The sequence below is a fragment of the Nicotiana tabacum genome, chromosome 16 (genome assembly GCF_000715075.1).
Source record: "Nicotiana tabacum cultivar K326 chromosome 16, ASM71507v2, whole genome shotgun sequence".
Classification (NCBI taxonomy): domain Eukaryota; kingdom Viridiplantae; phylum Streptophyta; class Magnoliopsida; order Solanales; family Solanaceae; genus Nicotiana; species Nicotiana tabacum.
The window spans coordinates 25,450,562-25,518,919 of record NC_134095.1 but is presented as its reverse complement, the minus strand read 5'-3'; the positions used below and the strand labels follow the sequence as shown (position 1 = coordinate 25,518,919).

General features: G+C 37.5%; 1 protein-coding gene across 2 annotated transcripts; it reads right to left on the bottom strand.

Annotated features, from left to right (window-relative positions):
* Nucleotides 1-41,485: 41,485 nt before the first annotated feature.
* LOC107764421 (G-type lectin S-receptor-like serine/threonine-protein kinase At4g27290) lies at nt 41,486-44,791 on the bottom strand. 2 transcript variants are annotated; one of them, XM_075232660.1, is made up of 6 exons: nt 43,478-44,791; nt 43,107-43,345; nt 42,761-42,971; nt 42,395-42,632; nt 42,151-42,301; nt 41,486-42,052 (listed from the first exon to the last, which is right to left on the bottom strand). In XM_075232660.1, exons 1-6 carry the CDS (start codon nt 44,760-44,762, stop codon nt 41,750-41,752), a joined length of 2,427 nt encoding a protein of 808 aa, XP_075088761.1. In that variant the 5' UTR covers nt 44,763-44,791; the 3' UTR covers nt 41,486-41,749. The 2 variants fall into 2 exon arrangements, with proteins under 2 accessions (XP_075088761.1, XP_075088760.1); XM_075232659.1 differs by having other exon boundaries at nt 43,107-43,342; nt 43,478-44,787.
* Nucleotides 44,792-68,358: the final 23,567 nt, after the last annotated feature.

Sequence of the window (68,358 nt, the reverse complement as noted above, 5' to 3'; positions counted from 1 at the left end):
AGAATAGTAATGAGGAAGAAAGGCCGATGAGCCAGTTGTTAAAAGAAGCAATGGAAAAGATCGAAAGGATGGGACTAGAGATGAATGCAATGCAGCTAGCCCTAGCCAAAGCACAAAAGAGCCCTGAGCCACTGGGACACATGCCAGAATACCCTCACTCCGGCCCTTCCACAAGCCTCCAAAATCCCCGTTATCATCAAGAAAGAAGCCCTCATGATTCCCAAGCTCCACCACCCCATCAACCTCTCCCAACACCCAGTATTCCCACTTTTGTGGGACCCACATCAGCCCCCTTGCAAAGAACGACCAGTGAGCCATTATTTCAGGCTCACGATACGCAATACTATCCCCCTGAGCCTGCATTCCATGCCCCCGAACCACATGCTTACAATCCACACTTGGAGGTACCGGCAGAGATCGAAAAACCGTTTAAAGCCCCTGAACAGGATGAGGTGTTGAGAAAGTTCAAAAGCCTGGAGCAGTCCTTCAGGAACCTGCACGGTTTGGGCAACCAGGTCAGCGTGGCCTACAAGGATCTATGCCCTTTCCCGGACGTCCAACTCCCGGCTGGGTTCAAGATGCCTAAGTTTGATTTATATGAAGGGCACGGTGATCCCATGGCACATTTGCGGGGATTCTGTAGCAAAATGAGAGGGGCAGGCGGCAAGGATGAGCTGCTGATAGCTTATTTCGGCCAAAGTCTGAGCGGATCTGCACTAGAATGGTATACCAGGCAGGATTCCAGTAGGTGGTATACTTGGGATGATCTGGCGCAGGCTTTTGCAGGTCATTTCCAGTACAATCTCGAGATAGTCCCTGACCGTCTCACATTATTAAGAACTGGGAAGAAACCCGGGGAAAGTTTCCGAAAGTTCGGGTTCCGCTGGAGAGAGCAAGCGGCCAGAGTCGATCCTCCCATGAGAGAGGGAGAGATGGTGGACTATTTCTTACAAACATTAGATCCAACCTACTTTGGTCACTTGGTGACAACGGTTGGAAAATCCTTCAACGAGGTGGTCAAGATAGGGGTCATGATAGAAGAGGGTCTGAGGTCTGACAAAATCTTGAACTACTCGGCACTCAAGGCCACAACCCAGGCTATTCAGAGCGGCACGGGAGGTGCGCTGAGAAGAAAGAAAGAAGAGGTTGCCACGATCGAGGCAGGCAGTTGGTCCAGGGCTAGCAAGCCACATTACAACCAACCCAGACCTCAAAGGTCAAACTACCCATACAACCCACCCCAAAATTTCTATCCACCTCGAGAACCACATTGTTCCGTACACCAGGCCCAGGCATACACTCCGCCTCCGGTTCGCCCGCAATGGCGCGCGCCGGCTCCCCAGAACATATATGCACCACCACAAAACACCTATCCTCCACCGAGGGCGTATAGAAACCCTTCAGGGGCAGGCTTTCGGGGAAATCCATATGCTAGGAATGACAGGTTGCGGAAACAGAGAACTTTCACGGAGTTGGGAGAAACCTACACCGCTTTGTTCCACAAGCTGAGGCAATTGGGTTTGGTTAGTCCTGTCCAAACTCGAGAACCAAATCCCCCACCCCAAAATTTGGATCGATCAATAAGTTGTGAATACTGCTCAGGGATGCTCGGGCATGATACCGAAAAGTGTTGGAAATTGAGGCATGCCATACAGGATCTTATTGACACCAATAAGATCGAGGTCCAGACACCGGAGGCTCCTAACATCAACCAAAACCCACTGCCAGCGCACCACGAGACTCACATGATTGAGTTGGTGTATGAGGGAGGAGAGTTGAGAAAACCCTCACAAACAGTGATGATGATCCAGGCCGCCCCGAAAGAAGTCCCAACCAGTGGGGGAATGAGGGTACAGTCGCAGGGAGAAGGCGTCAAACCAGTAGTGATATTGGGAAAGAGCCCGTCCGCCGTAACAAGCAAACCCGAGCCAAACAAGTTGGTAATATCAGGGATTCCGCCCGCACCTGTAGTTGTGTTGAAGGGGGCATATAGAGAACTGGTCACCATAAAGCCTGTAGTCCAGCTGCCGATGATTGATAGCAAGACTGTGCCTTGGAAATATGAAAAGGCGGTGGTGATGTACAAAGGAAAACAGGTGGAAGAAGTTAGTTGTGAAGCGCAAGGGCTGACTCGATCAGGTCGATGTTTTGCTCCGGTAGAACTAAGGAGAACCAACCCAGCTGCAACCAAGAAACATGTGTCCGAGGAAGAGGCTGAGGAGTTCCTGAGGAAGATGAAAGTGCAGGACTACTCCGTGGTCGAACAGCTGAGAAAAACACCGGCCCAGATCTCACTGCTATCATTACTAATCCCTTCTGAGGAGCATCGGTGGGCCCTGATGAAAATATTGAACGAAGCTCATGTGCCCAACGAGATTTCTGTAAACCACTTGGAAACCATTGCCAACAAGATTTTCGAGGTGAACATGGTAACATTCTCAGATGATGACCTGCCGATGGAAGGTACAGAGCATAATAAAGCTCTATACCTAGCTGTCAAATGTGAAGACTCGGTGGTAACTCGAGTATTGATAGATAACGGCTCAAGTGCCAATATTTGTCCACTATCTACCCTGAACCAGTTAAAGATCGACCACGGAAGGATCCACAAGAACAGCATCTGTGTCCGAGGGTTCGACGGAAACGGAACAGCCACTGTGGGGGATGTTGTACTTGAATTAACCATCGGGCCAGTCCTGTTTACCATGGAGTTCCAGGTGTTAGATGCCACAGTATCTTATAACCTTCTGTTGGGGCGACCGTGGATTCATGCAGCCAAAGCAGTGCCCTCCACCCTACATCAGATGGTAAAGTTCGAGTGGGAAAGACAAGAGGTCGTGCTACACGGCGAGGACCCGGCGTGCACCATGGGTGGCGCCATTGTACCTTTCATAGAGACCGCTGACGACAAAGGTCCTTGGGTCTACCAGATTTTCGATACAGGGTCGGCCAACAAAATTTCTGAAGGAGAAATCATCCCGCACCGTAGGGTAGCTGCCGCAATAGTCATGATGATCTCAGAAATGCTGGGGAATGGATTTGTGCCGGGAAAGGGCCTGGGAGTCGAGCTGTAGGGGATTGTCCAACCTGTCACCCTGCCTAAAAATCTTGAAACTTTCGGATTGGGGTTCAAACCAACCGTAGCAGATAGGAAGCAAGCACGAAAAATGAAGAAGAGGGTCTGGTTTCTGCCTAAACCAGTGCCACGTCTCTCAAGGTCTTTTGTCAAAGCAAGTGCCAAGGGGTCACCGGTCCCAAAGATTCTAGGACCATTGATCGGTATAAATGAGGACCTGAATCAGAGTTTTGAGAGGCTATTCGCGGATGTCAATATGGTAGAAGCTGGAGAAGGTTCCAGCAAGACAGAGATACAGTTTGTGGGGCCTGAGGCCAAGACCAACAATTGGACAGTTACTCATATTCCTGTCCGAGGGGAGTCTTGGTAGTAGGCTTTGATTTATGTTTTGTGTGTTTTGTTTTGTTCGGATTATTCCAGGGTGTAATCCAAATTTTACTTTCGTTTTTGTAAAAGTGTGAACCCTTTTATCCCGCAAGTTTAATAAAGTTCTCTTCTTTTGTCCCATTTTAATTTTGTTTTGTTCTTTTTTTTTCCTTTCTGAACAGTTCTCTTTTTACTGGTTCTAATGACATGGCATGCACAGCGGATCTTCGACCTAGTCTAATAAATCAATCTGAATCCGACTCAATGATGCAAGAGGTCGTTTGCGACGATGAATTTGAATATGATGAAGATAAGGCCTTCGAAGAGATAAACCGAGAACTATGCCAATTTGAAGAAAAACCCAAGCCTAACCTAAACGACACTGAGGCTGTAAATCTAGGAGACGCTGATAACATCCAAGAAACCAAAATCAGCATCCACATTGAGCCGAATGTCAGGGAAGAATTGATCAAAACCCTCATGGAATTCAAAGATATTTTTGCATGGTCATATGACGATATGCCAGGATTAAGCACCAATTTAGTGGTTCACAAATTGCCCACTGACCCGGCATACCCTCCGGTCAAGCAAAAGCTAAGGAAGTTTAAAACAGAAATGAGTGTAAAGATCAAAGAAGAGGTGATTAAGCAGTTGCAGGCGAAGGTCATTCGGGTCACTCGATATCCCGAGTGGCTGGCCAATGTGGTACCAGTTCCAAAGAAGGATGGGAAAATCAGGGTGTGCGTCGACTACCGTAACCTCAACAAAGCAAGTCCCAAGGACAATTTTCCATTGCCCAACATCCATATCTTGATCGATAATTGTGCTGGGCGCGAGATCGGATCCTTTGTAGATTGCTATACGGGTTATCATCAGATCCTAATGGATGAGGAGGATGCGGAAAAGACAACATTTATTACGCCATGGGGAACTTACTGCTATCGGGTAATGCCGTTCGGATTGAAGAACGCCGGAGCAACGTACATGCGAGCAATGACTGTTGTGTTTCATGACATGATACACAAAGAAATCGAGGTGTACGTCGATGATGTGATCCTAAAGTCTTGGCGTCAGGAGGACCATGTAGAAGACCTAAGGAGATTTTTTTCAAAGACTCCGAAGGTATGATATCAAGCTCAACTCGGCCAAATGCGCATTCGGGGTTCCATCAGGAAAGTTGCTAGGGTTCATCGTCAGTCGACGGGGGATTGAGTTAGACCCATCCAAAATTGAATCCATCCGAGATTTGCCACCGCCAAGGAACAAAACAGAGGTAATGAGTTTGCTGGGTAGACTCAATTACATCAGCAGGTTCATCGCTCAACTCACAGCAACTTGTGAGCCCATATTTCGGTTGCTGAGAAAGGATGCTGCGGTAGGTTGGACGGCAGAGTGTCAGGAGGCCTTCGACCAAATCAAAGGGTATCTGTCTAATCCACCCGTATTGGTCCCGCCTAAGCCTGGGAAGCCCTTAATTCTTTACCTGACGGTCCTGGAAAATTCATTCGGTTGTGTGCTGGGGCAACATGATGACACAGGAAGGAAGGAGCAGACCATCTACTATCTTAGCAAGAAATTCACAGTACATGAGGTCAAGTACACTCAACTCGAGAAAACATGTTGCGCCCTAACTTGGGTAGCTCAGAAGTTGAAGCATTACTTGTCCTCATATACTACTTATCTCATATCCCGTTTGGACCCATTGAAGTATATCTTTCAGAAACCTATGCCCACGGGAAGGTTGGCAAAATGGCAAATTCTGCTCACAGAGTTTGATATCGTCTATGTGACAAGGACAGCCATGAAAGCCCAGGCGCTGGCCAATCATTTGGCAGAGAATCCTGTTGATGAAAAATACGAGCCTTTAAGAACGTATTTCCCCGACGAAGAGGTAATGCATACAAATGAGCTGGAGTTACCCGAGGAACCGGGTTGGAAGCTTTTCCTCGATGGAGCCGCAAATGCGAAAGGGGTTGGAATAGGAGCAGTACTCATTTCCGAAACGGGACGCCATTATCCTGTTACGGCTCAACTACGCTTCTATTGCACCAATAATATGGCCGAGTATGAAGCTTGCATTCTGGGTCTGCGCTTAGCTGCGGACATGGATGTCCAAGACGTCTTGGTCTTGGGAGACTCGGACCTCTTGGTACATCAGATTCAGGGTGAATGGGAAACGCGAGATTTAAAGCTCATACCATATCGACAATGCTTGCATGATCTGAGCAAGCGATTTCGATCAGTGAAGTTCAAACATATCCTGAGAGTTCACAATGAGGTTGCGGATGCCTTGGCCACCTTAGCATCAATGCTGCACCACCCTGACAAAATGTATGTTGATCCTCTGTACATCCAGGTCCGTGATCAGCACGCTTACTGCAACGCCATAGAAGAAGAAGCAGATGGCGAACCCTGGTTTCACGATATCAAGGAATACCTCAGAATGGGGATATATCCAGAACATGCCTCTGGAGACCAAAAAAGAGCCCTTCAGCGTTTGTCGAATGGTTTCTTCCTCAGCGGAGGAGTATTGTACAAAAGAACCCCGGATTTGGGATTGTTGAGATGCATAGATGCCGGTCAAGCCACGACGGTTATGGCAGAGGTACATGCTGGAGTTTGTGGGCCACACATGAGCGGATATGTATTGGCAAGGAAGATCCTTCGAACAGGGTGTTATTGGCTCACCATGGAACACGACTGTATCACTTTCGTGAGGAAATGCCATCAGTGCCAGATACATGGAGATCTGATTCATTCTCCGCCAACAGAGTTACATACGATGTCAGCACCCTGGCCGTTTGTGGCATGGGGCATGGATGTCATTGGACCTATTGAGCCGGCAGCATCCAACGGTCATATGTTCATTCTAGTGACCATTGATTACTTCACCAAATGGGTTGAGGCTAAAACCTTCAAGTCGGTAACCAAAAAGGCAGTGGTGGATTTTGTGCACTCCCATATCATCTGCAGATTTGGGATCCCAAAAGTGATCATCACGGATAACGGTGCGAATCTTAACAGCAGCCTGATGAGAGAGGTATGCCAACAATTCAAGATTACACACCGCAATTCCACCCCATATCGTCCCAAGGCGAATGGAGCGGTCGAGGCAGCCAATAAGAACATCAAGAAGATACTGCGAAAGATGTTGGAAGGGTCCAGACAATGGCACGAGAGATTACCCTTTGCTTTGTTGGGTTACCGCACTACTGTCCGGACTTCCATAGGTACAACTCCTTATTTGTTGGTGTACGGAACTGAGGCCGTAATACCAGCAGAGGTCGAAATTCTGTCCCTCCGGATTGTCGCTGAAGCCGGGATTGATGATGAGGAATGGGTCAAAGCTCGATTGGAACAGTTGAGCTTGATAGATGAGAAAAGATTGGCAGCAGTGTGCCATGGTCAGCTATACCAGAAGAGAATGGCGAGAACATATAATAAGAATGTGCGCCCCAGGAAGTTTGAAGTAAGGCAGCAAGTATTGAAGAAGATTCTCCCACATCAGGTCGAGGCAAAAGGCAAATTCGCCCCAAATTGGCAAGGGCCTTATATCGTGACCAGAGTATTGACCAACGGTGCTTTGTGTTTGACAGATATCGAGGGGAGATGTGTCGACATGGCTATCAATTCTGATGCAGTCAAGAGATATTATGCGTAATTTCTTTAATTATGGCAATTTTTGGTTCGTTTGTTTGTATCTGGTATTTATTGGATAATGAGATGACGGAGGCAATTCTTTCTTCTATCCAAACACTTTAACCCTTGTTTCCCCCTTTGAGCCTTAAGTTATTCTTTCATACCCCTCTTTTGGAATCACTAATGGAAAAGACATGAAAAAAAGAAAAAAGAAAAGAAAAAAGAAAAAATGAAAAGAAGGAGAAAGAAAATAAAAAGAAGATAAAAAAAGAAGATAAAAACCACGATCAGTGGGAACTACGTTTGACCTGATTCCTCGAAGAGGATACGTAGGCGCCTCACGACTCGGTCATAGTGTGCATAATAGGCACAGTGTGCGTAACGCACGTAGCTCAACATAAGTATAAAAAATTATAAAATTCCCCAAGCAAGAAGACTGGGGCAGAGGTTATGTTTTAAGTTCCAACAAAGGTTTGATTCCAAAAGTTGTAGCAGATCACCCATCAAATTATTTCATTTTTGATAGCCTTTCTTTAGCCCCACACCAAAACCAACATCGACGTCCAAAAGACCTCCCGATCAATATCCAAGAGATGCCAAGTCAGGCAAATAAGGCTGAGAATAATACACCGATCCCCAGCAAAGAAGAGGATCATAAGACTGGGAATGAATTGATGGTCAAAGGAATCTCCAGAAGAGGGGGTCGTATCGACAACACCCCGAGTCCTCGAAAGAAATAAAATGAGAGAGTCTTATCGGTGAAAACCTTCACAGGCACCGAAAGGCGACGTAAGATGAGAGATATAAAATGAGAGAGTCTTATTGGTGAAAACCTTCACAGGCATCATAAGGCGCCGGGAGTTGAGAGAAAAGATAGAGTCCCATTAGTGAAAACCCCTCGAAGGGCACTATGAGGCGACAAGACAGATCAACAAAAAGCGACCACATTCGCAACAAAATGGACACTCATTTATCAACCCCAGCAAGTCAGACCATCGGGCAAATCGATTGATACAAATAGACTGGGTCGGGAATCTATGGTGCACGTCATGATCACGGGGACCAGTCATGTCCTCCAGATAAGTTCTTCTGAATTTCTTCTCCCACCAAATATTGGTTCAGAAAGATTTTCTCCTTTTTCTATCTTTTATTTCTCTTCCTAAAATTTGTCTTGAAAAGGATTTTTCAAAGCTTACTACCAGAGACCGAAAGGGGATTCATCCAATGCAGGATAACCCCAGCAGTCCTAAAGGCTGGCCTCAGGCAATGCAATGTTGTGCCCCGCGGTTTTTGGAGGAGATAAACTCCAAAAGGGAGTGGTTTCGGGAGTAAGAGCAGACTCCCACAGCATGTACTGTAAAGAGAGAGAAGAAAAGGGGGATAAATTGAAAACCAACCCCCAGCAGGCCGGAAACCCTCAGCAAGCAATTCTGTCCACCAACCAATTATGGGGGCATAGAGCAAGAAAAGGGGAAGAGAGAAAAATCATCTGCCGAAAAGGCACCTCCTCCCACCACGATTAAAACTAACTAAATCCTTTTGTCTGCTGCAGGAAAACAAAGGATTGATGATGGCAGCAAGACGCAACGCCAGGGAAATCACAAAAAACGGGGGCAGAAAATTTTCTGCCGATTGTCAAAAAATTTCTCGGAAGAACGGGGAAACAATTTCAATACTTTTAAGTTCTAGGTCACCCACCAGTAAAATGCGGGAATACATTTAAGTTCTAGGTCACCCACCAGTAAAATGCGGGAATACATTTAAGTTCTAGGTCGCCCACCAGTAAAATGCGGGAATACATTTAAGTTCTAGGTCGCCCACCAGTAAAATGCGGGAATACATTTAAGTTCTAGGTCGCCCACCAGTAAAATGCGGGAATACATTTAAGTTCTAGGTCGCCCACCAGTAAAATGCGGGAATACATTTAAGTTCTAGGTCGCCCACCAGTAAAATGCGGGAATACTTTTAAGTTCTAGGTCGCCCACCAGTAAAATGCGGGAATACTTTTAAGTTCTAGGTCGCCCACCAGTAAAATGCGGGAATACATTTAAGTTCTAGGTCGCCCCACCAGTAAAATGCGGGAATACTTTTAAGTTCTAGGTCGCCCACCAGTAAAATGCGGGAATACATTTAAGTTCTAGGTCGCCCACCAGTAAAATGCGGGAATACTTTTAAGTTCTAGGTCGCCCACCAGTAAAATGCGGGAATACTTTTAAGTTCTAGGTCGCCCACCAGTAAAATGCGGGAATACATTTAAGTTCTAGGTCGCCCACCAGTAAAATGCGGGAATACTTTTAAGTTCTAGGTCGCCCACCAGTAAAATGCGGGAATACTTTTAAGTTCTAGGTCGCCCACCAGTAAAATGCGGGAATACATTTAAGTTCTAGGTCGCCCACCAGTAAAATGCGGGAATACTTTTAAGTTCTAGGTCGCCCACCAGTAAAATGCGGGAATACTTTTAAGTTCTAGGTCGCCCACCAGTAAAATGCGGGAATACTTTTAAGTTCTAGGTCGCCCACCAGTAAAATGCGGGAATACATTTAAGTTCTAGGTCGCCCACCAGTAAAATGCGGGAATACTTTTAAGTTCTAGGTCGCCCACCAGTAAAATGCGGGAATACATTTAAGTTCTAGGTCGCCCACCAGTAAAATGCGGGAATACATTTAAGTTCTAGGTCGCCCACCAGTAAAATGCGGGAATACATTTAAGTTCTAGGTCGCCCACCAGTAAAATGCGGGAATACATTTAAGTTCTAGGTCGCCCACCAGTAAAATGCGGGAATACTTTTAAGTTCTAGGTCGCCCACCAGTAAAATGCGGGAATACATTTAAGTTCTAGGTCGCCCACCAGTAAAATGCGGGAATACTTTTAAGTTCTAGGTCGCCCACCAGTAAAATGCGGGAATACTTTTAAGTTCTAGGTCGCCCACCAGTAAAATGCGGGAATACTTTTAAGTTCTAGGTCGCCCACCAGTAAAATGCGGGAATACATTTAAGTTCTAGGTCGCCCACCAGTAAAATGCGGGAATACATTTAAGTTCTAGGTCGCCCACCAGTAAAATGCGGGAATACATTTAAGTTCTAGGTCGCCCACCAGTAAAATGCGGGAATACATTTAAGTTCTAGGTTGCCCACCAGTAAAATGCGGGAATACATTTAAGTTCTAGGTCGCCCACCAGTAAAATGCGGGAATACATTTAAGTTCTAGGTCGCCCACTAGTAAAATGCGGGAATACTTTTAAGTTCTAGGTCGCCCACCAGTAAAATGCGGGAATACATTTAAGTTCTAGGTCGCCCACCAGTAAAATGCGGGAATATATTTAAGTTCTAGGTCGCCCACCAGTAAAATGCGGGAATATATTTAAGTTCTAGGTCGCCCACCAGTGAAACGTGGGAATGCATTTCATAATTTTGCGTTTAAGCAACTTTTGGTCTTATATTACAGATTTTGGAATCAGTAACCCCACCTGAAGGCGGAAGGTTACAACAGAGATCCCCAAGCAGGAAACAATAAAATTCCCAGCACCAAGAAGCAGAAGGCTGCAAAGGCAAGCGCGCGATTCAAAAGGAAGAAGGAACGCGTCTCAAGGAAGCAGTTTGGGGAATGTTGTAGCAGGCCCATTATAACAATTTCAATGAAGAAAGCCATAACCACTGAAGAAACCATTGAAAGGCTTAAAGAGGAGGGCCATGTTCCCAGCAGATCAAGCGGAGTGATGAAAACTGGCATTCAGAAAAGGCGAAGGACCAGTATCATCCCCTGAGTTCACAAAATAAAGGCATCGGAGGAAAGCGCTAGCCGACAAGAAAGCAAGGCAACAAGAACAATTTGAAGATAGATGAGATCTCATGATCCATACTCTAACTTAGCTTCTTGTTTTTCCTTTCAGAAAAATGTAACAAGGAGATCGTTGAGCGGTAGCATCCTACAGCAGCATGCAACAGCGCACAACAGCAGCTAACACTACAGTCACGCGGTAGTCCCAGCTACCAAAATTTCCCGAACTACATTGACCTGATTCCTGTTCAGCCCAGGATATGTAGGAAACCTCTGAAGTAAAGGTTCGGTCAAACCTTTTCAAAAAATGCTTCACACGGAGTATTCGGACGGGCAAAAATCGCTCGCTTTATCTTTGCGCGAAAACCCTTCGTGTCTTCGTGCAAAGAGGGGCAGCTGTAAGCACGTGATTTTTGCTTCACGGACAATCACTCCAAAAGAAAACAAAAATAGTGACCAGTGGCCTCGCTGTACAAATTTTCAATTTTTCATGACATGTACTACTAGTCATTTGTGGTTCGTCCCATTTTTTGCATTTTTGATCTTATCAATCAAAATACAAAGTATGTCTATCATAGTAATCAAACCGCAATTCGGTCGTTGAAAGAAAATTCAAAAAATATATATATGCATCGTTCGTTCTAGGTTGTGATTTAACTTACTTGAATATTTTTATATGTGTGTGATAATTATGTTAAAGTGTTACATTGTTGTTTATTTTAATTTCATTTTTTATTTTTATTTCATTTTTGTTTTAAAATTAGGAAAAACAAGAGAAAAGAAGTGATGAAAATCGGTTTGGGCCCAAGAAATGAAACAAAAATAGGCCCAAAACCGGCACACAAGTCCAGTCCAAGTCCGGCCTGCCCAAACACTAATTCAAACGACGCCGTATCAGCGTCCTTATTGGAGCCGTTGATTTGATTCGAATGAACGGTCCCGATCAGGCCACTCATTCAACCCCAAACGACGTCGTCTTAGGCAATTGATCTGAGCCGTCCAACCCCTTGATCCAACGGACCCAGGCCTTCCCCCTAAACCCGTCAAATTTTGACCCGATCCAGCCTTACCCGGTCTCACCCACTATCAAACCCAAAACGACACCGTCTTCCCTAAGTGAATAGATCCTGGCCATAGATCTCATTTGATCCAACGGCCAGGATCTAAACCCCTAGATCGTATATAAGCTTTCTATCGTACCCCACGCCCCCTATTCGAACCCCCCTCCACTCATCGTCTTCACCAAGCCCTGAACCCCCCGAAACCCTAGCAGCCGCCCTGGTTTCCCTTTCACCAGAACCCGGCGGCATGAACGCCGGTGACCACCTCCTGAACACCCTAGGACCACCTCACTGTCCTGAACATGGATCTGCCATCCATTTGCCTCGAATCACCTTCCTTCATCTCGAATCTATATTTGAAGATTCGAGTCGAACCCTGACCTATACCAAACCTCACCATCTTCGTACCAGACACTCCCCTGACCTCCCTCGTGACCAAACCAGGCTTGGTTTGGTCCGAATCTACCCACAACTCCTAAAAAACCAGATCTGAAGATCCAAAACCTAGAACACTAATAGCCTTGGAATCCGGTCGGTCTTAACAGGGGTTTGAGGTCTAATAGACCTTAATCAAGGTGTTCTCGTGTGAGAACACCCTGATTAAAGTTTGTTCGGCCTCAAATGGTCGAAGCTAAGTCGGATTTGGGTCAGTTTGGTTTAAACTTTTTCAGTAAGTTTTCCCTTTTCTTTGTTTTAGTTTTGATTGAGTTGTTAGCATGCTTTGTTGTGACTGTTTGTTATTGTCTGGTATTTTTCTTAATTTCTTCCATCTCTGTCAAAGACCTTTTATTTGGTCGGTTGATTTTCTATGTGTGTTCTGAATGTACTCTGTGATATACATGCTCATCAATTAGATTAATCGTCAAATAAGTTAACTCATATAGGTTCCCAGTAATTGAACAAAAGATGTTTGAAGTCATTCGGGACCCTGTACGTGTTGTTTATATGAGCGACTGATTATTACCTGTTATATTTAATATAGTCGACTCGATAAACGTCGTCGATTAGTTTTCTATAACCAATGGATTAAATGAGCTAATAATTTCACATGACTAATTGAACCATGTCACTGACTGAATGCCCGACATTGTTTGAAATGGGTTTGTTTGCATTGCAAAAACGACTGAAAAGGTTCAGTCCAGGGCAGTCCTGAATTTGAACTTTCAGAAGTTCAAAATGCCCTAATGCTGCAATGGGTTTAGGGCAGTAATAATCAAAGTTTAACAAGGGTAGTATGGGGTTCGAAAAGAACAGGAAAAGCTTAGTTTAAGTGAGCTGACAAGTAGGGTACTGAATTAGGATTAAATTAATGTCAATGGGGAACAAGACATAAGAGCATGGGAATTAAAAAGAATACTTAAATGAACCCATAACTCTTGAACAAAAGGAATAAGCCAGGCGTGGGGAACAAAATGGCTGGCATCAAGAAGATGCTTAGGCATGGAGTTTAATAGGTATGGGCAGTCTGCAATTGGCAGAATCCAGGCAGCTTAGCTGCACTGGGTTGTTTGGCTTATAAATAGGCTATTTTCAGAACTTAAAAGGGCTGGATTTTTAGTCTTCAGAAAAGGAGAAAACAAAGAAAAATTTTCAGAACACTTTAACTAAACACTGTCCAAAACTGCACTAGGTACTAAGTTGGTTGAGCTGTTCTGGCTAAGTCAGTTATTCTAACTAGGGTTATCACTGTTCCATTAAGAGAAGGCTGTGTGTCTTCTGCTGTGATTGTTACTACACTAAGTCTTCTGTGTGCTGTGGATTGAGTTTCAGTCTTCCTGATTGTCGGAACTGTACTGTGTATTTGCTGAGCTTTGTGGTTATTGGATTTTCTGTTGCTGTTACATTCGATATCTTGGGTTTTCCTGCTGTCTCTCTGCTCTGTTTTCTGGGATTGTCTGTCCATTGTTCGATCACTTGTTGAGCTTCATCATTGTGGCTGTTTTGGTTGTTGCTGTGTTGTGTTGTTTACTTGCTGCTGTTGTGCTTGTTGTGTACCACTCAACTGATCCTTTTCCTTCTTCTGTTCTCTATACCAGGTACACAACTAATACACTGTCAATGTAATTGGAAATTGAGCATGAATACAAAGGAAAAGACCTGAAGAATATCTTTTATACATAGGTTGTTACATTAAATATCATGTAATGTATAATAATTTTCGTTCCTGTTTGGGTACTGGAAGTAGCTTGCGTGTCTAGTAGATATCAATGTAGATTAGTTGGATGTTAGTTTATATATGTATACCGTTAGGTAAAAAATATGCCCAATACAATAGGTTGTATCCCAGACTTGGTTTAATTGTGTAACATATCGTTTAATATATGCCAAGCATGAAATTATCCAAGTTCATCTCCTTTGGATGAATTGCTTTGTTATAATTATTGATCAGCCACACCTTTAGAACAAAAAACACAAGTTTACGGTCTCAACCTCACAGGGGTCGAGCCCAGGTCGAAACAGACCAAGCAGGCCCGCATCGAACAAACAGTGGCCCAGGTCTGGCCCATCCCGCATGAGCTGGATTTGGGCCCGTAATGTTCAATCAGCTGTCCGTGTGCGTAGTCATATTTTCTTATTCTATAAAAGCATTTTGAATCCTGCTATAAATAAGCCTGCAAGCATGTAATTAATCAGCTGTTTGGGCCCGTAATGTTCAATCAGCTGTCCGTGTGCGTAGTCATATTTTCTTATTCTATAAAAGCATTTTGAATCCTGCTATAAATAAGCCTGCAAGCATGTAATTAACTAGGACTATCTCTGTTTCCAATTAGTAGAAACAAACGCGACAAGAAACGTAGTTGCTATAGGAAATCCTTTTAAAACAAGGACGAGATGAGCCTCGACAAGACAAAGAACAAGCTGCGGGGCCCTCGTTAAATGTATATATCGAAGCATTCAGTTTCCAAGGTGGGGCGTTTAGCAAATCTCACGAACCTCCCGGAATAATAACGCAATAGCCTCTTTAAGCGCGTATTTAATAATCTTACCTTCTTAAGTTCGGGTGCACATTTATGTGACCCAAATCCAAATCTTGACGGATTCGAGATGTGTTTCTGATCACGGGTACATTGGTTGTGACGTGGTTCGAGATGCGTGTCCATGACGTCGCAAATTCCTTTTAAAAATAAGAATAAGACGAGCCTCGACAAACAAAAATGTACAAAGCTGCGGGGCCCTCTAAATGTATGTATATATATTAAAGTATTTAGAATTCGGGATGTGCCGTTTAACGAATTTTTACGACCTTCCCCAAAATAACAAGACGCTAGTTGCTTTAGGCGCGCCTTTAACAATTTATTTTCCTTAATTCGGGTGCACATTTATGTGACCCAAATCCAAATCTCAACCGAGTCGAGATATATCGATAACCACGGGTGCATTGATGTAACGTGGTTCGAGATATGTTTTCACGACGTTGCAATTCTTGTAAAATAATAATAACGACAAAAGCGGTTAAAAGTTAAAATTTGCACATATGTTCAATTTGTATAAAAATCAGATAATCAAGCCGAATATAACAGTTGAGCAACCGTGCTAGAACCACGGAACTCGGGAATGCCTAACACCTTCTCCCGGGTTAACAGAATTCCTTATCCAGATTTCTGGTACGCAGACTGTAATATAAAGTCATTCTTTTCCTCGATTCGGGATTAAAATTGGTGACTTGGGACACCCTAAATCTCCCAGGTGGCGACTCTGAAATAAATAAACAAATCCCGTTTCGATTGTCCTTTAATTGGAAAAACTCCCTTGCACCCTATCGGGTGCGGAAAAAGGAGGTGTGACAGTATGCACTCGACCAGATATTGCTCATGCAGTCGGTGTTGTTATCAGATTTATTGAAAATCCAAGAAAAGAGCATTGGGAAGTTGTAAAGTGGATACTCAAGTATCTAAGAGGAAGCTCACATGAATGCTTGTGTTTTGGAGGATCAAATCTAATTTTGAAGGGCTATACAGATTCTGATATGGCAGGTGACCTTGATAACAGAAAATCCACTACAGGATATTTGTTTACTTTTTCAGGGGGAGCTACATCATGGCAGTCAAAGTTGCAGAAGTGTGTCGCACTATCTACAACTGAAGCAGAATATATTGCGGCTACTGAAGCAGGCAAAGAGATGATATGGCTCAAGAGATTTCTTCAAGAACTTGGATTGCGACAGATGGAGTATGTTGTCTATTGCGACAGTCAGAGTGCAATAGACCTAAGCAAAAACTTCATGTACCATGCGAGAACAAAACACATCGACGTCAGATATCATTGGATTCGTGAGCAAGTGGAGAACGAATCACTTCAGGTCAAAAATATTCACACAAGTAAAAATCCTGCTGATATGTTGACCAAGGTGGTACCAAGAGACAAGTTCGAGCTTGCAAAGAACTTGTCGGCATGCGCTCAAAATAGAAGACAGTGCTACCTCCTTTAGATGATGAGACTGGAGGGGTAGATTTATATGATGTCCATCTCATTCAAATGATTTGGTAGCCAATTTTGTTGACTTGGTTTGGTTTGGTAGCCAACCTTGTTGAATTGGTATGATTTGGTAGCCAATTTTATTGACTTGGTTTGGTTTGGTAGCCAACCTTGTTGAAATTGTGAAAAGGGTGTGCAAATTGTCAAATATTGTAGGCTTTAGAGAGTGAGGTTTTGGCTATAAAAGGAGAGTTTTAACTCTCATTTCTACACACCAACAAAGAGAGGAAAGAGAGAGAGCACGGTATTCTATAAACTATAAGAAAATAGTTTGTGAAGAAAAATAGAGTGTGAGAGATATTGTAGTGAGGTAGAAAAAGCAAAAGAGTATTTATTTCTTTTGAGGGTGTAGTGGTCTTAGGAGTATTTTTACTCGTTACTACACAGTGTAAAATTCCTCGCTATAGTGATATCAGTTGCTCTTCTTGGCCATGGTTTTTCCCTTATTCAGAAGGGTTTCCACGTAAAATCTTGGTGTCATTATTGTTGCATTTCTATTCTTGTTGATTTAACCATAACTTAATGTTCTGCGTTTATCACTAATACCGTAAATATTATTTTTACGGGGTTTATTCCCAACCGTTAGATGATCCCAATATTATATTGGACATGAAGAAGTTTCAAGCGATCTTGAGCCACCTTACAATAACCTAGAATCCTATTTCTGCTGGTGCCTTAGTAAGTGGAAAACTATAGTATGTTTGGTTGGCCAGAGTGTTGCATGTCAATTTTTGCTTTTGTCTATTTGAAAATAGCGTCAACTAATAAAGAACTTCTGTCTAATTTATACACCAGCTTACACAGTGCGGGTGGATCGGATCATGGTTCATGTAGGAATGCCCTTTTGGAATTTATGCAACAATATGAAATTTAGTGGTCAAGCTAATGTTTGCCAATTGCCGCTCGATCGGTTGTCAATGATTGTTAATCTTAAACCATATTCATATGAATAACACCAAGCATATGGTAACGTCATTTCATCAGATATATTTAAATGGTATAGTAATCTAGCAAAAGTTGTTATAGCAGCCGGAGGAAACTTTAATTACAGAAGAAAGAATAATTGAATTATTTTTTAACTTTTTAATTCTGCAGTACTTTATTTAGAGCAAGATCAAGATGTAGACAGCTATAGAAAAAAGAAAAATCCGAACCCAATTGGAGGGAACTATTTCAACTCTAATGACATATTGCCATCTAATAAAGAGTGTGCGGAGAAAGTGAGTTTTGCGTATTGAACTTGTCAATGTGCTACTGCTTTGTAGTTACAGGTGGCTTCATATTGTAAGGACTTCTGTTGATAGTCAGAGCTGAAGTTATCTTTTATGTAGCAGCATCGTAAACTATAGAACTGATTTACAACTTGTAAACCATTAGAATTTTATTATAGAGTACCTATATATATACATCGCGAAGATCTCACAAGAAAATATTGTGAGGTGGATGTGTAATTATAGTTTTGGTTTTTAACTTTTCTAATCTTACATATTCGAGCCTCTTATGTGCTTTTGCAGCGTATGGTGTGGTTTATCACTGATTTTTCTGATTGATTGGCTATAGCAAGGTATAATACTATCCATATGATGTTTCTTTTTTATAATCAATTATTTGTATTTGACACCTCCAAACTTAGTGATCGAGGATGCAGCTAAGAAGAACATTGCTTTACGTATTTAAATAATGTTAAAGTTAAAACTCTCTGGACCGGTGGTGTTCATTGAAAGTACTCCCGAGTCAAATTTTCTCTTCTTGTATTGGAGAGTCACTTTAAATAGTGTGAAGTCATAAAATATGTAGGTAGATGCACTGTGGTAATTCCTTTAGAGTTGATTTATTGGTGTAGACCTTTTAATTTGTTTTCTTCCAGCTAAATATCGTTTATAATGGAATATGAGCTTATCGAAAAACTTTAATGTCTAATGGATATGACATTATTTCATAAAAAGAAAAATCATATGTATTTATGTCTATATTTATTTTCATAGAGGCCAGTCACCTTGGGTAGTGCTAATAATAAAAATAGCGACGTACGAAATACATATTCTTCCTCTCTTTGAACAAAAGGCACTACAAAAAAAAGTATTATTACAGTGATTATTTTAGCGCGGTTTTGGAAAACGCCAGAATCACGTTCGCCAAAAATATATTACGGCAGTTCTTACAAAGCCGCCGTAATCTTATATTTGATAAACTGGTGGTTTTTGTTTGCGTATTATGGTTGTTGGAAACCGCCGCAATGTGTTCCTTTAATTATGTTCAAACTGTCGGTCAAGACAGCCACAATTGTGGTCTAATTATTTTATTTATTATTTATTTGTGTACTTATGTTTAAACCTTCTTATCACATCAATGCATCCAAACTTGCTTAATACTTTTAGAGTAACTTTGACACAAATACAAAACATCAATAAAGTAAAATATTTATTATTTAAAAATGGTACAAGTACCTCAATATTTACATCATCAAATGAATTAAAATTCCAAAGAATTATTCAATAACAGTATAAACAATCATAGTCAATCTTTGCAATATTTTTGAATGAGCACTCAGTAATTTTCATTGAGCATGCCTTCTCATCATCTATAAAAATACCAAAAATGCTATGTATTTTATCTTGTCAAAGCTTCTGTTTGGGGAGATCTTATAACTAATTTCTAAAACTCATCTTCATCGCCCATAATTTCTTTTTCCAAAGATCATTCCCTCGGCAACTCTAATTTCTTTTTCCCTGCATAAAAAGATTGCATTACATGAAGAGAGATAAATATGTAAATATGGGTAAGAAGCAAATACTCTTTCAGTCTAACTCAACTCCTAATAATGGGCACTATATAACTCAGAGAACACAAAAGTTGTTGATCAACTCAAATTAAATGTGAATGCCAATTCAACAGAAAACCCAAATTAAAACTAAGAAGAATCCAATAATTGACCTAATTGTCCAATCTAGCGGATTAAAGTAATTGAAAAAACTTTCCATATCTGAGTCCTGATCATTTTATGCATTATTTACATTGTCTTACCAAACAAAAAGTCGAAAAGCAAGAAATTACATGTGACATGTTCATCTGAGAAGCATCAAATGAATGAGCTGACGAACGAGCTGATATGGCAAGGTTGCCAGGAACCTGATTAATGCATAACATAAACTGACATAGTATTAGTTTTTTGGGAAGTTTTAAAATTAGCAAGATAATAGTGCATGAGCTCTTCAGCAATCCTAGTGTCTGAGTATAGATTTCAAACTACTTATACAACACATCATATTTCTCATTATCTCCACCATCTTCTCCTCATGTTCTATTAGTCTGCTTGCAGCTTTTTTTTTGGGGGGGGGGGAGGGGGAATGCAATGATCGAAAGAATAATTCCAGACACGTAATGCAGCTCTAATTATTCAGAATGCAGAATGTTGATAGCAACTTCAGCAGCGTTGCTATGCTTATTACTCGCACCAAAAAGTAGACATGAACTTCAACTAATTTATTATGCTCCTCAAAGCTTCAACATGAAAATCGGAAACAAATAAAGATCAAAACCAAAGGCAGAAGATAGAAAGATGAAGAAGAGTAATTTCAGTAGACTTTTCACGGCCGAAAGTAGCACTGATAAGGTTCTCAAACATTCATAAAGGGATCAAACATATAAAATAAATAACTAGAAAAGTGCTTCTTTCAGCGTGCTATCACAATTTAACATTGATACACATAATCAAAGTAGTCACACAGTAATGGCCTGAATTTTACAACATAATGAAAGCGCCTAACAAGGGATTTGTTTTTCTTTTTGAATTTGAGAGGATTTGAAATAATAGTCAAACCATAAATGAAAAATGTTAGTTAAGGCAACTCTGAGCACTTCCATCCAAACTAACTGAACCTCTCATGATTTGAGAATTTACTAGACATATGTACTCAAAGAATTGAAGCTCAGGTTAGGTCCTTCGACAAAATTAGCCATGTAGAGCTTACGACAAAATTAGCCATGTAGAGCTTACTTTTTTTCATCTTTTAAATTGTGAGGAAATATTAATTATTAGATTAACTGTCTTTTCTTGAACATAAAAACAAAGACAAATAAAGCAAAGTTATAATCTTCTATGTTACAATATTGATTCAAATTAGGGGTTGATTAGGAGTCAAATTTTTTTATGTTACAATATTGATTCAAATATTCAGAAGAAAACCAAAGAATATAATTATTTAGTTTGAAAAAATAGAGCCCTTCAGTTTTGACCTATCTCGATCCTCCAGGATCTCAAGATAATCTTGCACTTTGCCGAAAAATTTACACCTTTTTGGACTTTCTGTTTATTAAAGCTGCCCTGGAAAATAATTTATTTTCCATTGTAAAAGGCATATATGAAATTACTGTATTATAAATTTGTTAGTCAAACTAGTAAATCCATTTAGCGATATGACTTTTATCGGATCATCCTTAACTCAAGCTTAATTTCTTCGCATGTTGTATTTCCACTAATTTCCAGCATAAAATACTCTTATGGCACGAGGATGATAGAGAATAAAGTGAAAAGTAAAATACAACCAGTTTCTCATGTTTCAGCCCTTTTGAAGAAACACGTTGAATTCCTAATCGCCATTGAAACAGACAAAAGTAGAGGCGGAGGAAGAGAGCACATGCAGAGATTTGGGAAATTTTTCTGTATAGAATGAATTGTGTTAAAACATTAATTAGCTAGCTCCTCTGTAGCTCCTATATATATACAGAGTATAACTACCATTTCCTAACTAACTTCCAGTTGTATCCAGCTATATGCCTAACTTCCACTAACAAGATAATTAACTAATAACTAACTAAGTCAACTAACAACTAATTAAGCAATAGTGTACAGTAAGACATTTGTCTGATTCCTTCACACTCCCCCTCCCTCAAGCTAGGTGCCATGAAGATGTTCTTCATGCCTAGCTTGGACAGTAGATAATGATGTTGAGTGACACCCAATCTTTTAGTAAGAATATCTGCTTGTTGTTCTGAAGAAGGAAGATGCAAAACATGAACAAGCCCAAGTTGCACCTTCTCGCGAATGAAGTGACAATCTATATCAATATGCTTCGTTCGCTCATGAAATACTAGATTAGCAACTATTTATATTGCATACTTACTATCACATAGCATGGACACAGGTTTTTGAATATGCACCCCCAATTCTTCAAATAAGCCAGTCACCTAAACTATTTCCGCAATTGTTGACGCCAAACTTCGATATTCAACCTCTGTTGAGCTTCTGGATATGGTTGTTTGCTTCTTTGACTTCCATGAGATCAAGGAGATCCCAAACTTAATTAGATACCCAGTAACTGATCGCCTGGTGTTGGGGCAAGAAGCCTAGTTAGAATCACAAAAAGCTGTGAGTTAAGAGGAAGCATCTGCTGACATTAATATCCCCATTCCTGGGGATTGATTTACATACTTGATCACCTTGATGGTAGCCTCCATATGTGATATCTTAGGACAATGCATAAATTGGCTCAGGCATTGCACTACAAATGCAATATCTGGCCTAGTCATGGTGAGGTAGAGAAGTCTTCCAATCAATCGTTGATATGCACTAGGATCATCAAGAACTTTATCATCACCAATACCAAATTGAGTGTCAAACTCCAATGTTATAAGCTTCTTGTTCACCTCCAAAGGTACACCTGGGGGCTTTGAATCTGAGAGTCTCATAACTGAAATGAGTTCTGATGCATATTTTCTTTGATGCATTAGAATCCCCTCTTCTAGCAAATTCAATCCCTAAGTAGAACTTCAGCTCCCCTAGATCCTTGATTTTAAAGACTTGCTGCAAATACTGCTTAGTCTTCTGTATTAAGGCAGCATCATCTCCTGTAATTAATAGGTCATCAACATAAACTAAGTTCACTACTAATTTGCCTTAAACCTTTTTGGTGAACAAGTAATAGTCCAAGTGACTCTGACAGAATCTAGAAGATGTAAATGCAGAGGTTAGCTTGATGTTCCACTGCCTAGAAGCTTGCTTAAGCCCATACAGTGATTTGAGAAGTTGACAGACTTGATGCTGTCCCTCACAAGAAAATTCTTGTGGCAATTCCATATACACCTATTCAGTTAGATCACCTTGCAAAAACATATTGTAGACATCTATTGATGAATGTCCCAATTATTCATTGCTGCCAATAACATAACATTTCTCAATGTTACCATCTTAACAACAGGGGAGAATGTTTATTGATAATCAAGTCCTTCTCTTTGGCTATACACTTTGGCAACCAACCTTGCCTTAAAGCTCTCTACTTCACCTGTAGCTTTATATTTAATCTTGTACAGCCATCGACAACCAATGGCCTTCTTCTCTGGTGGCAAAGACATCACTGTCCATGTTTTGTTATCTTGCAATGCCTTGATCTCTGTCTGCATTGCTTCTATCTATCTTGCATCTTTGACTGCTTCTGCATAGGATTTAGGCTCAGTGTCTGCAAAGAACTTGGTAATGAAGCTTTGATATTTGGAAGACAAGAAGTCATAACTGATGACATCTGAGATAGGATACATACAAGTATGTGCTCCTGATTGTTTATCAGTCCTCACATAATCCTTAAGCCAAATAGATGGTTTAGTTGTTCTACCTGATCTTCTTTCAGTCAATTCTGTTATTTGAGTCTCTTCTACTGCTTCTATGACTTCAACAAGATCTGCCACATCCTCATAAAGGTCATGAGTTTCATGATTTTCTTGATCAAGGTCTGTTGATACACATAGAAGCTGCTATGAAATAAGATCTGCAGTATATTGATCAGATAGAATGTTTCTACTTGCAATGTCTAAATCATCCACTACATAAAATCTCTGTAATTTTGTAATGTCAGCAACTTGAGGGCTTTGGTTTTTACTATCACGACCCAAACCGATGGGCCGCGACGGGCACCCGGTGCCCTTATTTAACCGAGTACCAATGTAACATATCTTTCTCATTACATCAACATTACATCAACATGGGTAAATGGGCCAGAAGGGCCGTATGAGGTAACAAGAATAAAACATGATAGAACACTCGACAAAAAATGACCCAACCTGATATACTGACTTATACATATGAATATTCACTCGTACACTGAACATAGGTCGACAAGGCCATACAATCTTTCATATACATGACATATGTCTACAAGCCTCTAAGAGTACATAAACGTCATAAGGACGGGACATGGCCCGACATACTAATCAATATATGTCTAAATCATACTAACCAAATAAGCAACTCTAAAGAAAATGGAGCGCACCTATATCTCCCATTGAGCTGATAGCTTAATTGGAGGACTCACAACCTGTCTATCAGTATCTGCGGGCATGAAACACAGCATCCCCAGGCAAAATGGACGTCTGTACAAATAATGTACCAAGTATGTAAGGCATGAAGATCAATACATAAGAGACATAGATGAAACATGGAATAAAGAATTCTGCCTGTAAGCCTAAATAACTTTGTAAATTATGAAACATTTATAATGTCATGCACATGCGTATAAATGTCGAGTCATGCATAAGTATAGGTGTACATATCATCATCAATCCTCTGAGGGCATCCCATCATATCATCTCGGCCATTGTGGGCAAAATCATCAACGTATAGCAGCTGATCAGGTTGTGGTGCGTATATAACGCCATAACCTTTTCTCATATCCCATATACATATAGATATACATATATACGTGTATATAACGCCATCTGGTCACAGGTCAATGTACATGTATATATGAATGCAATGCATGAGAATTACATAAATAAAATCTTCCGAAACGTCATAAGATCATTATGCCTCTGATTATATCATGAAATAAACTTTATCAACTTACGTATTTTCTGAGACCCGTGAACATATGATAGAATAATAGGACACATGGGGAGTCAAGAACATAATCATTTCTAGTATTTCTATGAATGAAGTCATTTTATGGAAGTTGTGCATTTGCTCGTTTCGCTTGTATCGTATAGATCATGCCAAAAAGAAAGAAGGGATAGCCGTAACATACCTGAACCGATTCTCTTGACAATCCCTCTAACACATGTAATGTTGTATTCTGGGCCGAGCTCGAGCCTAAATGGGCCAAACGGGTCGGGCTTAACGGGCCTGGGCTTAGCGGGCCTGGGCTCTGGCGGTCCCGGGCCTCACGGTCCCGGGCTTCGTAGGCTCAACGGGTGGAACCATCCCATGACGGGCTAAGCCCATATGGTCCTGGGCTAAACAGGCCGGGCTCGTGGGCTTAGCGGGCCTAACGGGCTTTTTTATTTCCGTGCTTTTTTTTAATTTTTTTTTTGTTTAAGGCAATTTCTTGTAAACCATATCATGGCTATATAAAAAATATATATGTAATATATATGTAGAAATCTAATTATTAAAGTGCTTGACGAAAAAGTAAAATCACAAAACAATAGTAAAACTAAATTGTCATGCATAATAAATTAATAAGAAAGTACAACATGAAGCATAAATACGTCTAATAATTTTAAAATAACACAAATTATTGAAAAATCTTAAAGACAAATTTGCGGATAACTGCCATAAACACAATACGTTATATGCCTCCTTAAAATGCATGTGGTACACCCTGAACGAAAATTTAAGACTCTTCCACAGTTCTTGCATTTTAATATTTAGTCTTCTTCATTTTCTTCAAGCACTTCATAGGTGTATCATCTAAATTCGGTTGGGTTTCATCTTCATCCTCATTTTTCTCATCATTTTCAAAGATAGTTTGATTAGGATAAAGAGCATTCATAGTTTCATCATCTAAATTTTGACCTGGTGCAACATTATGGCAAAATTGACTATCAGAAAATTAAAAACAGGGGTTATCACTATCAAGAATAATAGGAGCAGCAGGACGTCTACCAGGTCTGGGTCGGGGAGCCGGGAGAAGGGTAGTAGGTTGGCTACTACTTTCACTAGTTTTAGCTTTACCCTTACCACCAAAAATATTTTTCAAAGAAAATGCCATATTAATTATAATTATACTAAATAAAACTAACAAAACTATAATATTAAAACTTAAGAGTTTGAACGCGTTTACCGAATTGCCGAACAACTTCTTAAAAATTGAAAATCGTTGAAGATTTGAATACTTCAATTCACCAACTTCACAATTTTTCACGAAATTTTAACAATAAAATAAGCAATTAAGGACCGAGATAGAGAGAGATTGATGAATTGGCGAGTAAAAATGAAAGAATGAGGGGGTATTTATAGTTGAGAATTGGGAAAAAGTGTAATTATATAAAGTTTGGGGTTAAAATAAAGTTTGGCGGCCAAATGGCTATTTTTGAAAGTTCCAAACAGTCAAAATTGCAGGCCAACGGCTATTTTTTTAATTTTTGACCGTTGCTATTTTTTTAAAAAAAATTTAAAAAATAGCAGTTAGGCCTGGTAAGACCGGCCCAGGCCCGCCAGCCGGTCCCTGGCTTAGCGGTCCCGGGCTCGTGGGATATTTTATCATACCCGGCCCGCCCCGGGCTTTTTGCACCATTAAGGACCGACCCACAGGCCCGGCCCGCCAGGACCGTTTAGCCCGTTAGGACCGCGGGTCCGGTCCGGTCCCGGTCCCAGCCCGGCCCACCATATAGCACTAAACACATGTCTTCTGCGAAAAACATTGGGCCTAGTGTGTCACATTGGGTGCACCGGTTCTGTTTGTGAAGAAGAAGGATGACACTATGAGGATGTGTATTAATTATAGGCAATTGAACAAAGTAACAATTAAGAACAATTATCTTTTAATTTGCCTTGCATTGATGATTTATTTGACCAGCTTTAGGGAGCAAGAGTGTTCTCCAAGATTGATCTCCGTTCAGGTTATTACCAGTTGAAGATCAGGGACTCGGATATCCTTAAGACATCTTTCAGGACCCGATACGGTCATTATGAGTTCTTGGTGATGTCATTTGGGTTGACCAATGCCCCAGCAACATTCATGCATTTGATGAATAGTGTGTTCCGGCCTTATCTTGACTCGTTTGCCATAGTCTTCATTGATGATATTCTGGTATATTCGCGTAGTCAGGAGGAGCACGCGGAGCATTTGAAAGTTGTGTTACAGAGATTGAGGGAGGAGAAGTTTTATGCAAAATTCTCCAAGTGTGAGTTTTGGCTCAGTACAGTAGCTTTTTTAGGGCACGTAGTGTCCAGTGAGGGTATTCAAGTTGATCCGAAGAAGATAGAGGCGGTTCAGAGTTGGACCAGACCATCCTCAGCTATAAAGATTCACAGCTTTCTTGGTTTGGCTGGATATTATCGCCGGTTTGTTTAGGGATTCTCATCTATCGCATCGCCCTTGACCAAGTTAACTCAGAAGGGTTCTTTATTTGTATGGTCGGATGAGCGTAAAGAGAGCTTTCAGAAGATTAAGACAGCCTTGACCACAGCTCTAGTGTTGGTTTTGCCATCAGCTTCAGGTTCATATACTGTTTATTGTGATGCTTCGAGAGTTGGAATTGGTTGTGTGTTGATGCAGGGGGTAGAGTTATTGCTTATGCTTCTCGTCAGTTGAAGCCCTATGAGAAGAACTACCCCATTCATGATTTGGAGTTGGCTGCCATAGTTCACGCATTGAAGATTTGGAGGCATTACTTGTATGGCGTATCTTGTGAGGTGTTCACTGATCATCGCAGTCTTCAACATTTGTTAACAAGAAAAAGGATCTTAATTTGAGACAGTGGAGATGGTTGGAGTTGCTTAAGGATTATGATATCACTATATTGTACCATCCGGGAAAGGCCAATGTGGTGGCTGATGCCTTGAGCCGAAAGGCAGTGAGTATGGGGAGTTTGCATATGTTCCAGTTGGGGAGAGACCTCTTGCAGTTGATGTTCAAGCCTTGGCTAATCGGTTCGTGATATTAGATGTTTTGGAGCCCAGTCGGGTATTGGCTTGCGTGGTTTCTCGGTCTTCTTTATATGATCGCATTAGAGATCGCCAGTATGATGATCTACGTTTGCTTGTACTGAAGGACAGAGTCCAGCATGATGATGCTAGAGATGTGACCATTGGTGATGATGGGATGTTGAGGATGCAGAGCCGAATTTGTGTGCCCAATGTGGATGGGCTTCGGGAGTTGATTCTAGAGGAGGCCCATAGCTCGCGGTATTCCATTCATCCAGGTGGTGCGAAGATGTATCAGGATTTGAGGCAGCTCTATTGGTGGAGAAGAATGAAGAAAGATATTGTGGGATTTGTAGCTCAATGTCTCAATTGTCAGCAGGTGAAATATGAGTATCAGAGACCGGGTGGCTTGCTTCAGCGAATAGATATTCCCGAGTGGAAGTGGGAGAGGATCACTATGGACTTTGTAGTTGGACTTCCACGGACTTTGAGGAAGTTCGATGCTATTTAGGTGATTGTGGATCGGCTGACCAAATCCGCGCACTTCATTCCTGTGTGTACTACCTATTCTTTAGAGTGGTTGGCAAAGATCTATATCCGGGAGATTGTTCATTTTCATGCTGTCCCAGTTTCCATCATTTCAGATAGGGACACTAAGTTTACTTCGCAGTTTTGGAGGTCTGTGCAGAGAGAGTTGGGTACTCAGGTGGAGTTGAGCACAACTTTTCATCCTCAGACGAACGGGCAGTCCGAGCGCACTATTCAAATATTGGAGGACATGTTATGTACTTATGTCATTGATTTTGGAGGGTCATGGGATCAGTTTCTACCACTTGCAGAGTTTGCTTATAATAACAGCTACCAGTCGAGTATTCAGATGGCTCCATATGAGGCTTTGTATGGGAGGCGTAGATCTCCAATTGGTTGGTTCGAGCCCGGTGAGGCTAGACTATTGGGGATAGACTTGGTTCAGGATGCTTTAGAAAAGGTGAAGGTGATTCAGGAGAGGCTTCGTATAGCGCAGTCAAGGCAAAAGAGTTATGCGGACAGGAAGGTTCGAGATGTGTCCTACATGGTTGGCGAGAAGGTTCTGCTGAAGGTTTCGCCCATGAAGGGTGTTATGAGATTTAGGAAGAAAGGGAAATTGAGTCCGCGGTTCATTGAACCTTTTGAGGTGCTTCGGAGGATTGTGGAGGTGGCTTATGAGCTTGCTTTGCCACCCAGCTTGTCGAGTGTGCATCCGGTATTTCATGTTTCTATGCTCTAGAAGTATATTAGGGATCCGTCTTATGTTCTAGATTTCAGCACGGTTCAATTGGATGATGATTTGACCTATGATGTGAAGCCAGTAGCTATTTTGGGTCGTCAGGTTCGGAAGTTGAAGTCAAAGGATATAGCTTAAGCGAAAGTGTAGTGGAGAGGTCGGCCCGTGGAGGAGGCTACCTGGGAAACCGAGCGGGAGATGCGGAGTAGATATCCTCACATGTTTGAGGCTTCAGGTATGTTTCTTGATTCGTTCGCGGACGAACATTTGTTTAAGTTGGAGAGGATGTGACGACCTGGCCAGTCGTCTCATGAGTTACCGCTCCATTTTTCCCATTTCTGCTTCTTTATACTTTGTTTATCCGTGTTATGCGATATCAGGTTGGTCAGATCGAATCCGAAAGGAATTTGGTAAGGTTTGAGACACTTAGTCTCTTTTAAGAGAGCTTAAGTTGGAAAAGTCAACCGGATGTTGACTTATGTGTTAGAGGGCTCGGATGTGAGTTCTGATGGTTCGGTTAACTTCGGGAGGTGATCTGTGACTTAGGAGTGTGATCGGAATGAGTTTTGGAGGTTCGGAGTAGATTTAGGCTTGAATTGGCGAAGTTGATATTTTGGTGATTTACGGTTGGTAGGCGAGATTTTGATATAGGGGTCAGAATGGAATTCCAAGAGTTACAGTAGCTTCGTTGGGTCATTTGGGATGTGTGTGCAAATTTTCAGGTCATTCGGACGTGGTTTGGTTGGGTTTTTGATCAAAAGCGGAATTCGGAAGATTTTATAAAGTTTGGCTTGAATCCGATGTGTTTTGGGTGATTTGATGTTGTTTGAGGTGTTTTGATGATTGGAACAAGTCTGAATAAGGTTTTAGGATATATTGGTGCCTTTGGTTGAGGTTTCGGGGGCCTCGGATGAGTTTCGAGGGGTTGAACGGATCATTTTGAAGTTAAGAAAGTTGCAGAAATTGCAGGTTCAGCAGTTGCAGGTATTTACTTTTCGCGTTCATGAGTGGACCCTCGCGTTCGCGAAGAGTCAGCGCTGAGGGAGGTGGAAATTTAGCCTTCGCATTCGCGAGGCAGGTTACGCGTTCGCGAAGGGCTACGAGATTGTGCATCGCGTTCGCGGGCGTGTAGTCGCATTCGCATAGAAGGAATTGGGATACCAGGGCTCGGTCACTTTCCCCTTTCTCTTAGTTTTGGTCTCCCTAAATAAAGGTTGGGTCAAAAACCTGTCTAGTCGTTCTTTGTCTGAAAATACTTTGTATTTCCAGTCAAAGAGGGGTAGCTGTAGACATGTGATTTTTGACCATCCCCAAGATTTTTCATATTTTAGCACGTAAATATTTAATTTAGGCCTAATATCGCTATTTCAACTAATTTTGACTCTTTTACTTTATTTTATTACAAGAAAAATGAAAATTACAATAAAACTAGTTTCATTAATGTTTTGTAGTTATTTTTAATCTTGAAAAATACGAAAAATAGTTTTGTTTTAACGGTCAGTCTTAATTTAATAGTTATTTTACTTAAGTGGGATTAATTAATAAATGAGATCGCATTTTAGTCTCATTCACGGGGAAAGAATAAAACTTAGGCTCGAACAACCCATTTTTAGGCCTAATTTTTTGACCTAACCCATAATTACCAAACTCATAATTCATAGGTCCATGCCCCCTAACCTAAAAAAAACCATATAAAAACAATACAAGACCCTAGGAGGTGAATATACAGGCTAGAAAACAAACCTAGGGCCTAAAATCTGAAGCGCTATTTTCTACCCAAAAAATGACCCCCCCCCCCCCCCGAACTTAGCTTCTTCGACCCCCTCCATCATCTTCAGAGAAGACACAGCAGCCATTTTGCAACCAAAGGGTCCCCCACGTCGTTCATCTTCTTCAGCAAAATCAAAACAACCAAAGGACACCACAACGCCGACCACTGACCTCCCAAACACCAAAGCTTCTCAACTCCAATTCCAGCAACACACACGCACACAAAGCAGAGAGAACGGACAAAAAATCAGGACAGAGGGAGAGGATTTTTTGGAGAAAATTTTGGGAGAAAAGCTAGGGTTTTGTGCTTCTCACTTTCCTTCTTATAATTTTTGTTTTTTTCAGATTCGTATGCAACAAAAAGATATATATATACACTTCTTCTCTTTATGGCTGCCTAAAAATTCGAAAATATATATTCCGTCTTCTTCTTTTCAATTTTAATTTTCGGTCGCAAAATGGAATTTGACTGAGATTTGGGTTTGAGTTCGTGTTCGATTCGAGATTTGCGATGCCGGGTCGAGTTTCCAGTTGTTGCTCGCGGTTCTAATCAAGGTTTCTGCTCGTTTTTTGGTTGCTATTTCACGGCTGAATTCTCGAAGTCCAGGCCTGTGTATTCATTGCTACTTCATTGATTTTTAAGAGAATTTTGGCTTAGCAGGCATTGAGATCCCCAAGTTTGAGGACACAGTTACTCCTCAATACAAACCCAAGTTTGATGCCTTGGTAATGAAAATCGTGATACTGTCCTATTCTCCGATTGTTTGGTCGTAATTTCTTTTCATTTTCCTAATTATATGTATTAATGTTGTTATACTAGTGGAATAATTAGTTGTAAGATAAGAGTCCTACTAATTGAACAAATACTCTAAACTCTTATGTGCTAATTTGAATTGATAAAGATGGGTAGCCTGTAGTATAGCCACTTATAGAATCACCTCTTCAAATGGAACAAAAGGCAAGGTAGGTTGAAGGTAGTGTTGTCAGATGGCATACTTACAATATGCGCCTATGTTTCTTGTATCCGACTGCTATTATTTGCATGTTTTAAAAGTTTTGATGCTAGTCGGCAAGGATTTTATAATTGTGACCTGTGAGTGTGTTCGGCTAGTCTTTCTAGGATAATGATAGTTGCATTATGTCAAAAGAGGTGGGAATCGGGTATAAACAGATCCATGTTATTTTAATGCTGATTTTATTATTCGGCTAGTTAGGAGCATGCTTAGGCCATTAATAATTTACGAACATTATAGTATGCTTTATGCGCAGTTTAAATTTATGTCGTGATTTGATGCGCAGTTTAAATTTATGTCGTGATTTGGACACATTCGCGTGACACGATTACGATTCTACAAAAATAAAATCGAAGTATGCGTTCGCGCAACTTCGACCAAACTTTTCCTAATAATAATAAAGCGTTATTAATTGTGGACACGTTCGCGTGACATGATTTTGATGCGCCAAATAAATGGGTACATGTACGCGTGACCTATTTTCAAGATAATTTCTTAATTAAAAAAAGTAAATGCACAAAGGTTCTAAAATGAGTAATTAGATAATTTAATAAGCCAAGTATGATCAAAGCGACCGTGCTAGAACCACGGAACTCGGGAGTGCCTAATACCTTCTCCCGGATTGACATAATTCCTTACCCGGATTTCTGTGTTCGTAGACCATAAATAAGAGTCATCTTCCTCGATTCGGAATTTTAAACCGGTGACTTGGGACACCATAAATTATCCCAGGTGGCGACTCTGAATAAATAAATAAATCTCGTTTCAATTGTTACTTAAATTAGAAAAAACTCCCTTATACCCTTCCAGGGTAGTAAAAAGGAGGTGTGACAATGAACATAGATGTGCAATGCACAATTTATCGTAAGGAGCCAGGAACAATTACTCACATCTTCATCACTTGCCCTCTAGTTCAATTACTATAGAATGAACTAGGTTTCAATACTAGTTCTTTTTAGTCAAGCAATCACAATTGGCTCTGGCTCTTTTACCTCAAACAGAAAAACCCTCAAATACCAAACAAATAGCTGTCTTGGTGTACATTGTTCCCCTTCATAATCTGGAACATCTGGCTAACAAGGAACAACAACATATTAATAATACCTCCATCGTTATCTCCCTAAATAGGATCTTGAATCAATCCATCGAATATAATTTACTAACGGATCGTGAGTCCAACTGGGATAGAAAAATTGATCTAATAATTAGTTGGACTAAATCTCCTACTGGTTGGTATAAGCCGAATATTGATAGAACTTTTAATAAGGCAAAAGCTACTGGAGGTATAGGAGGAATTATTAGAAACCATAATGGTGATTGGATGTTAGGTTTCGCTTAAAAAATATATCCTAAGACCCCAATCCACGCAGAACTAATGGCTCTTTACCAGGGATTTTGTATTGCAAAAAACAGGAAGCTATATCCATTAGAGATAGAGACTGATGCTACACGGGTAATTTCTTTCATCAATGAAGGATACAAACCTTATGAATCTGTTATTAACTCATGTAGGTTGCTACTGGCGCAAATAGACAGCGTGGTGATGCATCACAACTTCAGGCAAGGGAATAAAGTAGCCTACACCCTAGCAAAGCACACAGGAGTTTTACCAGTATTCAATAAAATTAAACTTTGGTTGTTTCCTCCCCCTTTTGTTCTGTCCAGGATGCTGGCAGACACAGGTGATTTTAGTTTTGTTAAAACAATTTCTTTGAAGTATTATAGAAATCTTGATACGCTTGGTAATTAATATGCTATGTATGGATTATCATCTAGTGGTGATCCTCAAGATCAGACCTACTCTTGTAGTTCCTAGTTTTTATTATAATGAGTAAATATCTTTTCCATAAAAAAAATACTTTAACAGAAAAAAACTATGAGAAACTATTAGATTAAAGCGAAAATGAGAGAGAAAGGGCGCAACAAACCTATTGCAACCATCAAAAGTGGCATATTAGAAACCAGTTGCAAGGACATGCTTTCTCCATAATCTGCCTTCTTGTAACCATCGGCTGAATTTAAGTACGAATTGATAGAGGAGGATTTCTTTTTATTTTGAGAAATGGTTTCATTCGCGCTAAAGTAATAGCATACTTTCAAGGCTGAAGGAAGATTTTTCGATCTCAGGAAGCCATACAGACCCAATCTTCCATGACTACTTCCTCAAATAAGGTGATGATTTAGCCTTCTCATGTTTCAATATATTTTAAGTTTTAAATTTATTAGATAAAATCATTTTAATTTATGAGAGATTTGTTTTTTCCTTTGAAGTAATGCATTACTTACCCAGACATCTATGAACTCAATGCAGCTATGTTTTCACGTAATAGAAGTTTTGAGAAGCTTGGACTGATCACTGATGGAGGAAATTTGCTGGCTTCTTTTCCTAGGCATATGGTTTAATAATATTTTAATTGCAATGAGGCTCTTCAATTTGCACCAATTTTCCAACACAATCACAAAAGCTTACTTGGATAGCCTGTAGGTCCCACAAGGGTCATAAACCAAAATGACAATTTGAAATATCCTCAAAGCAAAATGACGTTTTGTAAAGGACCAAATAATAAATTGACCCGGATTAGGAATGAAGGGCATTGTATAACATTTGGATAATAGCAAAGTCCTTTCTAAAACAAAGTTATATTGAAAAGTTTAAATGTAAATTTAGGGTGTGTTTGGTATAACAGAAAATATTTTCCATGGAAAATGTTTTCTTTGGAAAACAAGTAGTAATCTTATTCATTTTCCGGTGTTTGGTACGCAAATTAAGGAAAATGACTTTTCGAGAGTATTCATAAATAATTTAGATATAATAAACATGAAGCCATAAACTTTCAAACCAACAACCTTCCGGACCCACAAATTTCATAAACTTTCCAACCGCTAAACTTTCAAAACCGCGGAATTTTGAACTCGTAAACTTTATAATTTCTAAACCCGTAAACTTCCAAATACATAAACCTCCGGACTCATAATTTTGAAACTTGTAAAATTTTGAGTCTTCAAACCGATAAATAATAAAATTAAAACTGAAAATATATTTTAAAAATATTTTTTTTGGCGGAGGGGGCAGGGGCAGGGGCGGGGCTGTGGGGGGGGGGGGGGGAGGGGGGCAGTAAAACGAAAAAAAATTAATTACAAAAAAAAAGTAAATTTTTTTTTGTGGGGTTGGGGTGGGTGGTGTAGAAAAACGAAAAACTAGAAATTTGAAATTAAAAAAAAAATCAAGGTAAAAAAAATATTTTTTTGCGGGGGGGGGGGGGGGGGGAGGGGAGGGTGAGAGGGGTAGTAGGGTGGATGGTAACGAAAAAATTGAAATTTGAAGAAAAAAAACTTTTCTTTGGAGAGGGGGTGGGGTGGGTTGGTGAGGGTGAGGGTGGGGAAGGTTGACAAGGAATTTTGAAAAATATTTTTACTTCTCTTGATAAGGAAAATATTTTTCTCCAATTGAAAAAAAATGAGTTCATAAGAAAAATGTTTTCCTTCGTACCAGACACACCCTTAGACTTCTTAGTTTCCTATAATGTATGAGTAATTCAGCTGATCCTTTTTATTTTTGTTTTATGCAAAATTTTTGGAAAAAAGTTCCAAAATTTGTCCTTGTATCATTTGAAGTCGTTAATTTCTGCATCCCATTAAACTCTCGATCAATTTATATTTTATCTTTCTCATATTGTATCGTATATTATTCCTTGCCATTAATAAAACTCCCACATAAAATGGATAGATTCCATGTATCCAAATATTTTAAGAAAAATAGTTTAAATTTACCCCTTAGTATTTTTATTATTACATTTAAATTTTATACTATGGCCGGACCTCTAGCCTTGGCGTAACTGGTTGTTGGCATGTGATCAGGAGATCACAGATTCAAGCTCCGAAAACAAACTCTTGCGGAAATGCGACATAAGTCAATGTACAATAGACTAGGCTGCCCTTTTTTACGCTATGGTCGGACCTCTCTTTGGACTCGAGAAAAAAAAAATACCATTTTCCCTATTAGACGAAGTTTAACAGAGTAACTACATTTTCAAACATTCACTTTTAAAAATTACTACCACTTATTTAAGAAGAAAAGAATCCGATCACATTCTTTTGAAACTACTTTCTGATTTCTTCATATTTGTTCTTCCGTAAAACAGGGAACTGTTTAGGGTTTTCAATTGTATACTTTTATCTCTGATTAGTGCTCTGACCCTTAACAGCTTGTTCCGATGGTTTGTTACGTATCGTTTTTGTTGCGGAAGCCAAATGTATATAGTGTGAATAAGTCACAACTACTATACCAAAAATTATGACAGTCACCAAATAATAAATAAGATAATAAAACAACAATAAAGGAAACACCAGAATTTACGAGGTTCGGCTAATTTTGCCTACTCCTCGGACACAACCAATATTTTATTTCACTCCAAAAATACAAGTGAAATAATACTAAAGAGAGAAGATACAAATGCCTTAAACAGATGAGAAGGCAAATGAGATGTGTGTCTCAATCCTAAACATTAGACCTTCTTTTATAGGGGAAAAATCCCCTCTAAACTTAACTCCCAACCAATGTGGGACTTTGGCATTTTGCCAAACTTCAACAAATCTCCACCTTGGCAAAATTCCACATTTTCAATTCTCTCTCAATAACAAATTTTGGTTGTGTCTTCATCTTCAATCTTCAGTGTTCAACAATGTTGATCAAATCCAAACAATGTTGAAACTTGACCGCAGTCACCACCTTTGTCAGCATATCAGCAGGATTCTCTGTAGTATGAATTTTCTTCACCGTGACTCCACCTTCTTCTATGATTTCTCGTACGAAATGATACCGAACATCAATGTGCTTCGTCCTTGCATGATAAACTTGGTTCTTCGCTAATTGAATAGCACTTTGACTATCACAAAAAATTGTGATACCTTTTTGTTCAACACCAAGCTCCTTTAGCAATCCTTGAAGCCAAATTGCCTCTTTCACAGCATCTGTAATAGCCATGTACTCTGCCTCTGTTGTAGACAAAGCAACTGTTGACTGCAAAGTAGACTTCCAACTAACTGGTGCCTTTGCAAAAGTAAACACATAACCAGTAGTTGATCTTCGTTTGTCCATATCACCCGCAAAATCTGAGTCACAATATCCAACTACAGACTGATTGTCTTCCTGCTCAAAAACTAACCCGACATCTACAGTATTATGAATATACCGTAGAATCCACTTCACAGCTTGCCAATGCTCCTTCCCTGGATTGTGCATATATCTGCTAATAACTCCAACAACTTGTGAAATGTCAGGCCTTGTGCAAACCATTGCATACATCAAGCTACCAACAACATTTGCGTATGGTACCTTTGACATATACTCTCGTTCAGCTTCATCCATTGGCGACATAGTAGTACTTAGCTTAAAATGGGAAGCAAGTGGAGTACTAACTGGCTTAGTCTTGTCATCTATGCCAAAACGTTGAAATACTCTCTTCAAATATTCCTTTTGAGATAAACAGAGTTTCTTTGAACGTCTATCTCTAATTATCTCCATGCCAAGAATTTTCTTTGCCTCACCCAAATCCTTCATCTCGAACTCCTTCTTCAGTTGAATCTTCAACTTATCAATTTCTTCCAAATTCTTGGAAGCTATCAACATATCATCAACATATAGGAGAAGATATACAAAGGAACCATCTTTAAGCTTGTGCAAATACACACAATGATCGTATTTGCTTCTCTTGTACCCTTGCCGCAACATAAACTCGTCAAATCGCTTGTACCATTGTCTAAAAGATTGTTTCAATCCGTACAACGATTTTTCAAGTTTGCACACCATATTTTCTTTTCCAGCAACTTTGAATCCTTCTGGCTGAGTCATGTAGATTTCCTCCTCCAAGTTTCCATGTAAAAACGCAGTTTTTACATCCATCTGAACTAGTTCCAAATCCAATTGTGCTACCAAAGCCAACATAATTCTAATGGAGGAATGTTTTACAACTGGAGAAAACACTTCATTGTAATCAATTCCCTCCTTTTGAGCATATCCTTTGGCCACCAATCTTGCTTTGTAGCGAACATCTAATTGGTTAGGAAATCCTTCTTTCTTTGCAAATACCCATTTGCACCCAATTGCTTTCTTTCCCTTCGGGAGATTGGCCAATCTCCATGTATGATTCTGATGAAGGGACTGTATTTCATCATTCATGGCAATCCTCCACTTATCTTCTTCTGAACTTTGGACAGCGTCTTTATAAGTAGTAGGAACATCATCAGCTACAATTGAGGTTGCACAAGCAACCGTCTCTATGAGACGAACAGGTTTCATTATTGTTCTTTTTGGCCTGCTGGTTGCTATTGATTCAAGTTGTTGTTGAGATTCCTGAGTTGGAATCTCCTCTACTGGCTCTCCTTCCAGAGGGTAATCTTCATTTGTTTCCTCCTCTGCTTCTTATGTAGGAAAAATAAATTTTCCCTCAAACTCCACCTGCTTAGAAGCACCTTCATTTTGTTTGGTATCTTCTGTTACCTTATTTACCATAGCAAATTCATCAAAGGTAACATCTCTGCTGAATATTACTTTCTTTGTCATAGGACACCATAAGTGATATCCTTTGACTCTAGAAGTAATTCCCATAAAAATAGCCTTCTTTGCCCTTGGATCCAATTTTGACTCCGTCACATGATAATATGCAGTTGAGCCAAACACGTGCAAAGAGTTATAATCTACAGCAGGTTTTCCGTACCATTTTTCAAATGGTGTTTTGCCATCAATAGCAGCAGATGGTAGACGATTAATGAGGTGACATGCATATGTAATTGCCTCAGCCCAAAATTCTTTGCCCAAGCCAGCATTGGACAACATACACCGTACCTTCTCCAGCAAGGTCCGGTTCATACGTTCTGCCACTCCATTCTGTTGTGGTGTATGTCTAACAGTGAAGTGTCGGATGATGCCATCATTTTCACAAACCTTATTGAAATGATCATTTTTGTATTCACCTCCATTGTCTGTGCGAATACACTTGATTCTCCTGCCTGTCTGATTCTCCACCATCGTCTTCCATTTGAGAAAAATTCCCAACACTTCATCTTTGCTCTTCATTGTATACACCCATACTCTTCGGGAAAAATCATCAACAAAGGTTACAAAATAGTGCTTCCCACCCAATGAAGGTGTTTTGGAAGGACCCCAAACATCAGAGTGTACATAATCCAAAATGCCTTTAGTATTATGGATCGCTGTACCAAATTTAACCCTTGTTTGTTTCCCTTTAACACAATGCTCACAAAACTCCAAGTTGCAAGCCTTTACTCCTTTTAACAATCCTTGATCTGATAGAGTTTTCAAGGATTTTCCTCCAGCATGTCCCAAGCGCATGTGCCATAGCTTGGTTGCTTCTGCCTCTTTGTCGTCACTGGATGTTACTGTCGCTGTCCCAATAACTGTACTGCCACGATAGCGGTACATATTATTATTCTTCCGATTAGCCTTCATTACCACTAGTGCACCGGAGCATACTCTCATCACTCCATTTTCTGCAATGATTTTGAACCCTTTTGATTCTAGGGCTCCCACAGAGATGAGATTCTTCTTCAAATCCGGTACATATCGAACATCTATCAATGTTCTGATCATTCCATCATGGTTCCTTAATCGTATTGAACCAATGCCATATGAGGTAAGAGGGCTGTTATCCGCTGTGTGGATGACTCCATATTCTCCTTCTTGAAATTCCACGAACCAGTCCCTGTTGGGACACATATGATAGCTACAAGCCGAGTCCATCAACCATATGTCTGATGATGTTGATGACTCTGTTGTAACTAATGAGAAGTCTGAATCATCACAATCAGCTACATTTGAATCCATAATAGCCTTTCCATTGTTATGTTTGGCCTTATTCTTCAACTTCGGACAGTCTTTCTTCCAGTGCCCTTTTTCTCGACAAAAGGCACATTCATCTTTGCTGGGTCTGGATCTTGACTTGGATCTTCCCTTCTTTGTCTTCGTTTGATTTTGAGGACGACCCCTCACAAACAGTGCTTCTCCTTCTCCGCCCTTCTGTTTTTCTCGCTTTCTTTGTTCATAGCTGTACAAAGCTGAACAAACTTCTCTGAGAGAAATTTCGTCATTTCCATGGAGTAGAGTAGTTTCAAGGTGCTCGTACTCATCAGGAAGTGACGCCAATAACATTAAGGCCAAGTCACCATCATCATAAGTTGTATCCATATTTTGCAAATCTGTGACCAACTTATTGAAACTGGTGATATGTTCATTCATCGTGGTACCAGGAACATAGGTGAAGTGAAACAGTCTCTTCTTCATGTACAATTTATTTTGACTGTTTTTCTTCAAAAATTTATCCTCCAGTGCTTTCCATAATTTACTTGCAGAAGTTTCCTTTGTGTATGGATATTTCTGCTCTCTAGCAAGGTAGGATCGAATGGTACCGCAAGCAACACGGTTGATAATTCTCCAATCTTCTTCTCCAATAACATCTGGTTTCTTTTCTTCAATGGCCAGATCTAGCCCTTGTTGAAAAAGAACATCTAGAACTTCGCCTTGCCACATCCCAAAATGTCCGGACCCGTCAAATATTTCGACCGCAAATTTCGCATTTGACACAATTCTTGTCATAAGCGAAGATGCCAATGATGACGTATTGTTGACACTTGATGTAGATTCTTCTTGTTTATTGTCTCCCATCTTTGACACAAATATTATTTAATAGCTGACGACACAAATCAAGATTATTTCCTTTCTGGTGTGGAAGATCAGACTAAGCTGCAACCACAGAGCATACTCAGACAGAACCTTGACTCAGTTACCAAGATAAATCTTTTCTGATGTGGAAGATCAGACTATGCTGCAACCACAGAGCATACTTAGACAGTACCTTGGCTCTGATACCAATTGTTGCGGAAGCCAAATATATATAGTGTGAATAAGTCACAACTACTATACCAAAAATTATGACAGCCACTAAATAATAAATAAGACAATAAAACAACAATAAAGGAAACACCAGAATTTACGAGGTTCGGCTAATTTTGCCTACTCCTCGGACACAACCAATATTTTATTTCACTCCAAAAATACAAGTGAAATAATACTAAAGAGAGAAGATACAAATGCCTTAAACAGATGAGAAGGCAAATGAGAGGTGTGTCTCAATGCTAAACATTAGGCCTTCTTTTATAGGGGAAAAATCCCCTCCAAACTTAACTCCCAACCAATGTGGGACTTTGGCATTTTGCCAAACTTCAACAGTTTCATAATGTATCGTATTGTATTATACTTAACCGTTTGATGTATATAATGTTTGGATAAATTGTATCGTTTGTTGTTGTTTCATGATGCCACATACCAGCAATATGAAGAATAAACTGCGGTATTACAAAGAAAAATTATGGTACGGAATAGAATTATTATATAAAAAGGTAGGATAAAGAATTATTTAATAATAATAATAAAGGTGAAATTGAGAGAAAAAGACAAGGTAACGACGCAACCACACCAAATCGGTTGTTACATAAAATGACACTTTTCGTTGTTACGTATTGACAACGATACAATAAGGAACAACTAAAACAAACATTGTATTTAAAGTAACAATACAATAGGTAACAACCATCCAAAAGTATGGTATTTAAGTGGAGAAGGATAGAAGGGTGGGCCTATTGCCACCTAGTTTCGAACTGTGATGTGCTGGCTGTTGGGGATTTTTCGATTATCAAAAAAATATTGCGTTATTATCCTCATTATCTCAATAATTTAACATAAGCCTATTATTAGTTATAAGAAAATAAGTTAGCAATGCTAATAAGTATAAGATATAACATAAGAACTTGCCTAAAATTTAAATCAATTGTGACTGTCTTAATTGCAAATCTTTCCATTTTCAAAATATTTAAGAAGAAATTAGTTGAAATATTCAATTCTTAAAGCTCTTGAAGCAAATAGGGTGCTATTCTCTGAACAGAAAAATTACAAACTTAAAAGCTCTGAAATTATTATTGGAGTTTACATTTTCTTAGTAAGATGCAAAATTCCTGTATGTCTCACAAATGCAAAAAGAAAACAAGTTAAGGTAAAGGGCTGCTTAAATTCCGATAACAACTCTGTACCATTTTCTAGATACTTTAACTAAAAACTGGAGTTACAATGTGCAAAATTTTCATTACTAATATTGATTTTTGTGATTTCCAATTTCACGATAAAATTGTTATAGCTAATATTTCAGGAAACAAATTTACAACTTTAGAATTTTTGTGACATAAGGAACTTATCTAAAGTATGTATTCAAAGAACAATGGAAATAGAGAAAACATTTCATCCATAAGTAGCTAACATCTTCAAATAGAAAAATTCAACTAGATGCTTTATTTCAAATGCTACTGTATTTCTCAAGAATCAAAGTTCTAATATATTTTTCCTATTCATGTGCAAGCAAGTCAAAATAGTTAACTTGTCACACTCTACCGAGGATCTACCAATGTGATTGTGACTTCATTGTTTGTACTGGCTGTCTGCGATCCTGATTTTGCTTTATTAAGTACGTTTCTTTCTGTGAAAAATCCTGGTTCTTTAGCTTTTGGCAGTAGACTATCATTAGCCAACATCAGAACGACAGAAGACATGCTTGGTCTATCATCTGGACGTTGTTGCACGCATAATAAACCCACTTGGATTGACCTTAAAACTTGAGATACATGGCAAGAATCAGCTAGCTGCTCATCAATTAGTTCGAAGGACCTATCTTCTTTGTAAAGCTTCCATGCCTGTTTGAGTTTAGATCATATGGATCATGACAAACTCCTTGTGTTGTAAAGTTAAAAAAATGAGTTTCTGTGTGTAATGTAGATTATACAGTGCTTACATGACCGAGAAGGTTAAGGTTGTGATCTTGATGGACAAATCCTCTATTTCTCTTGCAGCTCACAATCTCTAACACCAAGACGCCAAAGCTAAATACATCTGATTTTACCGAGAAGATCCCATCTACTGCATATTCAGGGGACATGTAGCCACTGTGCCAAAAACAATATGTATGCTAAAGAAATGTGAACTAAAGAAGTGAGATGTCATATGAGAGTATGTTGTATGGTATTAGAGATTCTTACTGTGTCCCGACCACATGGCGTGTTTTTGCACCCATCTCATTTCCTGCAACACTTCTGGCGATGCCAAAGTCTGATATCTTTGGATTCATTTCTATATCTAGCAAAACATTGCTTGCTTTAAGGTCTCTATGGATAATCCGTAGTCGAGAATCTTGATGGAGATATAATAAGCCACGAGCAATTCCGTTTATGATGCCGAAACGCTTTGGCCAATCAAGTAAGTTTTTCTTTGTTTGATCTACAAAATAAGCTTTCTTGTTAGCAGTGTTTGTAATCATGCTTTGCCTTGGTCTGAACGTACATGTTATGACTAATAGATCAAAGTATTACTCATTTTAGCTTGTGTAGTAGGTTAGAAATCCAAACCAAATATGTATGAATTCAGGCTTTTGTTAGACATGTATTCATAGATCAAAATCTTTTCTTCCCCTTGAATGCAGCAACCTAGAAGTCTCACAAGATTTCGATGCTGAAGCTTGGAAATATAAATAACTTCGTTCTTGAATTCATCAAGTCCTTGCATTGAAGTCCTCGAGAGTCTCTTCACAGCAATTTCTTGTCCCTCTTCCAACACTCCCTAGAAATGGCAAAAGTATATCAGGAGAACATAGATCTTGCAAAGATGAGAATCAATTGCAGAATGAAAATAATCTCTACCACACTAATCTTGATCATAAACTAGTTACTCTTCCAACAAGTTTTCACTGTTTACCTTGTAAACAAGTCCAAATCCACCCTCTCCAATCTTGTTGTTGAGCGAAAAGTTATTTGTAGCTCTTGTTATTGTCGACAACTGGAACTGTGGCAGCTCAAAATCTTCGTCAAGTTTCAGTTTCTTCTTCTTTTTCCGTTTGTATAACAGAATCAGGCCCAGCAAAATCATTGCCATCAACAATGAGATACTCCCTGTGAGTATCTTTGCCTTCTTTCTATTTGAACCTGCCTCAGCTACTACAACCAAATTTTTCTATCAGCCACTGCAGATCGAGATAGGCCACTATTGTTGCATAATATGGTCTCCATGTGTTGAAAAACTAAGTTTAAAAACACATCATTGGAAATTTCTTAAACATAAGTTCTTACCTTGCTCCGAAGAATCCATTCTGATGTAAATGTCTTGCCCTCTTTCAGACAGCTTTCTGATGTCAATCAACTCCCCGAACCAAAACAAGCAACCTTTGTCCCCATTGCTTATATCTAGACTTGAATAAGCTGTGCAAGAGCAGTTCCTGGAGCATACTTGCCTACAGCCTTCGAGTGTCATGGTCTTATCATACTGAGAGTACTTAGTATCCGGCAACTTGATTCCAGAATACTTAAGAAATACATGTTCCTTTTTGCAATCAAGAGGTGTCCTCCGAACACACCCTTCTGACCAATCTCCCTTTTCCCATTGTTGTGGACATTTAGCTACAAACTTTTCTAAACATCCACAAATAGGGGAATTATCTATGTCACAGCTCCCATAGGCACCACATAAGCTATATGTATCACAGTTATCGGAAGGTAAATTGTAGTAAATATGCCAACTCTTGGTCCGAGCCACCCACGTCAAGCGTTGGACATAACCATTGCTAGTGAGGACTAGTCTTGATAAAACTGAGCTGTTAATGATTGAAAAAATATAGTAGACCTCCTCTATATTGAAAATAAATTGAAATGTAAAAATGCTGCTTTGTGTTAGTAGTTGTTTGGGTATCCCACTAAATCTTAAACCATTCCATGGTCCTGCACGAACTGATACACTTGTGCCACGTTTGGTTAGGGCCTGCGGATATCCAGTAGGATCAATGTGACGAGTGAATTCTCCAGGTGTTGGATCATTATCGGTCTTCCATGCTGAAAGGTAAGCCTCATGGTCAGTTTTAAGATTCTTGCCGAGCTTCATACCAGGCAAGTGCGTATCAGTTGGAAAATTGAAGCTCTGCCAGAGGAAATTTTCTGGGTTGCCATCATTTGCATCTTTTACAACAAGATTACCAGAATCTAAAAGCACAGCAACTGGATGTTGGACTGATCTTGAGGTGTTAGTGGACCATATAATTTCATTCTTACCATTGAGAAGAGCAAGTATTCCTGGCTTAGTGACCTTCAAAACAACTGAAGATGTATTGGTGAGTGGTTTTTCTCTATTGGCAACCCATACAACTGTCTGCACAGGGAGAATTTGCTTGTACCATATACCGATATATCGCTTTGAGGAACCATTGGGGCTGAAAAATCCCATCTCAAAGGTTTCACCAGTTGAAACAACAGTTTGACCATCTATGATGAATTGATCTGTAGTTATTACATCTGTTGTACTTGAAATCTTGTGTATGGTAGAGTAGAAAGACAACACAAAAAGTAGGAAGAAACTAGCTTCCATTATTGATGACTTGATGATGCCTAAGTATTTGGTCGCCTATATACAATTATGATTTAGACTTGAGAGCCAAATTCCGCGCTATGTGCGTGTTGAAATTTGCTAGCATGTGTTTGAATATTTACTGCCTCTCTATTCAGGGCGTCAATGGATATTTAAAAATCGACCGAACCTTACTGCACCGAACCGATTTTTAGGTTTCTTTTAAAGAAACGTAGGCTTTTATATAAATTTATAACCGTACCGATAATTAAGGTAGGTTTTTTATTTTATAAAAATAAACTGAAAAAACACCGAACCGTACCGAATAAATTTTACATGGGAAAAATATATTTATATAGTAAGTTTAAAACTAATAATGCATTAAATTTTTCATTGGGTCTTAGAATTATGAAAACTGTTACAAGCCAATAACTAATTAAACTCAAAATACTAGTAATTTCTAAAACCTATTATGCTACTTATACTTAAACTAAGTTATTTCAAGTATCTTTATTAGCAAGACACAAAATATTCTAGCGATTATGAGTAGCAAACTATAATGTATTGAATATGTTTCCTTTCAAATAATTTAGATTTATTTTTTTGAATATTTAATATAGACTTTATTCTTGAGTCCCAACTTGGTTAATATCTTTCAGCTCGTGTGATTTATATTTTCTTTGCTTTTACTTGGTTTCTTTTACGTTGTTGTCGAATAGTTGTGTATCTATACTCTAGCCATCTTTCATGTTTTTTAATTCATTATCCTTTAAACAGTAAAAATGTCTAGAGAGTTTTGCTAAATCCTATAAAAGAACGTATGTTATTGCATTCTACTTTTACTGGTGAATTTTACATGACATTTAAAAAAATACCGAAAATTAACCGAACCGTACCGATACCGAAGTGAAACCGGCATGATTGGGACGGTTTTGAAAAGTCTAATTTTGGTTATACATAATAGAATAATCGAAAAATTGGTATGGTACAAATTTTATAAAATAACCGGCAGAACCGAACCATTGACACCCCTATATAGGAGTAAGGTCTGTGTACACACTACCCTCTCCAGATCTCATTAGTGAAATTTTACTGGGTCGTGGTCATTTTTTTTAAAAAGCAGCCTCTGGACAACGGCACTAAACTATTGCTGATTGTGCTGTTTCTAACATTTGAGTAGTGAAACAAGATGGAAATTTCGGAATTGTGATTTTAATTCGATATGTCATTGTCTTCCTAATTTATTAGTATCAGGAGGCTGTGGCCATTCCCCAAAGACTTGACTTTTGTTGGAGGATACAGAACTCCTTTGCAAGTCATATTACTCAACAAATATTTTTTTGTCATTAGGTAATCTCCCTTTTACCTAATAAAACTTACTCAAGAAAATTTACTCGATAAATAATTTTTCATAATTTAACAAAATATTCTTCCATTTACCCGATAAAACTTAGTATATGTATATTTTGTTCGATAAATTAAATTTTCACCAAATAAAAGGTATACTAACTCGAAGAACCAACGTGTAATAAGAGTTGGTGTAATTAGAAGAAAAATCTATCTATCTATTATTAATTATTAAAAAGAAGAAAGTCATCTATGAGATTTTGCCAAGTGTCAGCGTAAAGAAAATGCCATATCACAACTTTAGAACAAAATTAGTTAGTTTGTTAATAATTAGTTATCTTTTTAAATTTGAATTTAAAATATTTAAATATCTATATGGTAGTTATTTGAATTCTGTAGGTAAATAAACGTTTTACATTAAAAATGAAATATAAGTTCAACTGAATTTTTCTTATATCTTCAAATATAAAAAAAACAAAAAAAGAAAATCAACACCTTAATTGTTAATTAAAACTAGTAGTCGTACCTGCGCGATGCGCGGTCAATATTAAAAAAATATTAATTAAATTAAATTATGATCAGGCTTGTTTGATCCTATTAGATCGTATTGCTTTAATAAAATTCAATTGTCATCTTGTTTGTCAATACGATATACCCAATAATGAGATCTCTATTAAATCAAACGTACTTATATAGTCAGTGAATAACTTTTTTGTTCTATTTTTCTTTATTATATTAAACAATATTTAGTATTCGCTTTCTTTTTGTAATATATGAGAAGATATATAATTTATTACTATTGATTTTTTTATTTTATTTTATTATGTTGTTCTTAATAATAATATCTAAATTTTAGTGAATAAAATCTATGTTAAACTAACGGGACTTATACAGGCAGCGCATCGAATAACGTTTTTGTTATGTATTTTTCTTTATTATATCTTTCAATATTTAATACTATTACTTTGTTAATAGAAAGTTTCATTAGCATATTACGTTATTTAATATTTTTCTCTGAAGTTTTTTTTATTACTTTATTTTTGTTTTTTTATTTTTAAATAATTTTAAAACTCCAACTTAAAACTACTCCCCAATTTGAATTGGTAATTTATTATTTTTTTAATTGTGTTTTTTATATTAAAATTATATTAAAATTCCAACTTGAACTACTCCCCAATTTGAATGGGTAGTTTTTTTCTCTTTTTTTCGTTTTTTATAGCTTTTTTATTTTAAAATAATTTAAAAACTCCAACTTGAAACTACTCCCACCCAATTTGAACGGGTAAGTTACTTTTTTATATATTTATATTTTTATTTTCTAATTATAGTTAATTATAAGATATCTATTTTTATTTTAAAATTATTTTAAAACTCCAACTTGAAACTACTCCCCGATTTGAATGGGTAGTTTTTCTTCTCTTTTTATTTTTGTTTTTTTATAGATTTTTTTTTGATTTTTTATTTTAAAATAATTTTAAAACTCCAACTTGAAACTACTCCCACCCAATTAGAATGGGTAGTTTTTTTTTATATTTATATTTTCGTTTTTTATATAGTTAATTATAAGATATCTATATTTATTAATTCAAATAAAGTAATCAACTAATATATAATAGTTTCAAGTTAAAAACGTCTTATTTGAACCCCAAGTTTTTGTATTGGGGTAAATCATCAAAAGAAGTATCTCGACTAGGATAACTCGATTTACAAACTAAGCTATGAACTAAGTGTTTACAAAGGGGGTTGGTTGAGAGAGAGAGAGGAGAGAGAAAGTAGAGAGAGAGGGGGGTTCCAGCCTTCTTGTTCTTCAAATGAAGAAGCATTCTTAAATAACAAGAAAAAAGAATCTTGAATAGTAAAATGGGTCCCATATCTGGGTCCCTACACAGTGTTTTTACTGTAGATAAACAGTGTTTCTACTGTTGATGAACAGTGTATCTACTGTTTAAGTGGGTCCTGGCGGCTGATAAGCTGTCAAGTCTTCTTTTTATCCATATTTTGCATCTGTTGGAGGAATTCTTCCACCTTGTCGATTTCTCTGTCAGATAATATCATTTCTGGCTGTATAGGTTGAGTATCTTCTACGAGGTCATCACCACTCGTCTCACTTCTCATTGAAGTGTCTGATTTTTCACACTGATCTAGGGATTGGAGCAGATTTCTTTTCAATCCTTCTAAGTATTGATTTATCAAATTCATTTTATCTCCATCTTGGATTGATATTCTCCGAGCAATATGTTTAACAGTGCTTTCTTCTACTATCCTTTTTTGAGGGGCTGTCACATATAAATGAATTTGTGTTTTTATAGAATCTAATAATTCTTGGCCGTATAACGTCTTTGTTTTGGGATCAGCTTTCATCAATTTGTCCCAAAAATTGTTGTAGAATACCCTATATAAACAAGGGATTTGTTCTTCCGTATAACCCATTTCCGGGGTCCATTTATGGATCCAGGGGATAGAAAATTCAATAAAGAAGTAAATCTGATCAATTTTTTCTAGATAGCAGATATGATCTGCGTGATATAAATCTGTTAAGAACGGCGAAGCTTTTGTCCATTCTTTGTATAACTTTAGAAATGGTTCGGGCAAAATCTTGGTAGTAGGACCGTGGTATGACCACCAGTTTAAAAACCAGTTAGGGATAGGTCCTGTAAATACCTTTGCGCATACTTTGATAAACCAAGTATGCTTATGTCTCTCATTGTTATAATAAAGCACCCTATCAAATGCTTGAATATAATCCCAATAAGTGAAATTCATAGGTGATTTATTAAGGCTTATCTGCCTTTCTTTCATTGTTGAAATACCCCATTCTTCAACAGATATAATCTGTTTGATAATGACTTTTGAAAAGTTATAAACATTTTCATTCGTGTTATAACCCGAAAAGTGCTGGAATTCTGCACTACCTGTACTGATCAGGATAGTTTCATAATAGGTGCGGGTTTTATATGATTCACCCGGATAGTATAATCCATTAATCAGATATCTCTGAAATATTTTCCACGGTTCTTCTTTTCTCTGAATCTCAGAGTTTTCAAGGAGAAATATCATTTCTCTCTTTGGTAACTTTTCATATGACTTGATATCGTCATTATCTTCCTCTTTAGCAATTGAAGCAAAAGTATCACTTTGCTTTTTGGATGCTAAATAAGCCTGCAGATGTCCATATAACGGACTATCTTCTGGAATATCTTCCAGATGTATAGAATGTCCTGAGGACTCTCCTGTATGCGGCACCTTTGAGTTTATCAAACTCTTTTTTCCTCTTTGTATTACTGGAGAGTTTGATGAGGATCCGTATGACGATCCCTGAGAATAAGTCCTACTAGGGGAAGATCTTCCCCTACCTCTGCCCCTGGTGACCCATGAAGGGTCCATTCTGCGGAAATTGCAAATCATTATTAAAAAAGTGATTGCAAATCATTATTAATTAAAAAGGATAGCATAATTCTAGTGCTGATATCATCTTGACCGAAGGGACACACATTTTCAATTAACTGAAGAATATCAATAACTTCTTGAAAATTAGAGTGTTCTTCTTCCCTTGTTTTAATAATGTCAGCCATAATAATATCAAGTATAACTTCTTGTAAGTCTCTATTTAATTTAATCACTTTAAGAATAGTGATCAGTACCTTATCATCAAAAAACATGGTATAATAATTCATAATTTATTCTAAATATTCCCGGGATAGAAAATCCGGAAGGGAATTATCAATTCCTTTTTTGTATTGTATTTCAAAATCGAAAGGTGCTAGCTGAGCCTGCCATCTAGCAAATATTAATTTTGAAGCATCGTGCTTAAAATCTTTGTCAAACATGTATTTAACAGATTGAGCATCAGTTTTTATCAAAAACTTTTGGTTGTATAAGTCGTCTTGAAATTTTAATACACACTTAACAATTGTTAACATTTCATGCGCCACAGTAGCGTATTTCTTCTGGGCTTCGGTCCATTTACCAGAGTGAAATCTTATTAAGTATTCACTCTTATTATTGGGATTTACTTGTTTCAAAATCCCTCCATATCCAACATTAGACGCATCTGTCTCGATAATCTTTTGCCAAGTAGGATTGGCAAGGGTTAAACAAGGTAAAGATTTAACACGCCCTTTAATACTTTTGACTAACTCAGTATGTTGGTTAGTCCAAGGGTGTTTATGATCTTTCTTCAGCCGATCGTATAGAGGGGCTAGATCTCGTGACAAACTTTTATAAAAAGGGGATATATAATTCAGACTTCCCAAAAATCTTTGTAATTGAGTCCTGTCAGTGATAACATCAGGAAATTTTGAGGCAAAATCAATAGATCTTTGTATTGGGGTAATTTTTCCCTGGCAAATATTATGACCTAGAAAACGAACATTTGTTTGGAATAGACTCATCTTAGATTTAGAAATTACTAAACCGTTTTGTATAACAATTTTCTTGAAAATATCAAGATGCTTGATATGCATCTCCAAAGTTTTGGAAAATACTAATATGTCGTCAATATAAACGATGATAAAATTCAAATATGGGTTAAAAATATCATTCATAATTTTTTGAAATTCAGAAGGGGCATTTTTTAAACCAAATGGCATAACATTCCATTCATATTATCCAAATGGAACATTGAAAGCAGTTCTATAAGTATGCTCTTTAAATATTTGATTTTGCCAATAACCAGATTTTAAATCAAAATTTGAAAATATATTGGCGTCATATAACCTAGATAGCAAGTCCCTTTTATCAGGGATAGGATACCTAATCCATTTTAGATGTTTATTTAATGGTTTATAATTTATAACTAAGCGAGGAATACCTCGTTCCTTTTCTGCCGCATTATTAACATAAAAGGCAGAACATGACCAAGGAGATTTTGAGGGTTTTATCAAACCCTTTTGTAACAAACTATCAATCTCGTTTTTGCAGAATTCAACTAGCTCAGCATTCATCTGGCAAGGTCGAGATTTAGTAGGAATATCATCCTCAGAGAAGGTTTCTTCGTATGGAAGAGTTACAATATGCCTTTTCCTGTTCCAAAAGGCACTAGGGTGATCGGCGCAAACATCAACGGCCATTTTTTCAGCAATCAATTTAATCTTCTGCTGAACTTTTGCAGATTGTATAGTATCGAATATATTCATACTAAGAATTTCTAATTGTAATGAATCAACATGCCTTTGTTTCATATTAATCAAGGCATTAATATCTCTAGTTACGGGATCTGTAACAAAGGAATAGCTTATCTTTTTATCTTGATAATTAGCAGAAAAACCATGTTCATCTATATTATTAAACGGATAAATAGCATTAATAAAAGGTGTTCCAAGTATGATTGGAGGGTATAACTGGTTTTTTACCAAAAAGAAGAAATGTGGAATACAGACTTTATTCTGGCAAATATGAGTATTAGGCAATTTGTACTCTATATCTAAAGCATGACCAGAAGCGGATTTCACCAAATGAGTAGTCTTTTGAAAATATCTAGTAGGAATCAATCCTTCCTGAATGCAGCTTACATCTGCACCACTATCAATCATAGCTATATCCGTTATAGAAAAATTATTATCAATCAAAATAGTACATTTAATATACCATTTGTGTGCAGTAATAATTTGCATCATACCTAAAAATAAATCAGATTTTTCATCAGAAATTTCTTTTCCTTTATCATTAGAAAAATCAGAAAATCCTTTAGTCGAAGATTCAGGTAGAGAATTATTTGTCTCAATTTGAGTAATACGGTGATCACAAATCATTTGATTTTGCTTAAGAGACTTAATATCTCTTTTCAAATTTTCTATTTCTTCTTTTAAATCATCAAAAGAAGTATCTCGACTAGGAGTAGTGGACTTTTGAAGTCTTCTATTTATTTCAGATAAAGAATATGGTGCAAAGTGTTCAAATTCGTTTTTGTATTTTTCAACAGATCTTGAACTACTAGAACTTGAACTAGCAGCTAAAGTAATAATTTTTTCACGAAGATTTTCATCAGTAACTTCTTTTAAAAGTTCTATTACATTGTCAGATGTAATAGTTTTTATATTAAGACCATCAAATTGTGATTTCAATTTATAAAATTCATCACTATCACAAGCACAAATATCATTTTTGCATGTAGTGCAAGAAATATCTACATTTTTATTATTATCAGAAAAATCAATTAACTCAACTTCAGCTTCAGATTCAGTCTCTGAGTAATAGTCAGATTCTGATCCCGAAGTGTATAACAAGCCATAAACCTTATCGTGTAACTCATCATCGAGTTCTAAGGTTTTTAGCTTTTGAAGCTTGCAGTTTGGAGAAATATGACCAAACTTTCCACACTTATAACACTTAATATCAGCGAGATCACGTTTGGATCTATTCTTCGCAAATCGAGTAGATTTCCTGTTCGCTTTTCTAGTATCACGTTCTTCCTTAGGCCTATATCTAGACCTCTTTTTCTTATACGGGCTATCCGGGTTAGGGTACCTATGATATTTGGTTTTCTTCTTCCTATTTTGAGTGGAAGTTCCGGGTAAACCAAACTGGGTACAAAAGTCACCTACTTGGGACCTTTCTTTAAGCTTATCTATCTTAAGCTGTCTAGAAAGTCTTAGCTCATTACATAATTTAAGACCTTCTTCTGTACAAACACCTATAAGCTTACCATATGTATAATTATTATACAGAATCTCTCCGCAACTACCTTTTAACACATTCCTTACTCTTTCAGCAAATAAGGAAGGGAGGCCGTCTATAAACTTGGCTTTCCAGTGTTCATATCTATTCTCGGGTAGTTCCATAACTCTACTCATAAAAGTATCTTTATACCATCTAAACTCACTAAGGGTCTTACATCTAAGTCCATTAAGTAAAGTTCTGACGGTCTGATGGTTTGAGGTAAATCTACCGTTGAAATGCTCTAAAATTGTAAGGATAAGAGTATAAACTGCATCTTCTCTACCCACTACTAGAGCCATACCTATGTTATCAACCCCTTCGTCGGTTGCCGTAGCATTTATAACGAACGCCTTTTCTTCTACAGATAAATGATTATCCCACCAGCCACGAAGTTGGCCAGTAAATCCTGCAATAATCATTTTGCAAATGGTTCTATCTGTATTTTTAACACTTTTACAGATAGTCGAATACATGAGCATTCTGTGTACGAGAATGGTTAATTGTCTATCAGTTAGACCATCAAGATTCCATTCATAAGCCCGATACATACTCTTATTGAGCCCATGTGTCTAGCAGTTCTAACTGTGAAAGAGGTAGCCCTTTCGACAACTTCAGCGGGCTTTAATGTCACAGCTGGCTAGACGTAGCCACTAAGGCAAAGCCAATAAGAGTAGTACCAGAGCCGACTGTACCACCATCTTGGAACCAAATCAAGAAACTATATTACAATTTCTTTATATTTTGAAAGAGTCTGGATTCTTCATGGTTAATATGCAAGAGAAATTAGTGCTTCAACATAGATATGAATCCATTTAGCCGGACATAGTCACGGCTAGGGAGAGATACTAAAAATACTTAAAAGAAGAATAAATATGTACCTTATAGGCCGAGAAGCAAGGCCCTGAAGATGAACTTCAAAACTTTTATTAATTCTTGAACTTGATTTACAAACTAAGCTATGAACTAAGTGTTTACAAAGGGGGTTGGTTGAGAGAGAGAGAGAGGAGAGAGAAAGTAGAGAGAGAGGGGGGTTCCAGCCTTCTTCTTCTTCAAATGAAGAAGCATTCTTAAATAACAAGAAAAAAGAATCTTGAATAGTAAAATGGGTCCCATATCTGGGTCCCTACACAGTGTTTTTACTGTAGATAAACAGTGTTTCTACTGTTGATGAATAGTGTATCTACTCTTTAAGTGGGTCCTGGCGGCTGATAAGCTGTCAAGTCTTCTTTTTATCCATATTTTGCATCTGTTGGAGGAATTCTTCCACCTTGTCGATTTCTCTGTCAGATAATATCATTTCTGGCTGTATAGGTTGAGTATCTTCTACGAGGTCATCACCACTCGTCTCACTTCTCATTGAAGTGTCTGATTTTTCACACTGATCTAGGGATTGGAGCAGATTTCTTTTCAATCCTTCTAAGTATTGATTTATCAAATCCATTTTATCTCCATCTTGGATTGATATTCTCCGAGCAATATGTTTAACAGTGCTTTCTTCTACTATCCTTTTTTGAGGGGCTGTCACATATAAATGAATTTGTGTTTTTATAGAATCTAATAATTCTTGGCCGTATAACGTCTTTGTTTTGGGATCAGCTTTCATCAATTTGTCCCAAAAATTGTTGTAGAATACCCTATATAAACAAGGGATTTGTTCTTCCGTATAACCCATTTTCGGGGTCCATTTATGGATCCAGGGGATAGAAAATTCAATAAAGAAGTAAATCTGATCAATTTTTTCTAGATAGCAGATATGATCTGCGTGATATAAATCTGTTAAGAACGGCGAAGCTTTTGTCCATTCTTTGTATAACTTTAGAAATGGTTCGGGCAAAATCTTGGTAGTAGGACCGTGGTATGACCACCAGTTTAAAAACCAGTTAGGGATAGGTCCTGTAAATACCTTTGCGCATACTTTGATAAACCAAGTATGCTTATGTCTCTCATTGTTATAATAAAGCACCCTATCAAATGCTTGAATATAATCCCAATAAGTGAAATTCATAGGTGATTTATTAAGGCTTATCTGCCTTTCTTTCATTGTTGAAATACCCCATTCTTCAACAGATATAATCTGTTTGATAATGACTTTTGAAAAGTTATAAACATTTTCATTCGTGTTATAACCCGAAAAGTGCTGGAATTCTGCACTACCTGTACTGATCAGGATAGTTTCATAATAGGTGCGGGTTTTATATGATTCACCCGGATAGTATAATCCATTAATCAGATATCTCTGAAATATTTTCCACGGTTCTTCTTTTCTCTGAATCTCAGAGTTTTCAAGGAGAAATATCATTTCTCTCTTTGGTAACTTTTCATATGACTTGATATCGTCATTATCTTCCTCTTTAGCAATTGAAGCAAAAGTATCACTTTGCTTTTTGGATGCTAAATAAGCCTGCAGATGTCCATATAACGGACTATCTTCTGGAATATCTTCCAGATGTATAGAATGTCCTGAGGACTCTCCTGTATGCGGCACCTTTGAGTTTATCAAACTCTTTTTTCCTCTTTGTATTACTGGAGAGTTTGATGAGGATCCGTATGACGATCCCTGAGAATAAGTCCTACTAGGGGAAGATCTTCCCCTACCTCTGCCCCTGGTGACCCATGAAGGGTCCATTCTGCGGAAATTGCAAATCATTATTAAAAAAGTGATTGCAAATCATTATTAATTAAAAAGGATAGCATAATTCTAGTGCTGATATCATCTTGACCGAAGGGACACACATTTTCAATTAACTGAAGAATATCAATAACTTCTTGAAAATTAGAGTGTTCTTCTTCCCTTGTTTTAATAATGTCAGCCATAATAATATCAAGTATAACTTCTTGTAAGTCTCTATTTAATTTAATCACTTTAAGAATAGTGATCAGTACCTTATCATCAAAAAACATGGTATAATAATTCATAATTTATTCTAAATATTCCCGGGATAGAAAATCCGGAAGGGAATTATCAATTCCTTTTTTGTATTGTATTTCAAAATCGAAAGGTGCTAGCTGAGCCTGCCATCTAGCAAATATTAATTTTGAAGCATCGTGCTTAAAATCTTTGTCAAACATGTATTTAACAGATTGAGCATCAGTTTTTATCAAAAACTTTTGGTTGTATAAGTCGTCTTGAAATTTTAATACACACTTAACAATTGTTAACATTTCATGCGCCACAGTAGCGTATTTCTTCTGGGCTTCGGTCCATTTACCAGAGTGAAATCTTATTAAGAATTCACTCTTATTATTGGGATTTACTAAGGTTTCTTCGTATGGAAGAGTTACAATATGCCTTTTCCTGTTCCAAAAGGCACTAGGGTGATCGGCGCAAACATCAACGGCCATTTTTTCAGCAATCAATTTAATCTTCTGCTGAACTTTTGCAGATTGTATAGTATCGAATATATTCATACTAAGAATTTCTAATTGTAATGAATCAACATGCCTTTGTTTCATATTAATCAAGGCATTAATATCTCTAGTTACGGGATCTGTAACAAAGGAATAGCTTATCTTTTTATCTTGATAATTAGCAGAAAAACCATGTTCATCTATATTATTAAACGGATAAATAGCATTAATAAAAGGTGTTCCAAGTATGATTGGAGGGTATAACTGATTTTTTACCAAAAAGAAGAAATGTGGAATACAGACTTTATTCTGGCAAATATGAGTATTAGGCAATTTGTACTCTATATCTAAAGCATGACCAGAAGCGGATTTCACCAAATGAGTAGTCTTTTGAAAATATCTAGTAGGAATCAATCCTTCCTGAATGCAGCTTACATCTGCACCACTATCAATCATAGCTATATCCGTTATAGAAAAATTATTATCAATCAAAATAGTACATTTAATATACCATTTGTGTGCAGTAATAATTTGCATCATACCTAAAAATAAATCAGATTTTTCATCAGAAATTTCTTTTCCTTTATCATTAGAAAAATCAGAAAATCCTTTAGTCGAAGATTCAGGTAGAGAATTATTTGTCTCAATTTGAGTAATACGGTGATCACAAATCATTTGATTTTGCTTAAGAGACTTAATATCTCTTTTCAAATTTTCTATTTCTTCTTTTAAATCATCAAAAGAAGTATCTCGACTAGGAGTAGTGGACTTTTGAAGTCTTCTATTTATTTCAGATAAAGAATATGGTGCAAAGTGTTCAAATTCGTTTTTGTATTTTTCAACAGATCTTGAACTACTAGAACTTGAACTAGCAGCTAAAGTAATAATTTTTTCACGAAGTTTTTCATCAGTAACTTCTTTTAAAAGTTCTATTACATTGTCAGATGTAATAGTTTTTATATTAAGACCATCAAATTGTGATTTCAATTTATAAAATTCATCACTATCACAAGCACAAATATCATTTTTGCATGTAGTGCAAGAAATATCTACATTTTTATTATTATCAGAAAAATCAATTAACTCAACTTCAGCTTCAGATTCAGTCTCTGAGTAATAGTCAGATTCTGATCCCGAAGTGTATAACAAGCCATAAACCTTATCGTGTAACTCATCATCGAGTTCTAAGGTTTTTAGCTTTTGAAGCTTGCAGTTTGGAGAAATATGACCAAACTTTCCACACTTATAACACTTAATATCAGCGAGATCACGTTTGGATCTATTCTTCGCAAATCGAGTAGATTTCCTGTTCGCTTTTCTAGTATCACGTTCTTCCTTAGGCCTATATCTAGACCTCTTTTTCTTATACGGGCTATCCGGGTTAGGGTACCTATGATATTTGGTTTTCTTCTTCCTATTTTGAGTGGAAGTTCCGGGTAAACCAAACTGGGTACAAAAGTCACCTACTTGGGACCTTTCTTTAAGCTTATCTATCTTAAGCTGTTTAGAAAGTCTTAGCTCATTACATAATTTAAGACCTTCTTCTGTACAAACACCTATAAGCTTACCATATGTATAATTATTATACAGAATCTCTCCGCAACTACCTTTTAACACATTCCTTACTCTTTCAGCAAATAAGGAAGGGAGGCCGTCTATAAACTTGGCTTTCCAGTGCTCATATCTATTCTCGGGTAGTTCCATAACTCTACTCATAAAAGTATCTTTATACCATCTAAACTCACTAAGGGTCTTACATCTAAGTCCATTAAGTAAAGTTCTGACGGTCTGATGGTTTGAGGTAAATCTACCGTTGAAATGCTCTAAAATTGTAAGGATAAGAGTATAAACTGCATCTTCTCTACCCACTACTAGAGCCATACCTATGTTATCAACCCCTTCGTCGGTTGCCGTAGCATTTATAACGAACGCCTTTTCTTCTACAGATAAATGATTATCCCACCAGCCACGAAGTTGGCCAGTAAATCCTGCAATAATCATTTTGCAAATGGTTCTATCTGTATTTTTAACACTTTTACAGATAGTCGAATACATGAGCATTCTGTGTACGAGAATGGTTAATTGTCTATCAGTTAGACCATCAAGATTCCATTCATAAATTTCGGAACCGTTATAAGACGTATTAGTCTGATTCCAATCTCGTTCCTCAATCAACACATCTTGAGGAGTAGGACGGGGATAATAATAGGTCTGCATTCTTGGTTTATCAGCATACCTATGATTTTGTTTAACAATCCCTTTGAGTTTATTAAACTCTGACCAAGTCTCAGTTTTATAATCAGAAACGGTCTCCATTTTATCAGCAAAGTTTTTTGATATATCAATAGGTCTAATATTTAAACTAGAAAGCTTTTTATCTAAAAGCTGAGCTAAGTCATCAAGAGATTTAAATTTAAAATCCTGGATCTCAGGAGGTCTTTGAATATGAGTAAGAATGTTTTGATCAACTGTTTTACTTCCTGAAGTGGAGGCAATATCAGTTGGTCCTTTCTTAGTACCCATTTCTTTTATTAAAATAGTCAAATCATCAAGTTTTTTATCAAGAGAACCAATATGTTCTCCTAAAATTTTTACATATAAACCCAAATAATTGTTTTGAGAAATCAATTTATTAATTTCTGCAATACTAATAGCTGCCACATTATCATCAATAAATTTTTGAAAGGCAGTGAAAGTAATACCAGTATTATTAGGTAAAATAAAGGGAGCCTGAGGCGGATAAATTGCTTTAGTAATATTACCACTCCCGTCTTTATAAGATCTTTCTAATACCTTTATATAAAGAGGTAAATACGTTGTTATAAACCAAGGAACAAAATACATAATTTGATTATGTAAGGCACAAGTTTCATAAAATTCTTGAGATATATTATTCAAATCCTCTTTACTATAAGTATCAAAAAACCATGTTTTAAACTGGTTCCATTTTTCACTAAAAAATTCTTTTTGAATATAAATACGGGCCCTAGAACCTGGGCTAAAATCAATTTGGTGTGGAATCATTAAATATTATTGGGGTCGAAATCCATCTCGGATAGAGAAGGAATATCCTTATCTGAAATATTGTCATTATCTTGAACAATATTTGTTTGAGGGTTAATCTTAACCCTTTCAACCCTCTTAACCTTGGAATCAGGCTTATCGCTAGCAATAGTGTGTAAAGAAGCCGCACGATTGCGAGCTGGACCGTAAACTGGTTCAACAGGGGAAATATGTTGCATAGCAGGTAGAAGTCTGTTATTAGAAAAAGAATGTCTATTATAAATAGTAGACTTATCATCAAATTGAATACAAATCCTACCATCCGGATTTTGAGTGACATGCGAAAATTCAGTATTTGACAAGTCGTTAGTAATCTGACTTGGGGATATAACAGAATTTAAAGTCCATGTCGTCGGAAAATTAATTTCCTCCCATCTGATAGGTCTCCTAGTGGTGACCTTGGACTTTGCAAAATTGGTTTCGACCAGTATGGTCTGATCCGAAGTATCGTATAACTTACATTTAGGATTTAAAGTAGATAATAATTTGAAATAAATCCTATAGGACAGACATATAAGTTCAGAACCAGGCGCATAATTATAACCATGCGTTTTCACATTTAAAGTTAAAGCATCAAGAATATTAACATCAGAAAGAGATAGTTGCAAATTGGGTTGAGTAATAAAATATATTGGACCATAGGCCACTGTAGATTCTATCGAACCCATTAGAGACTGTCTGAAATTCAGATTTCTAGCATCTCTAAGAGCTGCTAAGAAGGTCTCTGGTAACCCTTTAAGGGTTAAAGGTTTAAAAGCAATTTGAACCATACCAATATGCACATAATGGTAATGATGTTTATATAAATCTATATCATGCTTGTTTAACAAACGAATAGTTTGTTCAGACGAATTTAATGCTAAAGACTGTTCAGTCGTTTTTATCAATTGTTTAGAAGAAAGTTTATCAAACCAACCATAATCATAAATGGTTTTTATAGAAACTTTAGGAATTGTCCATTTATTTAATAAATCAAGGTTTTGAGGTATATCTACCTCTTCAAGTCTAGTACTTTTAGTACTTGTTTCTCCCAGATCCATTCCAAAGCTTCATATCTATGTTGAATCTTTCATATCTATTACACAATTACCATGAAAATTTCCTAGGCTCTGATACCATTTTACACCAGGATCTAGGTAGGCGGGCGGTAGTCCGCACGGCCATCCAGATCTAGCTGCTTTAGTACACTTTAAAGGTTGGCGGTAGTCCGCACGACCAATAAGGATTCGAAATATACGGAAATTCTATTATAGTTTAATGACTGTATGGAAGGATCTATATCCTTTTACCCAAGCAAGGGGCCTGTCTAAGCCTGATACATACTCTTATTGAGACCATGTGTCTAGCAGTTCTAACTGTGAAAGAGGTAGCCCTTTCGACAACTTCAGCGGGCTTTAATGTCACAGCTGGCTAGACGTAGCCACTAAGGCAAAGCCAATAAGAGTAGTACCAGAGCCGACTGTACCACCATCTTGGAACCAAATCAAGAAACTATATTACAATTTCTTTATATTTTGAAAGAGTCTGGATTCTTCATGGTTAATATGCAAGAGAAATTAGTGCTTCAACATAGATATGAATCCGTTTAGCCGGACATAGTCACGGCTAGGGAGAGATACTAAAAATACTTAAAAGAAGAATAAATATGTACCTTGTAGGCCGAGAAGCAAGGCCCTGAAGATAAACTTCAAAACTTTTATTAATTCTTGAACTCGATTTACAAACTAAGCTATGAACTAAGTGTTTACAAAGGGGGTTGGTTGAGAGAGAGAGAGGAGAGAGAAAGTAGAGAGAGAGGGGGGTTCCAGCCTTTTCTTCTTCAAATGAAGAAGCATTCTTAAATAACAAGAAAAAAGAATCTTGAATAGTAAAATGGGTCCCATATCTGGGTCCCTACACAGTGTTTTTACTGTAGATAAACAGTGTTTCTACTGTTGATGAACATTGTATCTACTGTTTAAGTGGGTCCTGGCGGCTGATAAGCTGTCAAGTCTTCTTTTTATCCATATTTTGCATCTGTTGGAGGAATTCTTCCACCTTGTCGATTTCTCTGTCAGATAATATCATTTCTGGCTGTATAGGTTGAGTATCTTCTACGAGGTCATCACCACTCGTCTCACTTCTCATTGAAGTGTCTGATTTTTCACACTGATCTAGGGATTGGAGCAGATTTCTTTTCAATCCTTCTAAGTATTGATTTATCAAATCCATTTTATCTCCATCTTGGATTGATATTCTCCGAGCAATATGTTTAACAGTGCTTTCTTCTACTATCCTTTTTTGAGGGGCTGTCACATATAAATGAATTTGTGTTTTTATAGAATCTAATAATTCTTGGCCGTATAACGTCTTTGTTTTGGGATCAGCTTTCATCAATTTGTCCCAAAAATTGTTGTAGAATACCCTATATAAACAAGGGATTTGTTCTTCCGTATAACCCATTTCCGGGGTCCATTTATGGATCCAGGGGATAGAAAATTCAATAAAGAAGTAAATCTGATCAATTTTTTCTAGATAGCAGATATGATCTGCGTGATATAAATCTGTTAAGAACGGCGAAGCTTTTGTCCATTCTTTGTATAACTTTAGAAATGGTTCGGGCAAAATCTTGGTAGTAGGACCGTGGTATGACCACCAGTTTAAAAACCAGTTAGGGATAGGTCCTGTAAATACCTTTGCGCATACTTTGATAAACCAAGTATGCTTATGTCTCTCATTGTTATAATAAAGCACCCTATCAAATGCTTGAATATAATCCCAATAAGTGAAATTCATAGGTGATTTATTAAGGCTTATCTGCCTTTCTTTCATTGTTGAAATACCCCATTCTTCAACAGATATAATCTGTTTGATAATGACTTTTGAAAAGTTATAAACATTTTCATTCGTGTTATAACCCGAAAAGTGCTGGAATTCTGCACTACCTGTACTGATCAGGATAGTTTCATAATAGGTGCGGGTTTTATATGATTCACCCGGATAGTATAATCCATTAATCAGATATCTCTGAAATATTTTCCACGGTTCTTCTTTTCTCTGAATCTCAGAGTTTTCAAGGAGAAATATCATTTCTCTCTTTGGTAACTTTTCATATGACTTGATATCGTCATTATCTTCCTCTTTAGCAATTGAAGCAAAAGTATCACTTTGCTTTTTGGATGCTAAATAAGCCTGCAGATGTCCATATAACGGACTATCTTCTGGAATATCTTCCAGATGTATAGAATGTCCTGAGGACTCTCCTGTATGCGGCACCTTTGAGTTTATCAAACTCTTTTTTCCTCTTTGTATTACTGGAGAGTTTGATGAGGATCCGTATGACGATCCCTGAGAATAAGTCCTACTAGGGGAAGATCTTCCCCTACCTCTGCCCCTGGTGACCCATGAAGGGTCCATTCTGCGGAAATTGCAAATCATTATTAAAAAAGTGATTGCAAATCATTATTAATTAAAAAGGATAGCATAATTCTAGTGCTGATATCATCTTGACCGAAGGGACACACATTTTCAATTAACTGAAGAATATCAATAACTTCTTGAAAATTAGAGTGTTCTTCTTCCCTTGTTTTAATAATGTCAGCCATAATAATATCAAGTATAACTTCTTGTAAGTCTCTATTTAATTTAATCACTTTAAGAATAGTGATCAGTACCTTATCATCAAAAAACATGGTATAATAATTCATAATTTATTCTAAATATTCCCGGGATAGAAAATCCGGAAGGGAATTATCAATTCCTTTTTTGTATTGTATTTCAAAATCGAAAGGTGCTAGCTGAGCCTGCCATCTAGCAAATATTAATTTTGAAGCATCGTGCTTAAAATCTTTGTCAAACATGTATTTAACAGATTGAGCATCAGTTTTTATCAAAAACTTTTGGTTGTATAAGTCGTCTTGAAATTTTAATACACACTTAACAATTGTTAACATTTCATGCGCCACAGTAGCGTATTTCTTCTGGGCTTCGGTCCATTTACCAGAGTGAAATCTTATTAAGTATTCACTCTTATTATTGGGATTTACTTGTTTCAAAATCCCTCCATATCCAACATTAGACGCATCTGTCTCGATAATCTTTTGCCAAGTAGGATTGGCAAGGGTTAAACAAGGTAAAGATTTAACACGCCCTTTAATACTTTTGACTAACTCAGTATGTTGGTTAGTCCAAGGGTGTTTATGATCTTTCTTCAGCCGATCGTATAGAGGGGCTAGATCTCGTGACAAACTTTTATAAAAAGGGGATATATAATTCAGACTTCCCAAAAATCTTTGTAATTGAGTCCTGTCAGTGATAACATCAGGAAATTTTGAGGCAAAATCAATAGATCTTTGTATTGGGGTAATTTTTCCCTGGCAAATATTATGACCTAGAAAACGAACATTTGTTTGGAATAGACTCATCTTAGATTTAGAAATTACTAAACCGTTTTGTATAACAATTTTCTTGAAAATATCAAGATGCTTGATATGCATCTCCAAAGTTTTGGAAAATACTAATATGTCGTCAATATAAACGATGATAAAATTCAAATATGGGTTAAAAATATCATTCATAATTTTTTGAAATTCAGAAGGGGCATTTTTTAAACCAAATGGCATAACATTCCATTCATATTGTCCAAATGGAACATTGAAAGCAGTTCTATAAGTATGCTCTTTAAATATTTGAATTTGCCAATAACCAGATTTTAAATCAAAATTTGAAAATATATTGGCGTCATATAACCTAGATAGCAAGTCCCTTTTATCAGGGATAGGATACCTAATCCATTTTAGATGTTTATTTAATGGTTTATAATTTATAACTAAGCGAGGAATACCTCGTTCCTTTTCTGCCGCATTATTAACATAAAAGGCAGAACATGACCAAGGAGATTTTGAGGGTTTTATCAAACCCTTTTGTAACAAACTATCAATCTCGTTTTTGCAGAATTCAACTAGCTCAGCATTCATCTGGCAAGGTCGAGATTTAGTAGGAATATCATCCTCAGAGAAGGTTTCTTCGTATGGAAGAGTTACAATATGCCTTTTCCTGTTCCAAAAGGCACTAGGGTGATCGGCGCAAACATCAACGGCCATTTTTTCAGCAATCAATTTAATCTTCTGCTGAACTTTTGCAGATTGTATAGTATCGAATATATTCATACTAAGAATTTCTAATTGTAATGAATCAACATGCCTTTGTTTCATATTAATCAAGGCATTAATATCTCTAGTTACGGGATCTGTAACAAAGGAATAGCTTATCTTTTTATCTTGATAATTAGCAGAAAAACCATGTTCATCTATATTATTAAACGGATAAATAGCATTAATAAAAGGTGTTCCAAGTATGATTGGAGGGTATAACTGGTTTTTTACCAAAAAGAAGAAATGTGGAATACAGACTTTATTCTGGCAAATATGAGTATTAGGCAATTTGTACTCTATATCTAAAGCATGACCAGAAGCGGATTTCACCAAATGAGTAGTCTTTTGAAAATATCTAGTAGGAATCAATCCTTCCTGAATGCAGCTTACATCTGCACCACTATCAATCATAGCTATATCCGTTATAGAAAAATTATTATCAATCAAAATAGTACATTTAATATACCATTTGTGTGCAGTAATAATTTGCATCATACCTAAAAATAAATCAGATTTTTCATCAGAAATTTCTTTTCCTTTATCATTAGAAAAATCAGAAAATCCTTTAGTCGAAGATTCAGGTAGAGAATTATTTGTCTCAATTTGAGTAATACGGTGATCACAAATCATTTGATTTTGCTTAAGAGACTTAATATCTCTTTTCAAATTTTCTATTTCTTCTTTTAAATCATCAAAAGAAGTATCTCGACTAGGAGTAGTGGACTTTTGAAGTCTTCTATTTATTTCAGATAAAGAATATGGTGCAAAGTGTTCAAATTCGTTTTTGTATTTTTCAACAGATCTTGAACTACTAGAACTTGAACTAGCAGCTAAAGTAATAATTTTTTCACGAAGATTTTCATCAGTAACTTCTTTTAAAAGTTCTATTACATTGTCAGATGTAATAGTTTTTATATTAAGACCATCAAATTGTGATTTCAATTTATAAAATTCATCACTATCACAAGCACAAATACCATTTTTGCATGTAGTGCAAGAAATATCTACATTTTTATTATTATCAGAAAAATCAATTAACTCAACTTCAGCTTCAGATTCAGTCTCTGAGTAATAGTCAGATTCTGATCCCGAAGTGTATAACAAGCCATAAACCTTATCGTGTAACTCATCATCGAGTTCTAAGGTTTTTAGCTTTTGAAGCTTGCAGTTTGGAGAAATATGACCAAACTTTCCACACTTATAACACTTAATATCAGCGAGATCACGTTTGGATCTATTCTTCGCAAATCGAGTAGATTTCCTGTTCGCTTTTCTAGTATCACGTTCTTCCTTAGGCCTATATCTAGACCTCTTTTTCTTATACGGGCTATCCGGGTTAGGGTACCTATGATATTTGGTTTTCTTCTTCCTATTTTGAGTGGAAGTTCCGGGTAAACCAAACTGGGTACAAAAGTCACCTACTTGGGACCTTTCTTTAAGCTTATCTATCTTAAGCTGTCTAGAAAGTCTTAGCTCATTACATAATTTAAGACCTTCTTCTGTACAAACACCTATAAGCTTACCATATGTATAATTATTATACAGAATCTCTCCGCAACTACCTTTTAACACATTCCTTACTCTTTCAGCAAATAAGGAAGGGAGGCCGTCTATAAACTTGGCTTTCCAGTGTTCATATCTATTCTCGGGTAGTTCCATAACTCTACTCATAAAAGTATCTTTATACCATCTAAACTCACTAAGGGTCTTACATCTAAGTCCATTAAGTAAAGTTCTGACGGTCTGATGGTTTGAGGTAAATCTACCGTTGAAATGCTCTAAAATTGTAAGGATAAGAGTATAAACTGCATCTTCTCTACCCACTACTAGAGCCATACCTATGTTATCAACCCCTTCGTCGGTTGCCGTAGCATTTATAACGAACGCCTTTTCTTCTACAGATAAATGATTATCCCACCAGCCACGAAGTTGGCCAGTAAATCCTGCAATAATCATTTTGCAAATGGTTCTATCTGTATTTTTAACACTTTTACAGATAGTCGAATACATGAGCATTCTGTGTACGAGAATGGTTAATTGTCTATCAGTTAGACCATCAAGATTCCATTCATAAATTTCGGAACCGTTATAAGACGTATTAGTCTGATTCCAATCTCGTTCCTCAATCAACACATCTTGAGGAGTAGGACGGGGATAATAATAGGTCTGCATTCTTGGTTTATCAGCATACCTATGATTTTGTTTAACAATCCCTTTGAGTTTATTAAACTCTGACCAAGTCTCAGTTTTATAATCAGAAACGGTCTCCATTTTATCAGCAAAGTTTTTTGATATATCAATAGGTCTAATATTTAAACCAGAAAGCTTTTTATCTAAAAGCTGAGCTAAGTCATCAAGAGATTTAAATTTAAAATCCTGGATCTCAGGAGGTCTTTGAATATGAGTAAGAATGTTTTGATCAACTGTTTTACTTCCTGAAGTGGAGGAAATATCAGTTGGTCCTTTCTTAGTACCCATTTCTTTTATTAAAATAGTCAAATCATCAAGTTTTTTATCAAGAGAACCAATATGTTCTCCTAAAATTTTTACATATAAACCCAAATAATTGTTTTGAGAAATCAATTTATTAATTTCTGCATTACTAATAGCTGCCACATTATCATCAATAAATTTTTGAAAGGCAGTGAAAGTAATACCAGTATTATTAGGTAAAATAAAGGGAGCCTGAGGCGGATAAATTGCTTTAGTAATATTACCACTCCCGTCTTTATAAGATCTTTCTAATACCTTTATATAAAGAGGTAAATACGTTGTTATAAACCAAGGAACAAAATACATAATTTGATTATGTAAGGCACAAGTTTCATAAAATTCTTGAGATATATTATTCAAATCCTTTTTACTATAAGTATCAAAAAACCATGTTTTAAACTGGTTCCATTTTTCACTAAAAAATTCTTTTTGAATATAAATACGGGCCCTAGAACCTGGGCTAAAATCAATTTGGTGTGGAATCATTAAATATTATTGGGGTCGAAATCCATCTCGGATAGAGAAGGAATATCCTTATCTGAAATATTGTCATTATCTTGAACAATATTTGTTTGAGGGTTAATCTTAACCCTTTCAACCCTCTTAACCTTGGAATCAGGCTTATCGCTAGCAATAGTGTGTAAAGAAGCCGCACGATTGCGAGCTGGACCGTAAACTGGTTCAACAGGGGAAATATGTTGCATAGCAGGTAGAAGTCTGTTATTAGAAAAAGAATGTCTATTATAAATAGTAGACTTATCATCAAATTGAATACAAATCCTACCATCCGGATTTTGAGTGACATGCGAAAATTCAGTATTTGACAAGTCGTTAGTAATCTGACTTGGGGATATAACAGAATTTAAAGTCCATGTAGTCGGAAAATTAATTTCCTCCCATCTGATAGGTCTCCTAGTGGTGACCTTGGACTTTGCAAAATTGGTTTCGACCAGTATGGTCTGATCCGAAGTATCGTATAACTTACATTTAGGATTTAAAGTAGATAATAATTTGAAATAAATCCTATAGGACAGACATATAAGTTCAGAACCAGGCGCATAATTATAACTCTGTCAGATAATATCATTTCTGGCTGTATAGGTTGAGTATCTTCTACGAGGTCATCACCACTCGTCTCACTTCTCATTGAAGTGTCTGATTTTTCACACTGATCTAGGGATTGGAGCAGATTTCTTTTCAATCCTTCTAAGTATTGATTTATCAAATCCATTTTATCTCCATCTTGGATTGATATTCTCCGAGCAATATGTTTAACAGTGCTTTCTTCTACTATCCTTTTTTGAGGGGCTGTCACATATAAATGAATTTGTGTTTTTATAGAATCTAATAATTCTTGGCCGTATAACGTCTTTGTTTTGGGATCAGCTTTCATCAATTTGTCCCAAAAATTGTTGTAGAATACCCTATATAAACAAGGGATTTGTTCTTCCGTATAACCCATTTCCGGGGTCCATTTATGGATCCAGGGGATAGAAAATTCAATAAAGAAGTAAATCTGATCAATTTTTTCTAGATAGCAGATATGATCTGCGTGATATAAATCTGTTAAGAACGGC

Coding starts and splice junctions, on each gene's coding strand:
- LOC107764421 (XM_075232660.1), bottom strand. CDS start 44,762: ATGGAAGCTAGTTTCTTCCTACTTTTTGTGTTGTCTTTCTACTCTACC. Junction 43,346..43,477: donor AATGGATTCTTCGGAGCAAG/GTAAGAACTTAT, acceptor ATTTGGTTGTAG/TAGCTGAGGCAGGTTCAAAT. Junction 42,302..42,394: donor CGCCATGTGGTCGGGACACA/GTAAGAATCTCT, acceptor TTTTTGGCACAG/TGGCTACATGTCCCCTGAAT.